This window comes from Phaseolus vulgaris, chromosome 11 (assembly GCF_000499845.2).
Source record: "Phaseolus vulgaris cultivar G19833 chromosome 11, P. vulgaris v2.0, whole genome shotgun sequence".
NCBI lineage: Eukaryota > Viridiplantae > Streptophyta > Magnoliopsida > Fabales > Fabaceae > Phaseolus > Phaseolus vulgaris.
This window is the reverse complement of record NC_023749.2, coordinates 19,450,320-19,522,408: the sequence shown is the minus strand read 5'-3', so window position 1 is coordinate 19,522,408 and position 72,089 is coordinate 19,450,320. Positions and strand designations below refer to the sequence as shown.

Sequence of the window (72,089 nt, the reverse complement as noted above, 5' to 3'; positions counted from 1 at the left end):
TAAATTGCATTAAAAGATAGGTCAAAGCATTTAATGACTGGAGCGTATACAGTTAAAGCATTTAAAGCTCAGTCAAAGAAAACAGTTTTTCTGTTATGGTCCCAAAACAAACAGTCGGTTGTTTCCTCGAATCAATCGGTTGTTTTGGTACTTAACAATTTCAACCATTCAAAAACAATTTTCAATCGTTCTCAAAACACCTAAGTATAAACAATCTGTTGTTTCGACAAAACCATTGGTTGTTTCAACTTAGTTTGAAAAACATTTTACTTTCATAAAGATTGAGATGCTAATTGCTTGAGATTTAATACAAGGGTGGATTACAACATATAAATTACCCCAGAACAAAGCTTAAACTAGCACAGCAACACCAAGCAAAGCAGAGGCTTCAACATCCTTCAAAGGATTTGGATTCTTCAAAACATTGAACACCACTTGGTTCAACAATCTCCCCCTATTTGATGAAGACAAATCCCTGGTGCTTGTGTTGTACCTGATTAAATCTGAAGCAGTTCTTGCAGAAAATAGCATTTATACTATCCAAAGCTTCTTACAGCAGCAAGACAGTTTATTACACATTCAAGGTATAAAACATGATAAACAATCGGTTGTTTACACGAAACAATCGGTTGTTTACACGAAACAATCGGTTGTTTACACGAAACAATCAGTTGTTTCTATCAGCAGCAGCAGAAAACACTTTTATACAAAGATATCAGAGATTTTAACATTTTATGTAAAACCAGACAAAGATATACAAGAACCAATAATTCTCCCCCTATTTGTTTTCACAAATAGACCTTAACATGTATCAAAAACAAATTTAGGAGAGATTATTAAGATCAAGAATACCTGATGGATATCCACTAGGAGAGGATTTTATTAATGAAGGAAGAGGATTTTCACCTACACATTTGAAGTTCTTCCTTCTAGTCTTCTCACAAATTAAAAGAAATCAAAGAGAAGATCAAGCCTAAAGATAAAGAAGTCTACAAACTCTCAAATAATAGGCTTCATATTAAATATCTCTCTTTATAGTTTCTTTTAAATTGTAAATAATATAGAATAATGTTTAGAAAGGTGCTTAGAGGGAAACATGAGACACCTCTTTTGTAAAAGCATCTTTAGGCTTTAGTTTAGCAAATTCTAGAAGCTTGGGGAGTGAGCTTAGTAAGGGGGTGTGATCTTAGGAGTTTTTTGGGTAGCTTAGGGAATAAGCTATGTAAATGACCAGCCCTTACTCCTATAAAAGGAGGGCTTAGGTCCTTCACAATTCAGATTGGAATTTTATAGTAGAGAGACTATACTCAATTTTGGAGAGAATTTGTGAGTTTTGAGTCTTCCTCTTCTTTGCCTTATCTTGTGAGCTATGGTGAGCTTCAAGTGGTGGCACTCCATCACTTATCTTGGTTCAAGGTTCCAAGTGGCGTGAATGGCTTCTTCCAATTCTCAAAATCCAGCAAGCATCTTATTCTATAAGTGTTCTTCTTCCCTTTTCTTCAATTTTCCATTCGGTAGTTTTGATTCCTAGAGTTTACTTCTTTTTCTACCGTTTATTTTTGTGTTTCCAACATTGTGTTCTTAATTCTGTTTTGGTTCATTAGCTATCATTTAAATTCTGTCCAGTTTTAATTCTTGTTCTTCTTTCCTTTTGTTTTGATTCAATTTGACAATACATGGACTTCAATATGAGTCTTGGTTGGTGCTTAGTTTTGGTGAGTTCTTGAATTTAGAACATTGATCCAATTCTAAAGTAAAGTGCCTTTCAAATCCAGCTCAAGTTGTTCCTAAGAATGTCAAGAATCATGTGCTTATTTCAATATGTTTGGTCCTTGAGTGCTGAATCTGATTTTTGGTAAGATTGATTGCACTTGTGTTATCACACATCAAGGGAACCTTGCTGATTTGTAAACCAAAATCTGCAAGTTGTTGCTTGAGCCATAGAATCTGTGCACAACAACTACCAGCAACTATATATTCAGCCTCAGCAGTAGAGAGAGCGACACATGCTTGCTTCTTGCTATGCCATGAGATTAGGCTTGAGCCAAGAAGGTGACAAGTGCCACTTGTGCTTTTTCTATCTAGCTTGCAACCTGCAAAGTCAGAATCTGAATAACCAATTAAATGTATTGGAGAGTGATAAGGATACCATAGTCCTACAGATGATGTTCCTTTGAGATATTCCTGAATTCTTTTTGCAGCTTTGAAGTGTGACTCTTTAGGATTTGCTTGATATCTTGCACATAGACACACCGCAAACATGATGTCCGGTCTACTAGCTGTTAGATAAAGCAAAGATCCAATCAAACTCTGTATTTTGTTTGATCTATACTTTTTCCAGCAGCATCCGCATCCATGTAGCAGCTTGATGGCATTGGAGTGCTTGCTTCTTTGCAATTCTCCATTTCAAACTTCTTGAGAATCTCCTTGCAATACTTTGATTGACTTAAGAAAATCCCATCCTTTGTTTGTTTAACCTGCAATCCAAGAAAGAAAGATAGTTCTCCCATCATAGACATTTCAAACTCACCTTTCATTGCAGCCACAAATTCTTCACACAATCTATCTTGTGTAGCACCAAAGATGATGTCATCAACATAGATTTGCACAAGAATTATTTCTGCATTTGACTTCTTGATGTAGAGAGTCTTGTCTACCATTCCTCTTTCATAACCATGAGATAGCATAAAGTTGCTAAGCCTCTCATACCACTGCCTTGGAGCTTGTTTCAGTCCATACAAAGCTTTCTTCAACTTGAAGACATGGTTAGGATACTTGTGATCTTCAAAACCCGGTGGTTGATCTACATAGACTTCCTCATTGATGTAGCCATTCAAGAAGGCACTCTTTACATCCATTTGGAAGAGTTTAAAACCACTCATACATGCAAAGGCCAGCAGCAGCCTCACAGCCTCCAATCTAGCCACAGGAGCAAAGGTTTCACCATAGTCTATGCCCTCTTCTTGATTGTAGTCTTTGGCAACTAGCCTTGCTTTGTTCCTTGTGATCACACCATCCTCATCTAGCTTGTTCCTGAAAACCCATTTCGAACCAATAATATTCATTTCATTAGTTTTAGGGACAAGAAACCATACCTCATTCCTTTCAAACTGATTTAGCTCTTCATGCATAGCTTCAACCCACTTCTCATCCTTGAGAGCTTCCTCAATTGACTTTGGTTCAATTTGAGATACAAAAGCTGTGTGCCTGCAGTAGTTTGAGATGGAGCTACATGTGGAGACACCTTCCTTTATCTGCCCTATGATGTTATCCACTGACATATCTCTAGGAATCCTCCACTCTTTGGGCAGCTCACTCTGTTGCAGAATTTCAATCGGTTGTTTCTGCGAATCAACCGGTTGTTTTTCTGCACAGATTTCCAGCTTCTCCAAACTGATGCTCTGTTCATCTTCCTCAGCACTGATCTTTGGGATCTGATTGATTTTGCGATCTACCTCATCAAAGACAACATGAACAGATTCTTCTACAGTCATCAACCTTTTGTTGTAGACTCTATATGCATGGTTTGTGAGTGAATAACCAATGAAAATACCAAGGTCAACTTTTTCATCAAACTTTCCCAAGCTTTCCTTTCCATTGTTGAGAACAAAACAGCTACAACCAAAGACTTTAAGGTGACTGATGTTGGGCTTCCTTCCATTGAAAAGTTCATATGGAGTTTTCTTCAAAATGGGCCTTATAAGTACCCTATTCATCACATAACAAGAGGTACTCACTGCATCTGCCCAAAAATACGTAGGAAGTGATGATTCACTAAGCATTGTTCTTGCAAGCTCTTCAAAAGACATGTTCTTCCTCTCTACAACTCCATTTTGCTGTGGTGTTCTTGGAGCAGAGAAATTGTGTAGAATCCCCAACTTCTCACATAACTTGACAAACTTCTCATTCTGAAATTCTCCTCCATGGTCACTCCTTATAGAACCTATGTTGATGTTCTTTGTGTTTTGTAGTCTTCTTGCTAGCTTTTTGAATGCAGCAAAGACATCACTCTTTGATTCCAAGAACAAGGTCCAAGTGTACCTAGAGAAATCATCAACAATAGCAAGAGCATAATAATTTCCACCAAGACTCATAGTTTTAGAGGGTCCAAAGAGATCCATGTGAAGGAGTTCAAGAGGTCTCAATGAAGAGACAACATTTTTGGTTTTAAAAGAACTTTTCACTTGTTTCCCTATTTGGCATTCTTCACAAATGTGATCCCTCTCAAACTAGAGTTTTGGCAGCCCAATCACAAGATCTTTTGATATTAGCTTGTTCAAATGGTTCATGTGAATATGAGCAATTCTTCTATGCCAAAGCCAAGATTCATCTTGCTTGGATAGAAGACATCCAATTGAACATGGTGAAGAGATATCTAGAAGATACACATTATGAACTCTCTTACCTACCAACATTACCTCTTTGGTGTTGGGTAGACAAATTTCACATATGTTTGTCTTGAACATCACTTGATACCCCTTGTCACAGAGTTGGCTAATGCTCAGCAGATTATGCTTTAGGCCTTCGAGAATCACCAAGATGCTCTCATCTCCTATGGATCCTCTCCCAAGAATTCTTCCTTTGTTGTTGTCTCCATAGGTGACATAACCCTCTTGCTTAAAGGATATTCTTAGGAACTTTGATTTGTCCCCTGTCATATGCTTGGAGCATCCACTGTCCAAGTACCACAATTGCTTGCTCTCCTCCAAGATTTCCTACAAAAGAGATTTTCAAGTACAAAGGTTTGGTCCCCTTATGAATGTGGGTCCATCTGGTTTATACTCATCAAGAAAAGCTTTGATTGAGGCTTTTCTTATTTTTCCTTTTCTGCCTTCTTGCTTGACTCTTTGTCATTGCTTCCTTTGGTTCATGAGCAGCCTTGAGAGACATTTCCTTAGCAGTTTTGCACTTTGATATCCTGAAAAATTCATTAGTATCTAGTGCAGAAGCTATAATGTTCTGAGCAGACCTATCAAGCTGAGCCATCTTACATTCATCATTTTACATTCATCATTTGTCCATTTGGACAAAGGTTTTGCAATGAAAGAATTATCCTTTTTGAACTTTGGAATGTAAGGGCCATTCTCAATTGAGTCCCAAATTCTTTGATCAATAGATTGAATAAAGATTTTCATTCTTGCTTCCCAAAACTTATATTCAATCCACAAAATAAAGGTGGTTTGTAGATTGAAGCACCCTCCTTAAAAGATAGTTTTCCGGCCATACAAAAAAAATTTAGATCAACTTGAATAACTTTCAAGAACCAAGCTCTTCATGCTAATTGTTAGTGATCCTGCCTGTTGACCAAAACGTTGGAACTTGCCTCGTCAATGGATCGACGTGTGCACCGCTTCAACCTCCGTTCTTCGTCACGATCCACCTCAAGAACCTGCAAAAGAACAGAGCGGCGCCGCTGCGGCCGATCGCACTCCAACGCCCAAGTCAGTGACTGAACCACCAAATACTTCAAGAACTCTCAAGGAACCGTGCAATGTTCTCTCTCACAGTATGCTCAAGAACTCGCAAGCGTAAAGAATACAATCTGAACGTGCGTACCTCGAAAGTTCGTTGGGAAACCCTTTTATACCTGGTCACTTTCTCTCTCCTGGCAGTTACGCAGCTGGACACGTGGCTCGCATCCAGTCGTACACGTGCCATCATCTGGAGCCTCCTTGACTTGGGCGCTGCTTCTGACTCTCTTTTGACTAAGTTACTTATGCATGGTACTGCCAGTGCATAGCTAACTTGGGAGTGCGATCTCTACTGGAATTGGCGAGTTAGGGTGCCTTCGTACACCTTCCCTGTAGTCTCGCCGGCCGCCTTCATAATCTGCACCACCTTCATCTTCGGCAATGTGCTTGCTCTGGCGATCTCCAATCACTTGGTGGCCTGAGTTTACATCTGGCGACATCATCTTTAACCCGGTGATCGCCGGTTCTGGTATACTGGAGATCGGAGCACGCCAACTTAATAACTGGCAACTACACGAGCCCCCCGACTTCCTTCCCTTCTGCAAATCTGGCGTCTTGTCAACACGCCTACACTGTAGCTTGATGCCACCTCATCACTTCCGACTACCAGGGCGGTACACAAGCCCCCCAGTCTTAAGCGAAGACTTGTCCAGCGAAAAGACTGAAAGAGTCACGTCAACACCGATCTACGTGGCACTGACGCAGAATTCCAAGCGGTTGTACTTTCTGCTTCTCTGACGCTCCACCAAACCCCTCACCCATCGCTCGACACGTGGCTTCATCAACGGTTACCTTCAGTTAACGTTTGCGCTTCCCAAACCCATTTCGAAAAACCCTTAAACTCATTTCGCTCCACTATTCCATCACTTTCTTCGTATTCTCAAACGCTCCAACTCTCTTCTGCAAAAAAGCTCTCAACGTTCTTCAACTTCCTGAATCACCACCTTCTTCCATCACTCTTCCGATCATAAAAAGGTACTTCCTTTCCTTCTTCTACTGGTTTTTCCTGCATTTTAACCGATTCGCATCATCCTTTAACTGTCTGGTGCATATGTTGTGGGTTGTTTTTGCTATTTCTCCTTCTTCGTAACTTAGGGCTTCGTCTTCGTTACAACGAACCTTCGTTCGTTGGTTTTTTTTTTTTTCACCCTTCGTTCCTGATCGAGTCAGCCTCTGCGAACCCTGATCATTTTTCCTTTTCTTTTTCCTCTGCAGCTTCCGCAATGACTCGCTCAAAGATCACCCAAAATCCTCCTCCTTCATCACGAAACCCCTCCTCACAAGCACACGACCCACCGCGAGCACGCGGTGCTTCGTCTTCTCAGGCTGAGAGGCCTGCACCTTCCCACCCCAACCCGGCTCAGGCTACTCCGCCTGTCACCGGAGGAGCCTCCGTCCCCCCACCAGACTTCAAAAAACTATATCCCTGGGCCAACTCGACCTTGTTGAGGGAAACATCTTCTGTAAACACTGCTGGGGCAGTTCTGCAATTGACGAAGGGGGATGAGCCTCACCAATCATTCCACAAGGAGCACGACGAGAAAATGACGGTGCTACCTTGCCCTCCCGACATGCCGGTGTGCGTCGATGATAAGGGGAACATCGGCGGGTTGTTCTGCCTCATATACACCACCCTGTTCAAGAAGGTGAAACTTAGGTTTCCCTTCACCCGCTTTGAAAGGGAGCTTCTCACCGAGCTCGACATCGCCGCCGCCCAGCTTCACCCCAACAGCTGGGCGTTCATACGGGCGTTCCAGATAATGTGCGACCACTTGGGGCTACCAGCGTCGGTGGATGTTTTCTTGTTTCTTTTTGAAGCCAAGCACCCAGGAGACCGCCTGTGGGTAAGCTTGAACGGGATTGCTGGGAGGTCGATCCTCTCCATCTTCCAGCAATCCTATAAAGACTGGAAGGGCAAGTTCGTCCAGGTGCGCCCCAACGACAAGGACGCTTCCCTACTCGACGGTTTCCCCTTGTATTGGGTAAACAAGGGGAACAAAGAGTCCAAAAGCAGCTTCAGGAGACCAAGAAGTTCTGATAGCATGGGCGCTTTGGACAGAGATCTCTGCTTCTTCTGGAAGAGTGTGGCAGATGCCAACATCACCTTCCTCACCTTCCCTGTAGTCTCGCCGGCCGCCTTCATAATCTGCACCACCTTCATCTTCGGCGATGTGCTTGCTCTGGCGATCTCCAATCACTTGGTCGCCTGAGTTTACATCTGGCGACTTCATCTTTAACCCGGTGATCGCCGGTTCTGGTATACTGGAGATCGGAGCACGCCAACTTAATAACTGGCGACTACACGAGGCCCCCGACTTCCTTCCCTTCTGCAAATCTGGCGTCTTGTCAACACGCCTACACTGTAGCTTGATGCCACGTCATCACTTCCGACTACCAGGGCGGTACAGTTAGAATATATGGCCTTAAACGAGATGGGGGGGGGTGAATTGTTTAAGAAAGATTTTAGTAAACTTTTAACCTTAGAATGAAAATTCTTCCAAAAGAACCTTGATTAAGGATTCAGTTTTTCAAAACAAAACAACAAAAGCACAAAGCTGGAAAAATAATCGGTTGTTTTAGCGAAACAATCGGTTGTTTATACCAGTTTCATAATAACAAAACTGAATTTAAAGAGATAGGGATAAAGAAAATATACACAGTTGTTTATACTAGTTCACTCCAAACAAGAGCTACATCCAGTCTTCTCAGAAACCCTGAGGATAACCACTAAGCAATCACCACTTGATCACTTACACCACAACCAAGAGAATGACCTTGAACACCTCAAGAAACACACTCTCCTTGGCCAACACTAAGATTGCTGATCTTGAACACCTCAAGAACACACAGCCAATCTCAGCAAACACAGAAACGAATTGTTCAATAGATTACAAAGATTACACTTGTTACAAATGAATATCTGAAATCAATACAAGTAGAATCCTATTCCAGCACCTTGATCAATCACAAAACTCTTAAGCAATCTCAGCACTTTGAATAACTCTCTTAGAAAAAACTTTTTCAAAAGATTCTTAATTCTTAAAACTATTTTTCTTAATATATTCAAAGATATAGTTTGTTATCAAATCTTAACAAACTCTTAAATTGCATTAAAAGATAGGTCAAAGCATTTAATGACTGGAGCGTATACAGTTAAAGCATTTAAAGCTCAGTCATAGAAAACAGTTTTTCTGTTATGGTCCCAAAACAAACAATCGGTTGTTTCCTCGAATCAATCGGTTTTTTTGGTACTTGACAGTTTCAACCATTCAAAAATAGTTTTCAATCTTTCTCAAAACACCTAAGTATAAACAATCGGTTGTTTCGACAAAACAATCGGTTGTTTCAACTTAGTTTGAAAAACATTTTACTTTCATAATGATTAAGATGCTAATTGCTTGAGATTTAATACAAGGGTGGATTACAACATATAAACTACCCCAGAACAAAGCTTAAACCAGCACAACAACACCAATCAAAGCAGAGGCTTCAACATCCTTCAAAGGATTTGGATTCTTCAAAACATTGAACACCACTTGGTCCAACAACCTTGACGAAGCAAGAGGCTGCTATCCGAGATCGAGTATGAAAATCTAAGGATAGATCTTCTCAAGAAGGAGGAGATGATGGACACCATCCAGCCACAACCATCCCTCTAAGAAGCAAAAGCATTGGATTTGAGGACAAATCCTTTTCAAGAGGAAGGGGATGATGGAGGAGGGCCAAGCACAACCTCTCATGAAAGGCTAGACCCCAAGTTAAGAGCGTCTAAGATCAAGCTAGGAGCGTCTAAGACCAAGCTAGGAGCGTCTAGGACAAGAAGACTTGGATCAAGCTATGAATGGGAGAATGACATATTAGTACATGTTTCGTAAAGGCCCATCAAGTGTAGCCTAGTTTTAATTGGGGTGTAAATAGCATAGCCATGTGGACAAATGTTTATTTTTCTGCACATTAGAATTAAGGAAGAGTTAACCTTGATTAGCTAAAGGTTTCTAGAAGCCTTCACTAATCAAGTTCGGCCATGTGAAGGTTGGAGGACCATGTGCACCCATGTGCTCCATGTGACCCATGTGCTTCACATTTACATTTCATTTAGCTAGCATTTCATCTTCTATTAGCTTAACATTTACGGCCTCCTTAGCCTATAAAAGGAGAAGCCCATCACTTGTATTTGGAAGATTAAATTGAGTAATGTTATGCTGCCCATTTAGTGCCATACTTTTCTCCTTGCCTAGTTTCTAGGTTTTAATCTTCCTTTCACCATCTACCAAGGGGCTGGCCGAACCTCCCCTCTTTCCACACTTTTCATGCACCTTCAAGGTCACCACAACTCCTAGGAGGACCTTGTCCATCTCCTACATTGAGCTTTCGCACCATACTCACCAACATCCAAGAAGAGCTCCTTGAGAATGCCATCACTTAAACTCTTTAATTTCAGTTGTTGTTATTTTTACTAGTATAAACAACCAATTGTTTATGCGAAACAACCGATTGTTTTTCTGATGGTTTCTGTTTTGGGCTTTGTTCTTGGAAAACTGAATTCCTAAATCTGGTTTCTTACAAAGAATTTCATTCTATCTCGAAAAGTTTGTGAAAACCCTCTTTAAACCATTCACCCCCTCTAGTTTAAAGCCATACATCCTAACACTTTTTGCTGAGGGAGGAGTGTCAACCACTGCTCAAATCAGAAGAAATTTGTGCAAAGAAGGCTTTAAAAAGAAGTAGGATTGTAATAACAGTTGTAATAATCGGTTATTTATGTGTGAAACTGCAGCTAAATGCACTTGGTTTTATAGCTGAGAAAACCTGGTCAAAGCTGGTTGTTTTCAACATAAAAAGCAAATCAAATCTGAACCATAAAGCTGACATAGTCAGTCAAATAAAAAAAGTACAAATTCACATGTGATTTTGACTAAGCATTAAAGGCAAATAAGATTTCCAAGATAAAAGGAATCTGATCTATTAATAACAGATGCAACAGAGTTAAATTATATTCAAACATGCAATTAATGCAATCTTGACCATACATGTCACTGGGTTGAACAAAATCACAAACTAGAATTTAAAAAAAAATTAAAAACAGATTTGCCCAGTTTTTGTCAGAGAGAAAACAATCGGTATCGGTTGAATTTCTGTTCTGATGAAAAACAAACAGATTTTCAATTTCTCATGTTGTATTCAATCAGTATTTCTTACATGATATCAATTGTATAAAAAGTAGATGGAATACACAACAATTATGAATCAAACATAAAGTATAACTACTGAATTTAATTTAAGCAACAATTGTTTTTAACAAAGAAGAACTAAGAACTGTATTCTTAGATTTCAGATTACACAAATGTATGTAGTTCATGAAATCAGCACAAGACATTGGTATGTACAAAAATCCTCTTAAGGTCCTGTCCTTAATGAACCTTCAAGTAAAGTCAGAAATCTGCAAAACAACACTTTGTCAAATTACAAGATTTGATCCCTTAAAGAATTTGGGACCTTCCGTGTTAGATTTGTCTTTTGAACCAACAATACATCTAGGAATCCACTTAAAGATGCCCTTGGGTACAAGAGATTTACGAAACCTGGAGTACCTGATAGAGTGACCTTTCTTCATGCAATAGAAGCATGGAACAACCGGTTGAAACGACTTTTTAACCGATTGTTTTTGTGGACCATGTGAAAAAGGTTTTGAAACTTTATTTTTCTTGCTCTGAGGGTAGAAACCTCAACCTAATTTTCCAAAAACACAGTTTTGAGATTCAAGAACATCTTCAAATTTGGACTTTCCAGTTGTAAGCTTGTCCAAGGTTTTCAAAAGATAGTGGATCTTCTTTTCAAGAAGTTTACAATTTTCACAAGCTTTTGTCTTAAAATTGCAAGAAGAATTTTGTAAACTAAGTTCAAATTTTCAAAATCTTCTTTTGTCTTGCTTAGCTCTTCCTCTAGAGACTTAACTCTATTTTCCAACCAGTTATTCAGTCCTTTCAACCAGTTGAGAGAAAGTGCCAAACGGTTGGCTTCATCATGTGTTTCATTAAAAGCATCAAGCAATTGATAGTAGGTGGTACCTTTACTTGATGAAGTAGAAATCATGCTACTTGTTATTGAGTCTAGAAAACACAGATTAGCTTCCTCATCATCTGAAGAACCATACATTTTAGAAGCTTGTCTATTTCTTAAGAATTTGCTGAATTTTCTTGATAAAAGACTTATGTTCTCCTCTTCACTTCCACTGGAATCTAGTTGTTGTTTGCAACCCTTAAGAGCTATGCTCTTGTTGTGCTTGTCTTCACTCTGTTGGACAACAAGCCTATGAATCTCAATCTCATGCTCTCTAAGCTTACCAAACAGAGATGCCACAGACATTGAGGCGAGATCCTTTGATTTAGAGATGGCAGTGACCTTTGGCTGCTTTGTTCTATCAAGACACTTTAATATCTTGATGTTAAGTTAATCTTCATCAAACATCTTACCAAGACTCATAAGATGGTTCAAAATGTGAGAAAACCTCTTCTGCACATGACAGATAAATTCTCCCTTTTGCATCCTGAACAGTTCATACTCTTGAATCAGAGCTTGCTTCCTAGCTCTCTTGACAACAATCGTGCCTTCACGTGTGACCTCTAAGATGTCCCACGTTTCTTTGTCCGAGCTGCATTGTGAAACCCTGAAAAACTCATCACAGCTTAGAGTAGATGTTATAATATTTTTAGCTATCCAATCAAACTTACTTTCCAAAACTGGTAATTAACCCCACAAAACAATGGTGGCCTGTTTACAGAAGCATCTTCCCCAAAAGGCATTTTATCAGCCATCAAAAAAGATTTTAAAAGAAAACAGAAACAAGGACTTGAGTAATTTTCAAGAACATAGCTCTTGATGCCAATTGTAAGAATTGATGGCTTAAACAAGAGGGGGGGGGGTGAATTGTTTTATCAATGATTTTCGCAAATACTTGCTTCAAAAATGAATCCTTAACAAACAACTCAGATAAGCACTTAAGGAAGGCAATCAAACAATCCAAGAAAACAATTATCAGAATTTCAACCGATTAAAGTCACAATTTAATCGGTTGTTTATAGCAGCGAAAATATCAAACAGTTTGAGAGTTTGAGAGAAAGACAAATTTACACATAGAGATTATACTGGTTCACTCAATCCCTGAGCTACATCCAGTTCTCAGTCAAGCCACTGAGTTCAACTAGCAATCAATCACAGATTACAAGCATACACCATAAAGAGGTGACTTTGAATCCCACAAAGCCTACTCATCCCCTTTGCACACAAAACACCTTAAGACAGAACACCCTTTGCCCTTACAAGATTTCAACAACAAACAGTTTATAGAAGAACAATTACAAGATACTAAACAAGAGAGAAAGCACTTGGATTTACAGAACCAGAGATCCTATGATCAGCACTTGAAAGCACTCTTGATTTTTAAAACTCTTTCACAAAACAAAAACTCTTTCTCAAATCTGAATGAATACTTGTTGTACTTTTCGTGTATTTTATTTTGAAAACGAAGCTATATTTATAGCCTTTGAAAAGCTACCGTTGTAGGCAGTTTTGATACACTAAATTAGTTAAAATAGGTTTTCAAAATATTGTTATTAAAACATACATTTAACTAGTTGAAACCACGATTTAACCAGTTAAAATGTGTCAAGCAGTTACACAACTGATTTAAAAACAGTTTCACAACTTCTAGCCAGCTAAGTAACAAACAACCGGTTATTTCGATAAATCAATCGGTTGCTTTTCCTTTGCTTGAAAAAAAGACTTAGTTGTTTAAAACATATTTAATCAAGCTTTGTGTTGGCTTTCAACGACTAATCTAAAACTAAACCTCGAAAGCAACATAGCTTCAGGCTTCATGTGGATTTGATACATCAAAGCTCCCATCTTCAACAATACTTACTTTGTATGTGCACAAATTTTATTTTGCAGGACCATTCAAGTTCAAAAAACCAAGGATTGTTGAACCATTGATTTATCTTCACCAAATAGGGGGAGATTGTTGAACAATATGCTTTGATGTCTCCAAATCCAAGTGGAAAGCTTGAAGACCCTATTGATGTCTATGTGTTTCTTAGTTGTTTGAAATTTGTTAATTCATTCCTTAAGATTATTCAAGCTCAATTGAATGTTTATCTTTTTGAAAAGATGGGTTTTCTAAAAGGGTGTGAAATTTCAACTTGTTGAAATTTCGAATGGCTTGGAAAAGGGTGTTGAAACAACTTGTTTGACACTTAGTGGTTTTTAAAATGGCTTGGAAAAGCTTAACTTTGTTTTGGCTTTATTGACAAACAAAATCAACACGTTGTTTCGATAAATCAACTAGTTGTTTTTCTGAAAACCTTAACAATATTCTGTTAAGTGGTTTAATCGGTATCAGAGCAAAAAATTAAAGTGCTGGAAAATAAAAAGCAAGAAAATAATGACAAGAATTTAACGGTACTTGAATTTAAAGACAAGAAAGTAAAGGTACTTGAATTTAAAGACAAGAAAGTAAAGGTACTTGAATTTAAAGACAAGAAAGTAAAGGTACTTGAATTTAAAGACAAGAATTAAAGGTGCTAGAATGTAAAGAAATTGTAAAGTGCCAAATCAACTCAAGCAAATTAAGCATAAGAACCTAAGCTCTGATACCACATGATGTAAGTTGATATTAGGATTGTTCATTTGATTAATGACACTTTACTTAGATTATTTCTACTATTTAGACCCCTCATGTGAGCCCAATCTTATTTATTACATTTTCTCAACACTTAAGAAGACTAGTAGGAAGAATTTGATATGCTCTGGCTCAGGGCTTCTTCTTCTGCTGATATTGACTTGATGTTATGTGAGCCTCAACTTTGTATTTTGAGATGACTGCCCTTTTTGGATTTTTCTTGTAGTGTCTTTAGTCATCTTCGGGTTTGTATCAACAAAGGCACCCCTTCCTATAAATAGGGTGTCTTCCCTCATGTATTTTCAACTTGATTTTGAATAGTAAAGAAACTCTGCAGAAGTGATTTTGTGAGACTTGTGAGCTTTCATGTTAGATCTCTTATCTTGGGTGGGTAATATCTCATGTGGTGGCTCAAGTTATCCGGGTCTTATCTTGGGTGGGTAATATCTCAAGTGGCGACTCTTGCATCACTCATCTTTGAGTCCCTTTGCTCCAAGTGGTGTGACTTCCTTTCTTCCCAAAAGATCTCTTCATCCCTTCCTCTTTTATCTTTCATTTACGCCTCCTTCCATTCCATAAATGTATTCTTATAATATTTAATTTTGTTCTTTACTTTGTTTTTCTTCTTCTTTAATTGTTCCTTGTCTCACCATAATTGCTAAATCAAAAATATTAAACAAAGAGCAACCAATTAAAATGTGCAATCCTAAAATTAACTCACATCATGTGGTATCAGAGCATGGTTATTTTGTGCTTATTTGCTTTGAGCTGATTTCAAAAATTTATTTTCTTGCACATTTAAATTCTTGGTTTACCTTTAAGAAATTTAAATTCCACCTTTACATTTCTTATCATTCACAATTCTGCAATTTTATTCATTAAGCACTTTAAATTCCGCTTTTGATTTTAATTGTGAAGTGTTAAAAAAAATAGAAGTTGTTTGATTAGTGATTGATTTAATTCTAAACATACAATGCAAGTGTTCATATGATTTGCATCCAAAATCAACATCCTTTTCGGAAAAGTGAAAAGTGGAATGACAACAACAAAAAATATGCATGTAAAAAAAAGAATATGGAACTTTTGAATCCATAAAACTTTGAGAAGCATTCACATTTTAACTTTCACTTTGCAAATTACTAAAGAGGATTCTATGTATATGGCAAATTATGTTCATACTTGTGGAATTTAATCCTTCTTGCTTTCAAAATTTCTAAAAATCATGCAAACTTATATACTTAAAGTTTAGGGATTGAGTCTTGTTTTTAAGTCTTTTTGCTTTGAGTCTTTTTTTTAAGTGCTTTTCTTGCTTGTCTTCTCAAAGTTTTTTCATTATCTTATTTCTAATTTGGTTTAGCTTTCTTGCTTTTAAGATTTTCTTGCTTGTCCTTCAAACTTTCTTAAGTTTTGTTGTGGGAATATTTGGTGAGCAAGTCTAAGAGCTTTGTCATGTTTCACTTGAGGTGCTTGCTACCAAGTGTAGACCTTTGTGTTTAGAGAGAAAATATTTCTTGAGTGCATTACTTATTTCTCTCCTTTCTACACAACTGAGTGATTGGTGTAATCCAAAAATACATGAAGATGACCAAGGATGCTATACTTGAAGGGTCATCCCAACAAGCAAATAAAAACTTCATCAATAGAAGAAATGGAGAAAGCCCAAAGCATTTGAAGTTCTTCTTATTAGTCTTCTCAAAAGATGAGGCCCAAGCCCAATTAATATATTTTTGTAATATCTTTAGAATAGATTCTAAAAAGAACATTAGAAGGGAAATATTAGGAAAAGTCACTTTTCTAGAATAAGAAAGTGACTTGGATAGGGGCGGCATTTACATTTTCTTTTCATGTACCTTGCCTCTTCATTTACAATGACTCTTCATGTATCTTACCTTTCATGACCAGTCCTCTATTCCTATATAAAGAGGAGCCTTTCTTTGTATGATTTGCTCTCCTTCTCTTTGTCTTATCTTGTGGGTCTTGGGAATCCTCAAGTGGCAGCACTCTCACTCATCTTGTTGCCTTCCACCATCCAAGTGGCATGACCACTCCCATTGTCTTCAACCACATAAGTTTTCTTCAACTTTTCATCTTCTTCTTCCATGTCCACCTCATATCAAAATCTATAAACATGTCTTTTGTTGTTTCTTGATATTTCAATCGGTAGAACTTTTTTAGTTCTTGTTTTCATTCGGTAGTTTGATGTTATCTTTGTTTTTAATCGGTTAGAATGACTTGTTGGAGTATCTAATCGGTTCATGTGTCTTGGTTGGTGATATCAATCGGTTCATGTTCTTGGAATGGGTTTCCATTTGGTTCTCTTGTTCTTGTTGGGTTCTTAAATTGCTTGTTGAATCTTGATCTTAATTCTTGAAAGTGTCTATTCATGAGATCAACTCACATCAGTGATAAAAGTGAGGAGAGGATAAAATTGTTAATCTTTTTCACTAATTGATTGTTTCCTTTTTGTGCAAATTATGGCTCATTTGTCTTTGGGAGAATTTTCAAAGCCACAATCTCCTCAAAAGGCTTTTCTTTTGGGAGAACTTACGAAAACCAAGAGGACTTTGGCTCAAAAGGAAGAGGGGACGAGGCAATTGGTGGAAAGGTTGCAAACACTAGAAGCGACTCAAGAAAGACAACATAGAGGAAGGAGATGGGAACAAAGAAGAGCCTCTAGAAGCTACACACACTAATGGGAGCCAACAAGAAGACCAAGAGTGGAGAGTGCATCACTTTGAAGAAAGGCGCCACCTACACCCACCATCAAATTCTTCTTTCCCTTTTATTAAATTTCCTAGTTTTATTAGGGAAAATGATCCCAATGTGTATTTAGGATGGGAAGCTAAAGTAGAACAAATTTTCAATGTGTATGAGGTCCAAGAGGGCCAAAAGGTTAACTTAGCTTCCCTAGAATTTTTTAGATTATGCCATGCAGTAGTGGCATCAAACTGTAATGGGCATTGTTTTGAACAAAAGGCCAATCGTGGTCTCTTAGTATGATTTAAAGGAATGTATGTGCGCATGGTTTGTTCCTCCTCATTATAGGAAGCAACTCTTGCTTTAGCTCCAAGTGCTTCAACAAGGACCTAGGAGTGTAGATGAATATTACAAAGACTTAGAAAATACTTTGACCAAAATTGATATGCATGATAGTGAGAAATCAAAGATAGCTAAGTTTGTGAGTGGTTTAAGGAGAGAAAATTCAAGATATTGTAGAATTATATGAGTACTCTTCTTTGGAAAAATTGGTTACCTTAGCCATCAAGGTAGAATCACAACTTTTGAAGAAAACCAATTTCAAAAATACTTATAATGATGCCTTCTACAAATCTTCTTGGAAGGATAAAAACAAAATTTCTACAAAAACTTTTCCTTCCAATTTTTCAAAAGAAACCACATCTAACCGTAAAGTTTCTAAACCTTCCACCTCTACCCCTAAGTCACCCACCAAAATCTCAAAAACAAAATGTTTTAAATGTCTAGGTTTTGGGAACATAGCTGCAAATTGTCCATCTAAGAGAACCCAGATGGTAAAAGGGCGGGTTGTTGTGAGTGACCATAGTTCCCAATCCTCAAGGTCTAGTTCCCCTATATCTTTAAGAAGCCAAAGTGAGGGTGATGTGAACCCAAGAACATCATAGGGATATGATATGAACATGTTATGGATTCAATAAGAGTTGGAATATGATAAGGCACTTTTTAAGAATTGGATCAATGTTCTTAATCATTTAAGAACTCACCAAATCACAAGAACCAAGCCAAACTCACATAGAAACCCATTTTTGGACATATGAACCGAATGAAACAAAGAAGAACACAAATGCACCAATTGAAACCTCAAGAAACACAATTAAAACCATAAGAACAACAAACTAAGACAAACTACCGAAAATAAACACAAACTAAACAAGTTCTACCGATTGAATCAACAAGAAACAACAAAGACATGTTTTAGAGTTTGTTTTTGGAATGGAAATGGAAGAAGAAGATGAAAAGGACAAGGAAACTTATGTGGTTGGAGCTTTTGGAATTGTGCACGCCACTTGAAGGATGGTTGGAGGGATTGCCCACCTTCTAATGTCTCGAGCTTGTGTGCTCCATTCCCTAGGGCCTCTGTCACTCTGAAAGGACCAGTCCACTTGGGGGACAACTTGTTCTCTATCTGGTATAGGTGGGCCTTCCGCATCACCAGGTCGGTGACCTTAAACTATCGAGGTCTCAACTTGGAGCTGTACTTGTACTCCACCCTTCTCTTCAAGGCTTCAGCCTTGATCCTTGCTTCCTCCCTTACTTCGTCCAGTAGGTCCAAGTGTTGAACCAAGTGGTGTTCAAGCTTTGAAGAATCCAAATCCTTTGAAGGATGTTGAAGCCTCTGCTGTGCTTGATGTTGTTGTGCTGGTTTAAGCTTTGTTCTGGGGTAGTTTATATGTTGTAATCCACCCTATGATTAAATCTAAAGCATTAGCATTCTCAATCTTTGTGAAAACAAAATGATTTCAAACTAAGTAAAAACAACCGATTTTTTTGTCGAAACAACCGATTGTTTGTACTTAGGTGTTTTGAGAAAAAGTTTGAAAACTGTTTTGAATGGTTAAACTGTTAAGTACCAAAACAACCGATTGATTCGAGGAAACAAACGATTGTTTGTTTTGGGACTATAACAGAAAAACTGTTTTCTTTGACTGAGCTTTAAATTATTTAACTGTTTATGCTTCAGTCATTAAATGCTTTGACCAATCTTTTTTAATGCAATTTAAGAGTTTGTTAAGATTTGATAACAAACTACATCTTTGAATATATTCAGAAAAACAGATTTAAAAATTAAGAATCTTTGACAAAGTTTTTCTAAGAGAGTTTTTCAAAGTGTTGAGATTGCTAAGTTGTTTGTGATTGATGAAAGTGCTGGAATAGGATTCTGCTTGTATTGATTTCAGATTATTTTCTGTAACAAGTGTAATCCTTGTACTCTGTTGAACAATTTTGTTTCTGTGTTTGCTGAGATTGGCTGTGTGTTTCTTGAGGTGTTCAGGGTCATTCTCTTGGTTGTTGTGTAAGTGATCAAGTGGTGATTGCTTAGTGGATATCCTCAGGGTTTCTGAGAAGACTGGATGTAGCTCTGGATTTGGAGTGAACCAGTATAAACAACTGTGTACAATTTCTCTATCCCTATCTCTTTAAATTCAATTTTGTCAATTAAAAACTGGTATAAACAACCGATTGTTTCGGTAAAACAACTGATTATTTTTCCAGTATTGTGCTTTTGTTTTATGTTTTGAAAAACTGAATTCTTAATCAAGGTTTTCTTGAAGTATTTTTCATTCTAGGCTTAAAATTTTACGAAAATCCTTCTTAAACAATTCAGCCCCCTCTCGTTTAAGGCCATATTTTCTAATACCAAGTTCACCTTTCTCTCTTCGTTGGACTCCTCGAACACAAAGTTCTGGAAACGTGGCGAGTTCTCATGGATTTCTACTGGAATCATTGCGTCCGAAGGAAGCCAAGCACACCTACCCAAGGAAGCCAAGGCCCAAGCCAAGGCCCAAGCCAAGGAGAGCGTCTAGACCAAGACCAAGGTGAGCGTCTAGGACGTGAAGGAGGGAGGCTATCCATGGAGCTAGACCGTCTAGGCCCCCTTACAAGATCAATGGCCAAACATGCTCAAACACAAATAAATGAAGCCACGGATGGAAGAGAGAAGGCTTTGTATATGTTTGCATAAAGGCCCACTAGGGGTACTTAGTAGATAGGATAGTGTAGAAAGCACTTTTGGATGGAAACATTCTAGAATCTAGGGTTGTGTGGCCGGTCATTGCACATGGCACATGGCTTAGAATTTAGATTTAATTTTGGTTTTCTTTTCCTTAGAATTCAGCTTAACATTTACGTCCAAGATAGCCTATAAATAGGAAGGCTATCTCATTGTATTTTTCAAGTTTAATTGAGTAAGGTTATGCTGCCATTTTTGTGCACAAGCTTTACTTCTCCTAGAAATCTAGGCTCTAAACTTCAATCCTTTCACCTTCTCCCTTGAGCTGGCCGAACCACTCAAACACCATACTCATCATGCACCTACAAGGCCAACACAACTCCTAGGAGGGTCTTGATCATCTCACCCATTGCTTCCGCACCTTATTTTCTACTTTGATTCAAGAAGAACACATGAAAATGCCATCATTTGGTATCATGAGCTTTTGGTTCTTCAAGATGAGTAGCTTGGTCTTTTAAATTTTCAAATCTTCTTTATTTCATATTGTCATTTAAATTCCATACTTGTCTTGCTGTTTTTTTTTTACTTTTTAAATTGTTCTTGGTGTGCTTATGGAAGATCCAACCGAAGCACAATTGTTCAATTGATCTTGAACAAATTCTGTGCAGCTTGTGATAGGATTCCTTACACCATTGAGTGGCTGTTTTCTTTTAGGAAGTTGAGTCCTTTTTGCTTTCTTAATTTTGCTTCATTTTATGCTTTGAGTCTTTATTTTTCTGAATCTATAAATGTTGTGTCAAGTCATGTGAATCCATATTTGTCAACAATTCTTAGTAGTCCTATTATTGGCTTAATTGTTTCTTGATTTTGGGTCTCTTTATTTTGCTTGAATCTGCTGTTCTTTGCTCCTTTGGTGCCTTTTTAATTTTTAGTTTGAGTTCATATTGTGTTTAGATCATACACAATTCTATTTCACAAATTTCCATTGTGTCTAAACTTTGGTATCTTGCTGTTTTTGTTTCCAGTTTTCCGATTCCCCTGTTTACACCTTCTCTGTTTTGGCTGTTTTAACCCAGAAAAATATTTCCACCCATAGAAAAATTCTGATTTTCTGGAAAATGCAAGTTTAAAGTGTTATAGAAAAGACAAAAAAAGAATTAGGTCAAAAGAAGCAACAGAAAAAAAATGATAAATCTTTTAAGATCAGAGTGCAAATCTGAAGCGCTCCAGCTGGCCTAACCGAACACCAATTTTGCAAAATTTAGAAAAAAAAAATGGTGCATCTGTTTTGAGTGAATCCAAAGCCAGATTTTAGATAAGATCCTGAATATCTTGCATAAAAAATTTCAGAGCCAAATTCCACAACATTTTCCAGTGGTGCTGTTTTTTTTTATTTGGTCATCTAATCTAGTGCTTTTCTTTAGGTATTCCTTTTGTGTGCCAACTTTTATTGAGTACCTTTAATTGTTTGCTTTAATTTCTTGAATCTCTTTCTAAGTTGTCATATTATAAATCCTTTTGGTGGTACTGTTTTCTTTCAATTAAATTTGTTTCTTGCTTTTGTTCCTTGACCTTTCTTTTTGGGTGCTGGAATTTAATTTCTCCCTTGGTGCTTATGTGCATGGAATTTGACTTGGTTTAAGGTTTAGCCCTTGTGAATAGGTGCTGGAAATTGGAGAATTAAAGCCAACATTCTAAGGAGGAGACAAAGCCAAAGCCGAAACAAGCTTCCTTGAAACAAACACTACAAACACTTAGGAGATCAACAATCAAGACAACAAAGAAGTGCACTAACCAAAAGGAGGAACAACAAAGGGAGTTTTCTTATTTTCCTTTGCAACTTGGTTTATTGTTAATTACCTCTTTTAATTACGTTTTAGACGGTGAGTGTGTCTTCAAGGGCTCAAAGTGTCCAAGAAGCCTCACCTAGGGCCGAATAGTATAGCAATTCTTGATTAGTAATTGTTACTTGTTTGTAATTGCTTTTCTTGCTTTCATAGCTACGCTTTGCATGCTTAATTTTGTTTAAATTTTGTGCTAAACCGACTAGCTTTGTTGCATAGTTAGCTTGCATTGTTTTCTTGCATTTATTTCTCAACTTATTTGTGTTCTAAGTGTTTCACTAAGAGAAAGTCTTGTGTGAAGATATTGGGGGATAGTTTTTGGCAAGGAAAAGGCTTGGTACTTAAGTAGTCCTTTGTGACTCACCTCCCTTACCTGGAAAACTACCTTCTCTAACTTTCCTAAACTTTCTCAAAGTAAAACACCTATATACACAAAGTTTTAGCCATGTCTTCTTCTTCTCACTCTCCAAAGTCTATAGAAAGTGAAGTAAAATCTTTGAAAACTCTTTTAAAAGAAGTATCCCAAGCGGTACAATTGATATCTTTTAGACAATTGGAGAATGAGAACAAAATCAATGAGTTGGCTAAAGCTCAAGAAGAGAAATCACAAAAATCACAAAAATAAAAAAAAACTCATGCATCCCATTCTCAAAGTATTGAGTCTCTAGGGGAGGGAAGCCGTAGAATCAATGATTATTACCAACCACCCCCTAGAAGAACTAGGCAAAGGGAACAAGAGGTGCCAAGGGAAACAAGAGTAGACCTACCTCATTTTCATGGAAAAGAAAATGTAGAAGTATATATAGATTGGGAGATGAAGGTAGAGCAACTCTTTGCTTGCCATAGGGTAAGTGAGGAACGAAAAGTACCCTTAGCCACCCTTAGTTTCCAAGGGAACGCCATGTATTGGTGGACCTCTCTCGAAAGAGATAGACGTCTTCATAGGGAACCTTCCATTACATATTGGAATGACCTTAGGGGAGCCCTAAGACGTCGACATATACCTTCCTACTACCATAGGGAGTTGATGGACAAGCTCCAAAGACTCCAACAAAAGAACATGAGTGTGGAAGAGTATAGGCAAAAAATGGAGCTCTACATGATGAGAGCCTCCATTAGAGAAGAGGAGGAAACCACCATAGCTAGGTTCCTTAGTGGCCTATCACTTGAGATAAGAGATAGAGTAGAGCTCTTACCTTATCAAGACTTGAATGATTTGGTTCAACTTTGCATTAAAGTTGAGCAACAAAACTTGCGCAAAACCTCAAGTCAAAAGGTGAGCCCCTATTCTAGCTTTTATCCCAAGAAAGAGTTTAGAAGGGAGGGTAGTACATCCAAGGAAAAACCAAAAGAGCCTACCAAGCCCTTCACCAAAGAAACCTCAACCCCACCCATCCGAGCTAGAGATGTTAAGTGTTTTAAGTGCTATGGTAGGGGGCATGTGCAAGCACAATGTCCAAACCAAAGGACTTTGTTTCTTAAAGGTGTAGATGAGTACACTAATGGCGAGGATGAGCCTAGTGAGAGAGAGGAAGGGGGAGAGGATGAGAGGGCAGCTCCACTAGAGGGAGAATTGCTTATGATTAGGAGAACCCTCAACAATCACCCTAGCACATCCATTGAAACACAAAGGGAGAACATATTTCATACAAGATGTAATGTTTTAGAAAATATATGTTCCCTCATTGTGGATAGTGGATCTAGTTGTAATTGTTGTAGTGCTAGGATGGTTGAAAAGCTTAAGCTACAAGTAGTTCCTCACCCAAAACCTTACAAACTTCAATGGCTTAATGAAAATGGGGAACTACATGTAGACAAGCAAGTGGAAATCAAGTTTTCCATAGGGAACTACAAAGACAAAGTTTTATGTGATGTAGTGCCTATGGAAGCTTGCCATATCTTATTAGGGAGACCATGGCAATTTGATAAGAAAACCTTGCATGATGGTCTCACTAACGAGATTTCCTTCACCCATAAGTATAAAAAGTTTGTACTTAGTCCTTTACCACATTCTCAAGTGGTGAAAGACCAAATACAAATGAAACAAAAGAGGGATGAGGAAAACAAAAAAATAAAAAGAGCTAGAAAAAGAGAAAATCCTTAGGGATAGGAAGGCGTGGGAGAAGAGTGTTCCTTCCCACAAGGTTGGTCAACAAGAAAAACCTCTTGAAAATGTTTTTGAAAACTTGCTTCTTGTTGAACAACCAAGCCTTATCTTTTGTAAAGGAGCACTTACATGCACTGCCACAAGTAGTGAACTCATGGTTTTACCTCCTCAAGTAGAAAACCTTTTGAGTGAATTTGAAGATCTATTCTCCCAAGAAGGACCCATTGGGCTTCCTCCTCTTAGGGGGATAGAACATCAAATTGACTTTATACCGGGGGCAAGCCTACCAAATAGGCCTGCTTATAGAACCAACCCCGAGGAAACAAAGGAGATAGAATCACAAGTTCAAGACTTGTTGGAGAAGGGTTGGGTTCAAAAGAGCCTAAGCCCTTGTGCTGTACCTGTCTTGTTGGTGCCCAAAAAGGATGGAAAATGGCGTATGTGTTGTGATTGTAGAGCAATCAACAACATCACCATCAAGTATAGGCATCCAATCCCGAGGCTTGATGATATGCTTGATGAATTGCATGGGTCAACTCTATTCTCCAAGATTGACCTTAAAAGTGGATATCACCAAATTCGAATCAAGGAGGGTGATGAGTGGAAAACCGCTTTTAAGACCAAATTTGGATTATATGAGTGGTTGGTGATGCCCTTTGGGCTTACTAACGCTCCAAGCACATTCATGAGGCTTATGAATCACACCTTGAGGGATTGTATAGGTAAATATGTAGTAGTTTACTTTGATGATATCTTAGTATATAGTAAAACCCTAGAAGACCATCTAAGCCACCTTAGGGAAGTTCTTCTAGTCCTTAGGAAAAATAGTCTTTTTGCCAATAGGGATAAGTGTACCTTTTGTGTAGATAGTGTAGTCTTCTTAGGCTTTATAGTAAACAAAAAGGGGGTGCATGTAGATCCCGAGAAAATCAAAGCCATCCGCGAGTGGCCAACTCCACAAAATGTAAGTGATGTAAGAAGTTTTCATGGGTTAGCTAGCTTCTATAGAAGGTTTGTGCCTAATTTTTCTAGCCTAGCTTCTCCTTTGAATGAACTTGTAAAAAAAGATGTTGCATTTTGTTGGAATGAAAAGCATGAGCAAGCCTTTCAAAGGCTAAAAGCTCAACTCACCAATGCACCCATCCTATCTCTCCCAAATTTTTCCAAAACTTTTGAGATAGAGTGTGATGCATCGGGGGTAGGCATAGGTGCGGTTTTGTTGCAAGGTGGACACCCCATTGCTTATTTTAGTGAAAAACTCCATGGTGCCACCCTCAACTACCCCACCTATGACAAAGAGCTCTATGCTCTTGTGCGAGCCCTAAAGACTTGGGAACACTACCTTGTGTCCAAAGAATTTGTTATCCATAGTGATCACGAGTCTTTAAAATATTTAAAGGGCCAACACAAGCTCAACAAGAGACATGCTAAATGGATGGAATTTCTTGAACAATTTCCTTATGTAATCAAATACAAGAAAGGGAGCACCAATATAGTGGCCGATGCTCTTTCAAGACGGCACACACTCTTTTCAAAACTAGGTGCCCAAATTCTTGGATTTGACTACATAAGAGAGCTTTACCAAGAAGATCAAGAACTCTCATCCATCTATGCCCAATGTCTACATAGAGCACAAGGAGGTTACTATGTGTCCGAGGGATATCTTTTTAAAGAAGGAAAACTTTGCATTCCCCAAGGAACACATAGAAAACTCCTTGTCAAAGAATCACATGAAGGGGGACTCATGGGCCATTTTGGAGTTGATAAGACTCTAGATCTTTTAAAAGCAAAATTTTGTTGGCCACACATGAGGAAAGATGTCCAACGACATTGTTCTAGATGTATCTCATGTTTAAAAGCAAAGTCTAGAACAATGCCGCATGGACTCTACACCCCTTTGCCGATTGCAAATGCTCCTTGGGAAGACATTAGCATGGACTTCATTTTAGGACTTCCTAGGACTGCAAGAGGCCATGACTCTATCTTTGTGGTAGTGGACCGTTTTAGCAAAATGTCCCATTTTATTCCATGCCACAAAGTAGATGATGCTCAAAATATTTCTAAACTCTTCTTTAGAGAAGTGGTGAGACTCCATGGTCTCCCTAGAAGTATAGTGTCCGATAGAGATCCCAAGTTTATAAGCCACTTTTGGAAAACTCTTTGGGGTAAACTTGGAACAAGACTACAATTTTCAACTTCTTGTCATCCTCAAACGGATGGGCAAACCGAAGTAGTCAATTGATCTCTTGGAACTATGCTTAGGGCTATCATGAAGGGCAGCCACAAATCTTGGGATGAGTACCTTCCCCACATTGAATTTGCTTACAATAGAGTAGTTCACAAGACTACTAATGCTTCTCCTTTTGAGGTAGTATATGGTTTTAATCCTCTCACGCCCATGGATTTGATACCCCTTCCTAATCCACAAGATTTTGTGCATAAGGAAGGAGTACTCAAAGCTGATTTTGTCAAGAAAATGCATGAGAAGATTAAAATTCAAATACAACAACAAAATGAGAAGTACACAAAATACAACAACAAAGGGAAGAGAGAAATAATTTTTGAGGAAGGAGACTTAGTTTGGCTTCACCTTCGCAAAGATAGATTTCCAAATCAAAGGAAGTCCAAACTAAGTCCCCGAGGTGATGGACCTTTCCAAGTTCTCAAGCGAGTCAACAACAATGCATATAAGTTGGACCTACCTCTTGAATATGGAGTACATGACACTTTTAATGTAATTGATCTTTCTCCATTTGTAGGTACCAATGACGATGACGAGCTGGATTTGAGGACAAATCCTTTCCAAGGGGGAGGGGATGATGGAGGAGGGCCAAGCACACCTACCCAAGGAAGCCAAGGCCCAAGCCAAGGAGAGCGTCTAGACCAAGACCAAGGTGAGCGTCTAGGACGTGAAGGAGGGAGGCTATCCATGGAGCTAGACCGTCTAGGCCCCCTTACAAGATCAATGGCCAAACATGCTCAAACACAAATAAATGAAGCCACGGATGGAAGAGAGAAGGCTTTGTATATGTTTGCATAAAGGCCCATTAGGGGTACTTAGTAGATAGGATAGTGTAGAAAGCACTTTTGGATGGAAACATTCTAGAATCTAGGGTTGTGTGGCCGGTCATTGCACATGGCACATGGCTTAGAATTTAGATTTAATTTTGGTTTTCTTTTCCTTAGAATTCAGCTTAACATTTACGTCCAAGATAGCCTATAAATAGGAAGGCTATCTCATTGTATTTTTCAAGTTTAATTGAGTAAGGTTATGCTGCCATTTTTGTGCACAAGCTTTACTTCTCCTAGAAATCTAGGCTCTAAACTTCAATCCTTTCACCTTCTCCCTTGAGCTGGCCGAACCACTCAAACACCATACTCATCATGCACCTACAAGGCCAACACAACTCCTAGGAGGGTCTTGATCATCTCACCCATTGCTTCCGCACCTTATTTTCTACTTTGATTCAAGAAGAACACATGAAAATGCCATCATATCCCATGCAATCTCCCCTCATGGTTGGCCAATAATATCCTGCACGAATGGCCTTTGAAGAGAGAGATCGGCCGTCGATGTGGCTTTCACAAATCCCTTCATGTTGTTCTGCCATAATGCGCGTGCATTGCTCACCACTTACACATACCAGGATAGGGTGGGTGAACCCATGCGTGAACAACTTTCCATTGATCAAGGTGTACTTGCTCAAATTTTTCTCGCCTCCGTAGGTTGTAGCGGGAGTACCCCATCAGCCAAGTAGCGTTGGTAGGGTGTCATCCAAGTTTCTCCTACTTGAACTAGGCAAACCTGCAACGACCTTTCCCCAGCCACTGGGTACACGCTTATTCTGATCGTTTTTAACATTTCCTTAGTCAGCGACCGGTAACTCCTCGTCACCCCTTTCGAAGTGTTGATCTGCTGGACTTCTGCCATATTATCTGTGGTAGTTCGAGGTGTCCTCAGGGTCTTCTGAATGACGGTCCTCTGTCTGCCCCCCTTGCCCGAACTGGCGAGCTTTGCTAGCAAGTTAGCTCGGGCATTCTTTTTCTAGGCTCGTGGACTAGCTTGAACACCTCAAACGTCTCCCTTAGAACCTGGACGTACTCTAGATATGCGGCCATCTGAAGGTCTTTAGCCTTGTATTCCTCTGTGACCTGACCTGTGACTAACAAGGAATCACTCTTCGCCAACAAACCTTTCGCACCCATCTCTTTCGCAAGCAACATTCCAGCAATCAGGGCCTCATACTCTTCCTTGTTGTTACTGGCCTTGAAAGCAAATTGCAGGGCCTGCTCAATCAGCAACCCATTTAGCCCTTCCAAGATGACACCATCCCCACTACCTTGTTGGCTGGAGGAACAATCTACAAAGAGTACCCATATGAAACCCGCCCCTTCTTGGTGCGTGACTTCCGATGAGAGCTCTACTACAAAGTCAACATAAACTTGGCCTTTAATGGGGCCTCTAGGCACATACTGCACATCCAACTTTAATAGCTCTACTACCCATCACACCATCCTGCCTGCCACATCTGGCTTGTGTAAATTGGAAGGTCTGTCATTACTATTACGGTGAAGCTCTGAAAGTAGTGGCGAAGTCTTCATCTGGTCTTGGTCTTGCACCATAACCGAACTGATTGCCCTTTCTGTAACTGCGAAGTACAGGCAAAGTGGAGTACCCAGCTGTGGCTTGCATAACACTGGTGGACTGGCCAAGTACTCCTTCAGCTTTAAGAACGCCTCTTGCATTCTCTGGTTCACACGAACCTATTGTTTCTCTTCAAGCACTGGAAATAAGGATTCCCCTTATCTCCTCCTGCCGATACGAATCTGGACAGAGCGGTCATGTTAAGTGTTGCACCTCCTCTACTAAAACTGGGCTCCTCATCGCTATTATCGTAGCGCACTTCTCAGGATTCGCCTCTATCCCACGTTCAGTGAGTAGAAACCCCCAAGAACTTGCCTGCTTCTACTCCGAACACACACTTCTCTGGGTTCAGCTTCAGTCTGTACTTAGCTATTGTGGTGAATAGCTCTTCTAGGTCTGCCACATGTTGTTCCCTCTGCTGGGAGGTGACGACCATGTCATCTACGTATGCTTGGACATTCCGCCCTAACATGGGCGCTAGCACTCTGTCCATCAGCCTTTGGTAAGTCGCCCCTACATTCTTAAGCCCAAAGGGCATCACCTTATAACAATAACAAGACAACTGATGGATCTGTGTCTCCTTTCTTGCGGTTTTTGTTGATGAATGCGAAAGCTCCATGGATTGATGGTGGAACAAGGTTCTCCTAAGAGTTGTGATAGCCTTGGAGGTGCATGATAAGTAGGAAGAGTAGGAGTGGTTCGGCCAACTCCCTTTGTAGGTGAAGGTTTGAAGATTAAAAGCCTATTCTTAAGAGAGTTTAGGCAAGGAGTGAGAATGGCACAATTTTGGCAGCATTTCACTATTTAATTAATCTTGGAAAAACATGAGGTAGGCTCCTCCTTTTATAGCCTAAGGAGGACCAAAAATGAATAACCAAATGTGAAGGAAATTCAAACCAAATGCAATGAAATTGGCGCCTAATGCAAGCACACATGATAAGCGTGACATGGTGTGATGAAGATCAAGATCAAGAAGAGATAGAGGTCGAAGATCAAGGACAAGAGGAGGTAGAGGCCGAAGTTGAAGAAGCTCAAGAAGTCATTAACCTACCTCAAAGGCTTACAAGGAGCAAGTTTAAGGAATTAGGAAGTAGTGGTAGATTGTTTTCTCTTTTTATAGTGTCTTTTGTATAAAAAGTAGAATGTTTAAATACATAGTTTTTAGGAAGGTGCTTAGAGGGAAACATTAGATACCTCTTTTGTAAAGCATCTTTAGGCTTTAGTTTAGAATTTTCTAGAAGGTGACTCTTCATGAGTCACTATAGGCGTTAGCTTAGGAGACCTTTGGGTAGCTTGTGGTACAAGCTTTGTAGCATCATGACCGGCCCTTGCTCCTTTAAAAGGAGGGCTTGGGTCCTTCTAATTTCAAATTTGATATTTGAAGTAACAAAACTCTCCCAAATTGGTGATTGAGTGTAGTGAGAACTTGTCTTCTCCTCTTCCTAGTCTCATCTTGAGAGCCTTGGTTCCCTCAAGTGGCGGCAATTCACACTTATCTTGGAGCATTCATACTTCAAGTGGCGTGTTCATCAACCAAGTTCTTCAACCACATAAGTCTTCTCTTTTTTCCATCTATTCCTTTCATCTCCATGTCCATACGAATTCCTAAACATGTCTTAGGTCCTTTCTATTCGGTGTTTTAGCTTAGTTTCATGTTTTGTTCGGTTCATCTTCTTATTTGCTTAATATAATCGGTTCATCTTCCTTCTTCCTTGCTTTTGTTCGGTGTATTTCATTTGTGAAGCATTTTAATCGGTTCATTTCATTTCTTAAGCAATTTAATAGGTTCATTTGCATTCTTGCACCTATTAATCGGTTCAATTGGTAAGAAATGGAACTTCCATATGAGTTTTGGTGTTTGGCGCAAGTTTTGGTGAGTTCTTGTAACATAGAACATTGATCCATTTCTATAAAAGTGCCTCTTCATTCTCCAACCCAAGTTGATTCCATAAAATGTCAAAGAATCATCTATCTTGCAATTGGAATCATATCATGGTGTGTCTCATGTGATGCTATTAGGCCTAAAGTGACCGGCCTTAGTTAGATTAGGAGTTTCTAGAAACCCTAATCTAACTTAGGTTGGTTTTTAGGAAACAAAATTCATCATAAATATAAATTAAACAATTTTACAAAAGAAAATTCCTATACTACTTTTACAAGAATTTAAATCTTGGAACATGTAAATGTAAGTTTCTCTGCCATCAGTGGCAGTGTTCCAATCCTCATCAAGCCTCTTAGCCATGGCCCTTGTAGTTGGCCCAATATGTCTTGATGTTTGGCTCTCTTTTGGGTTGGTGCTTAGCCCTCTTCCATCATCCCCTCCCCCTTGGAAAGGATTTGTCCTCAAATCCAAGACGTCATCTTCTTCATTAGTACCTACAAAAGGAGACAAGTCAATGACATTAAAGGTATCATGTACTCCATATTCGGTAGGTAAATCTAATTTATATGCATTATTATTGACTTTCTTGAGGATTTGGAAGGGTCCATCACCACGGGGGCTAAGTTTGGAGTTCCTCTTAGTTGGAAACCTATCCTTCCTAAGATGAAGCCAAATTAAGTCTCCTTCCTCAAAAATGATTTCTCTCTTCCCCTTATTGTTGTATTTGGCATACTTCTCAGTTTGTTGTTGTATTTGCATTTTAACCTTCTCATGCATTTTCTTAACAAATTCAGCAAGGTCTTGTGAACTACTCTATTGTAAGCAAATTCAATGTTGGGAAGGTACTCTTCCCAAGATTTGTGGTTACCCTTCATGATTGCCCTAAGCATAATACCAAGAGATCTATTGACTACCTCGGTTTGTCCATCCGTTTGAGGATGACATGATGTTGAAAAACGTAGTCTAGTGCCAAGTTTTTCCCAAAGGGTTTTCCAAAAATGGCTTATAAACGTTGGATCTCTATCGGATACTATACTCCTTGGTAAACCATGAAGTCTTACCACTTCTCTAAAGAAGAGTTTAGAAATATTTTGAGCATCATCCACTTTGTGACAAGGAATAAAATGTGCCATTTTACTAAAACGATCCACTACCAAAAAGATGGAGTCATGACCTCTTGCAGTCCTAGGAAGTCCTAAGATGAAATCCATGCTAATATCTTCCAAAGGAGCATTTGCAATTGGTAGAGGGGTATAGAGTCCATGAGGCATTGTTTTAGATTTTGCTTTTAAACATGAAATACATCTAAAACAATGTCTTTGGACATCTCTTCTCATGTGTGGCCAATAAAATTTTCCTTTTAAAAGATCAAGAGTTTTGTTAACTCCAAAATGGCCCATGAGACCCCCTTTATGTGATTCCTTTACAAGAATTTTTCTATGTGTACCTTGGGGAATACAAAGTTTGCCTTCTTTAAAAAGATATCCCTTGGACACATAGTAACCTTTTTGTGCTCTATGTTCACATTTAGCAAAGATGGATGCAAAATCTTGGTCTTCTTGATAAAGTTCTTTTATGTTGTCAAATCCAAGAATTTGAGCACCAAGTTTTGAAAAGAGCACATGTCTCCTTAAGAGAGCATCCGCCACTATATTTGTGATTCCCTTCTTGTATTTGATGACATAAAGAAATTGTTCAAGAAATTCCATCCATTTTGCAAGTCTTTTATTGAGCTTGTGTTGGCCTTTCAAATATTTTAAAGACTCATGGTCACTATGTATAACAAATTCTTTTGAAACAAGATAGTGCTCCCAATTCTTTAAGGCCCTCACAAGTGCATAGAGCTCTTTGTCATAGGTGGGGTAGTTAAGGGTGGCTCCATGAAGTTTTTCACTAAAATAAGCAATTGGATGCCCCCCTTGTAACAAAACCACACCTATGCCAACCCCCGATGCATCACACTTTAGCTCAAAAGTTTTAGCAAAATTTGGTAGAGCTAGAATGGGTGCATTAGTAAGTTGAGCCTTTAGCCTTTGAAAGGCTTGTTCATGCTTTTCACCCCAACAAAATGTAGTGTCTTTCTTCACTAACTCATTGATTGGTGAAGCTAGACTAGAGAAGTTAGGCACAAAACGCCTATAGAAGCTAGCCAAATCATGAAAGCTCCTAACATCTCATACATTTTGTGGAGTTGGCCATTCTTGGATGGCTTTGATATTTTCGGGGTCAACATGTACCCCCTTTTTATTTACTACAAAACCAAGAAAAACTATGCTATCAACACAAAAAGTACACTTATCACTATTTGCAAACAAATTATTATTTCTAAGCACTAGAAAAACTTCCCTAAGGTGACTTAGGTGGTCTTCTAGGTTTTTACTATAAACTAAGATATCATCAAAATAAACTACTACATATTTACCTATACAATCTCTCAAGACATGATTCATTAGCCTCATGAATATACTAGGTGCATTAATGAGACCAAAAGGCATCACCAACCATTCATATAGTCCAAATTTGGTTTTAAAAGCGGTTTTCCACTCATCACCCTCCTTGATTCTAATTTGGTGATATCCACTTTTAAGATCAATTTTGGAAAATATGATTGACCCATGTAGTTCATCAAGCATATAATTAAGTCTTGGGATTGGAGGCCTATACTTGATGGTGATGTTGTTGATTGCTCTACAATCACAACACATTCTCCATTTGCCATTCTTTTTAGGCACCAACAAGATAGGTACATCACAAGGGCTTAGGCTCTTTTGCACCCATCCTTTCTCCAACAAATCTTGGACTTGAGACTCTATCTCCTTTGTTTCCTTGGGGTTAGTTCGATATGCTGGCCTATTTGGTAGGCTTGCCCCCGGAATCAAATCAATTTGATGTTCTATGAGGAAGTCCTATGGGTCCCTCTTTAAAGAATATATCATCAAATTCATTTAAAAGATTTTCAACTTGAGGAGGTAGGATCATAGTCTCAAGGTTTGTGACAGTGCATGTAAGTGTTCCTTTACAAAAGATAAGGCTAGGTTTTTCAACAAGAAGCATATTTTCAAATGTTTTGTCTTGTTGAATGACCAAAGGAACATTCTTCTCCCATGCCTTTTGATCCCTAAGGATTTTCTCTTTTTCTATTTTTGTTTTTTTTTCTCCTCATCCCTCTTATGTTTCATTTGTATTTGATCTCTTACCACTTGGGAATGTGGTAATGGATTAAGTACAAACTTCTTTTTCTTGTGGGTGAAGAAAACTCCATTGGTTAGACCATTATGTAAGGTTTTCATATCGAATTGCCATGGTCTACCCAATAAAATGTGGCAAGCTTCCATAGGCACTACATCACATAAAACTTTGTCTAGGTAGTTACCTATAGAAAACTCAACCTTCACTTGTTTATCTACAGTTAGTTCCCCATCTTCATTTATCCATTGAAGCTTGTAAGGTTTAGGATGAGGGACTACTTGTAGATTCAACTTTTCAACCAACCTAGTGCTACAACAATTGCAACATGAACCACTATCCACAATGAGAGAACATATGTTTTCTAAAACTTTTCATCTTGTGTGAAAGATATTCTCTCTTTGTGTTTCCCTGGTTGCACTAGGTTGATTGTTGAGGGTTCTTCTAATCATCAATAATTCCCCCTCTAAAGGATACACTCTCTCATCATCTCCCCCTTCTTCTTCTTTCTCACTAGGTTCGTCTTCACAACTAGTATATTCATCTATTCCTTTCAAAAAACAAGGTTCTTTGGTTTGGACATTGTGCTTGCACATGTCCTCTTCCAAAGCATTTAAAACATATAACACCCCTAGTGCGAATGGGTGGAGTGAGGGTATCTTTGCTTAAGGGTTTGGTAGTCTCTTTTGGTTTTTCTTTGGATGTACTACCCTCCCTTTTGAAATCTCTCTTGGGATAGGAGTTAGGATATGAACCTACCCTTTGACTTGAAGTTTTCCTTAAATTTTGTTGTTCAACTTTGATACAAAGTTTAACCAATTCATTCAAGTCTTGATAAGGTAGAAGTTCAACCCTATCTCTTATATCAAGATTTAGCCCACTTAAGAATCTAGCTATGGTGGTGGACTCATCCTCCCTAATGGAGGCTTTCATCGTATAAAGCTCCATTTTTTTCCTATACTTTGTTAGAATGGATGACTTTAAACTAGAGGGGGGTGAATGGTTTAAAGAGGGATTTCGAAAACTTTTAAGTCAAGAATGAAATTATCTCAAGAAAAAATTGATAAGGAATCCAGTTTGCCAAAACAATAAGCAAAAACAACAGCACCAGAAAAACAATCGGTTATTTCGCAGAAACAATCGGTTGTTTATACCAGTTTACAAAATCAAAATTGAATTTAAAGAGTTAAAGAAGAGAGAATGCACACAAATGTTTAGACTAGTTTACTCTAAACCCAGAGCTACATCCAGTCTTCTCAGAAACCACTGAGGAATTCCACTAAGCAATCAAACCTAGATCACTTACAACACAACCAAGAAAGTGACCTTGATCCCCTCAAGAAACACACTTCTCTTGGCCAACACACCAACACTAAGAATGCTGATCTTGATCCCCTCAAGAACACACAACACTTCTCAGCAAACACACACTTGTTCAACAGATACAAGGATTACACTTGTTACAGAAGTAAATCTGAAATCAATACAAGCAGAAATCCTATTTCACAATCTTTGATCAATCTCAATCTCTAAGCAATCTCAACTCTTTGAAAATCAGAATCTTGTTGTTCTCAAAAGATTGTTATTTCTTAAATCTGTTTTTCTAAATTTATTTAAAGATGTTTGTTATCAAATCTTAACAAACTTATTCATTGCATTTAAAGATTGGTCAAAGCATTAGCGTAAACAGTTAGAATCATTTAATGCTCAGTCAAAGCACAAAACAGTTTTTCTGTTATGGTACTGATCCTGCCTGTTGACCGGAACGCTGGAAACTGCCTCGTCAAGGGATCGACGTGCACACCGCTTCGAACCTCCGTTCCTCTTCGAGATCCACCTCAAGAACCTGCAAAGGAACAGAACGGCGCCGCTGCGGCCGATCGCACTCCAACGCCCAAGTCAGTGACCGAATCACCAAATACTAAGAGAACAGGAACCGTGCAAATTCTCTCTCACAGTGTGCTCTAGAACTCGCAAGCGTAAAGAGTATATCTGAACGTGCGTACCTCAGAAAGTTCGTTGAGAACTCTTATATACCTGGTTACTTTCTCTCTCCTGGCAGTTACAGACTTGGACACGTGGCTCGCATCTAGTCGTACACGTGCCTTCATCTGGAGCCTCCTTGACTTGGGCGTTGCTTCTACTCTCATTTTGCTAAGTTACTTATGCATGGTGCTGCCCAGTGCATAGCTAACTTGGGAGCGCGATCTCTACTGGAACTGGCGAGTTAGGGTGCCTTCGTACACCTTCCCTGTGGTCTCGCCGGCCGCCTTCATAATCTGCACCACCTTCATCTCTGGCGATGTGCTTGCTCTGGCGATCTCCAATCACGAGGTCGCCTGAGTTTACATCTGGCGACTTCATCTTTAACCGGGTGACCGCCGGTTCTGGTATGCTGGAGATCGGAACATGCCAACTTAATAACTGGCGACTTCACGAGCCCCCCGACTTCCTTCCCTTCTGCCAACCTGGCGCCTTGTCAACACGCCTATACTGTAGCTGGATGCCACGTCATCACTTCCGACTACCAGGGCGGTACACAAGCCCCCCAATCTCAAGCGAAGACTTGTCCAGCGAAAAGACTAGAAGAGTCATGTCAACACCGGTCTACGTGGCACTGACGCAGAATTCCAAGCGGTTGTACCTTCTGCTTCTCTGACCCTCCCACCGCGAGCACGCGGTGCTTCATCTTCCCAGGCTGAGAGGCCTGCACCTTCCCGCCCCAACCTGGCCCAGGCGACTCCACCTATCGCCGGAGGAGCCCCCGTTCCCCCGCCAGACTTCGAAAAACTCTACCCATGGGCCAACTCGACCCTGTTGAGGGAAACGTCTTCCGTGAATACTGCTGGAGCAGTCTTGCGATTGACTAAGGGGGATGAGCCTCACCAATCATTTCATAAGGAGCACGATGAAAAGATGATAGTGCTACCTTGCCCCCCCGATCTGCCCGTTTGTGCCGACGACAAGGTGAGCGCCGACGGGCCCTTCTGCTTCGTCTACACAACCTTATTCAAGAAGGTGAAGCTCAAGTTCCCTTTCACCCGTTTCGAAAGGGAGCTCCTTACCGAGCTCAACATCGCCGCCGCCCAGCTTCATCCCAACAGCTGGGCGTTTGTGCGAGCATTCCAAGTGATGTGCGACCATCTAGGGTTGCCCGCATCCGTAGACGTGTTTCTATTTCTCTTCGAGGCCAAGCACCCAGGAGACCGCCTGTGGATTAGCTTGAATGCGATTACTGGGAGGTCAATTTTCTCCATCTTCCAGCAATCCTATAAGGACTGGAAAGGGAAGTTCGTCCAGGTGCGCCCCAACGACAAAGACGACTCCCTACTCGACGGCTTCCCCTTGTACTGGGTGGACAAGGGGAAAAAAGAATCCAAGAGCTGCTTCAGGAGACCCAGAAGTCCTGATAGCATGGGAGCGTTGGACAAAGATCTCTGCCTTTTCTGGAAAAAGGTGGCGGATGCCAACATCACCTTCCTTACCACCACCCTGATCTGCTTCGAATTCTACGAGGATCAACTCGAAATTCGAATAGGTTAGAACATTTAAACTGTTGTTTTAATACTGCTTCTGTTTAACTGTTTCTGGGCGTCTTGTGCGTTATGCGCAAGACTTTGGTTTTGTTTTTCTGCACCGATCATCTGCTTTGCTGCATACTACCTTATGCACTTATTTTCTCTCTGAGTTAACCCATGCATTTTCGTTCTATGCAGATAACATGTTGGGCAAGGGTATGCTCGCTGAATTGAGGGCGCTCGCCCGAACCCACGGGTTGGCGACGGGCTCTCAAACAGTGCCAAATTCTATGGTGGAGATCGCCGCCACTCAGGGCCGATCGCCACCTAAGGGCCCAGCTCCCTCCGACGTCCAACCCGCCGCCCAGCGAAAGAAACTTGTCCTCAAGAGGCCTAAGAGGAAAGCTCCCCAGATAGTCCATGAGGATGAGGAAGAAGATGACGAGGTCACCGAAGATGGCCTTGTTACAAAGAGGAAGAGGGTGGCACCTTCTTCACCACCTGCCCCGCCCCCTCTTCCAACCTCCACACCGCCATCCACACCTGCTCCGCCTCCAACAATGCCATCTCCACCAGCTCCCGCCTCCCCAGTCCAAGCCATCCCATTGGCAACCGCGCCACGGTCGAGGCCGCCGAAGACAACTTCTTGGAGGATCCCCCAAGCGCCTCCACGCCACATGTATCAGCTGGAGGGGGTCCTCCCTCTAACGCCTCAGCTGCAGATGCCGCTCCAATCGGGGATGAGGTTGCCCACACCTCTCCGATTCTGATCACCGAGTCCCCGACGTCGCCACCACGAGCAGAAGCACCCGCTGAAGAACCAACTAAAGAGGGTGGCGACGAAAACCAACAACAGGCCCCACTAGCGCCTCTCCAAGCAGCAAACCTCCCTCTCGAGGTCACGAGGATGTGGGAGCCTCTGTCTGCCAAGCTGAAGACGATAGCGGAAGACATTCCCGCCATCATAACTAGGGCGGTGCAGAGCTCCACCAAGAAGCTCCAGGACGACCTCTTCAACCTCAAAACAGAGAACAACACCATGAAGGTTGAGGTGGAGAAGTTGTCCTTCAACTTGACGCTCGCGGAGATTGAACACTCCCGAGTAGAAGACGCAATGAGCACTAAGCTCAGATTGGCGCGCAAGGAGGCCACTGATCTCCGCCATAAGGTGCAGCAACTGGCTCAAGAAAAGATTGAACTGGAGAGCAAGATTGTGCCTTATCGCGTCAAGGTGGCTGACCTGGAGGCTCTCATAAAAACTGACGCCGCCAAGGTGAAGGAATTGGAGCAAAGGTCAGCCGACCGAGAGACCCTCCTTGGACAGGTGGAAAAGGCGAGGGATGACGCCATGGCTGAGCTTGCTGAAGCCAACAAGGAAAAAGGGGAGCTGGCCGCCGAATTGGGATAAGCGCAAGCAGAATCCAAGAAGGTTGCTGAAGACCTTCTCCAGGCTCAAGAAACCAATGAACAACTCAAGAAACAAGTTGAAGAGCTGGAGCAGCAGAATAAGGAGCTGAAAGAGCAAACTGAAGATCTCAAGAAACGGATTGAGGAACTTCAGAAACAGATTGAAGAACTCAAGCTGAATTCTGCTCAAATTCTGGCTGCTGGATTCGAAGCTGCGCGGGAACAATTTGCCTGCTTGTTCCCCGACCTGGACCTCAGCATGGTGTCTCTTGATAACGAGGTAGTGGATGGAAAGGTGGTTCCTGCTGAAGACTAATCGATTCTCTCCATCTGCTACCTTCGTGCCTTTCCCTTGCATATACTTCTGTAATAAACTCGTATTTTCTTGGACATGTATTTTTGAACTGATAATTTACTTAATAAAGTCACTTTCGCATTTCTTCTTGTAACCTCTTCGTCTACCTTTAACTTTCCTTGCGTGATTTACTTCAACGAAATAACTTAGTAAACTCGTAGGCACGATCTTGTACTTAGCCGTTTCGAACCATCTCAACTTCGAATAATAATCACATCTATCAACTCGTAACTTAAGGCAATGAACCTTAGCGCGAAATGATACTTCAAGCAATGGACTTTAACTCAAACCCCTGGCTTTATGACGCCGTTACACCCGATCTGCTTCATCAAACGGGTCTTTGACTTCTCGCCATTGCTTGAACGTTTCCTGGTCGCCAGATACTCTTGGCGACACCAGCTTCTTCCTGCCTTCACACCTTGGCCATTGCTCTTTAATCTAACTTAGGTTGGTTTTTAGGAGCCAAAATTCATCCTAATTACAAATTAAACAATTTTACAAAAGAAAATTCCTATACTACTTTGATAAGAATTTAAAGACTATGCTACGGTTGATTTTGGACCTCTTGGAACATGTAAAGGTAAGTTTCTCTGCCATTAGTGGCAGTGTTCCAATCCTCATCAAGCCTCTTAGCCATGGCCCTTGTAGTTGGCCCAATATCTCTTGATGTTTGGGTCTCTTTTGGGTTGGTGCTTGGCCCTCTTCCATCAACAGCTCTGTCATGAACGCTGTCTTGCACTCATCCCTAGGGTGCATCATGATCTGGTTGTAACCAAAAAAGGCTTCCACGAAGCTGAGCAGTCTGCAATCGGATGCACTGTTCACCAAAGCGTCAATGCTAGGCAGCGGGTCGGATTCCTTCGGACAGGCCTTGTTGAGGTCTGTGAAGTTTACGCAAATCCTCCACTTCCCGTTAGCCTTCTTCACCAACACCACATTCGCAAACCACTCTGGGTACTGGATCTCCTTGATGTAGCCAATGCTCAACAACTTTTGTGTCTCCTCCCTGATAACCTGAAGCCTCTCATCACTAAACTTTCTTCATCTCTGGCGAACAGGTCAGACCTGTGGTTCCATGGTAAGACGATGACACAGGAAATCGGGGTCTATGTTAGGCATGTCTGAGGAAGACCAGGCAAATGTGTCCAGGTGTCGTGCTATGATTTCGTTGATCTGGTCCTGAGTCTCCTAGCCTGAAGACTTGCCAAGTTTGAACATCTTTCCACCGATCTCCCTCTCCAACACATCTTCGGTAGCAGCGAACACCCCTCTCTTCGTCTCGAGGCTATTCTCGTAGCACTTCTTAGCCTCTTTCTAGTCAGACTTGATGTTGATCACTGTACCTTCGAGGGAAGGCAGCTTCATCTTTAAATGCCTCGTAGAGGCAATCGCTCCAATCCTATTCAAAGTAGGTCTACCGAACAGTATATTGTAGGCTGATGGAGCATTAACAATGAGATACTTGATATTGGCGGTGCGTGAAGTTGTGCCATCTGTGAAGGTCTTCCTCAGCCCTATATGCCCACGCACTTCTACCTGGTCTCCAACGAAACCATACAAATAACCGGTATAAGGTTTCAAATGGTATGGAGACAACTACAACTTGTTGAAAGTCGACCAGAACATCACATCGGCCGAATTTCCTTGGTTTATGAGGACTCGATGCACCCTTCTTCCTGTTGTAACTACCAAAATCACTACCTGGTCATTATCATGGGGTATGATGTCCTGACGATCGGCCTTGGTAAAGATGAGGTCAACATCGGGAGTCTGATCTGCCTCATGTACCTCCATTGCCATCACCTCTCGTGCATACTTCTTTCGCTGGGAGGCGGTGCATCCTCCTCCTGAAAACCCTCCAGAGATAATGTTGATCTCACCATGAATTGGCACCTCGTGCCCCTGATCTACTTTTGCGGTTACCAACGCCCGATCGTCCTGTGGCCCCTGAAGGTAGTCCTTTAAGAAGCCATTTTTCACTAGCTCATCCAGTTGGTAACCAGAGCCAAGCAGTTGCGTATGTGGTGGCCATATGCTTGGTGGAATTCACACCAAGCGCTCTTGTTGGGCCCGATCTTCTTGTCGGTCTTTGGGTGCACCTTTAGCCTTGCCGCTATGTTACGAATAGCGATCAACTCCTTGAGTTCTACACGAAAATTGTGCTTGGGGGGCGGGTCTCTTCGTGTGCGTGCTCCAGTTTGAGGCCTCTCATAAGGCTGCTGCTTCCCTGAGCCTTTCTTCTCTGTTGTCGCCTCGTGCACCCTCATGGATTGAGGTCGACCTGCTGCTCGAGGTCGGAGAGGACCGACGAAGCCTTGTTTCTCCGTGACTCGATCTTCTGTGGCAATGTGTGCCATGGGTCTTTGGGTAGTACCTAAGCAGCGACTCGCTGAAAGGCCCTGGTAGCATTCTCTTGGTGAAAGGGTGCACCGTCATGGCCTCATCTGTGGGTTTTAACCTCACCACCTGGACCCCAAACCTGTTCTAGAACTCTTTCAAGGACTCTCCTTGGTATTGCTTTATGTCAAAGACATCGTAGGGGATTCGAGGGGGAACCCTGTTGGTGAGGTACTGTTTTCTGAACAGCGTTGGGAACTGGTCGAAGGTAGTGATGTGTCCATCAGGGAGAGTGATGTACAACTCCAACGTCGCGCCTGCCAACGTGCTCATCTGCAACTTGCAGTACACAGCGTCTGATTTCGATCCCTGGCGTCGATGTCTATGGTATCGATGTCCGAAGACTGACCAATACCCTGATAGGTGTATCTGGGACCCACCTTACGTTGCCCATCTTTACTACCAGGCACCGGTGTGCGATGTATGAAGTCTGTCTTCGGAGTTGATGACCGAGGACTGGTCGGTACAATTACAATTACCTACGACAATTTTACATACAGATTTCTTTCCGTATGTAACTATGTTTTACATATACATATTTTGTCTATTACATACCGATTTCTACTGTATGTAAAACTAGATCTTCTTGTAGTGATACAACTGAAGTCGTGTGTGGATGACATGACTTCAGTTCTATTAGTTTTAAACTAAAGTGGTGTCACACGACTTCACTTGTATTATTTTTACATTTATGTCATCATGAAACGACTTTAATTAAGTCATAATTACAAAATAAATCAAAGTCATAGTTGACATTCAAGATTTCCATTCTATATTTTATACTAAAAGAATGTCAACATTTCCATTCTATATTTTATACTAAAATCATGTTACTTGACACGACTTTCACGTAACCAAATTCTAAGATAACCTTGTGTGTTCCTAACACGACTTCTTCATAGTGGAGTTGTGTTACCCAAACTCATAATAAAAATAAAGTTACCAATTTACGTAATATACATACAAAATTACATTATATCCTTGCAAAAAGCAGCATATGCCACAACGAGATACCAAAATTGATTGCGGAATTGCTGTGGATGGAGACACCGGTTGGGTGTTGTGATTGGGACAAATATAAAAGACCAATTTATTGTAAACAACTTGACGAGAAGGAAGGACAAAAAAAACTTTATTAAAGTATTAAATCATTTTCAGACAATGCAAAATTATTTGAGATGACACTATTTTGCTCTTTGTCACCAATAAGTACAGGTACAGCCATGTGGGGTAGAAGAAACACAAACACGAAAGAAAAGGTAAAAAACTTATGGAAAGCAAAAGGAGATATGTATATAGGTTAAAAATAAATTAGAAAAAGTTATTTATTGATTTCATTCCATCACGTAATAGAATAAAGGATAAGTAAAGGACCTTTATTGGTAGTGGTGGTCCTTGTGGTATATAATAATATGCCACACACAATACATAAGAAGTTAACTGTTAAGGATAAATCTCGATGAAAGACCTCAAACCCACCACTGGAGTTATCTTGTAGTCACTGAAGCCAGCAGAGAAAATTATCTTAGCCCATTCTTTCTCAGTCCTCTCTTTTCCAGGATACAATACCATTACAACCATATCAACCAAGAGCTTTGTTTCAGTTGATTCAAAATCTTCCTCTTCACTCTCCACCACCATGTCTATCACAATCACCTTCCTCTTTATTCCCTCCTTGCATTTCTTAAGTATTTTCACGCACTGCTCATCATTCCAGTCATGCAATATCCACTGCATCTCATGCATAAATTAAATGAATCAGGGACCAATTAATTTGAAAAACAAAAAGTATTTAGAGAAATTTATGAAAATGGTCTAAATATAGTTTGAATTTATAAAAATGAAGAGATTTTGAAAAAATTAAAATTTTCTAAGAATTTCACTAGTGATGATGATCAAAATTGGAATTAACTAATTACTATTAAAAGAATAAATCTAAGATAAGAAAACTTATATTAATTTTACCTTCAGTAGAACGGCATCTGCAGGAGGAACTGATTCAAACATGTCACCTCCAACATATTTTAAGTTCTCACATCCTTTTAAGTTGGCAACAACATGTGGGAGATCAAATACAGTACAATCTATGTGAGGGAATGATTTGGCAATTGCCTTTGCCATGATACCAGTGCCTCCCCCAACATCAACAAGTGACTCCAAGCCCTTGAACACTCCGCTGCACCTCTCAATCACCACATTGGAAACCAATTGAGCGTCACTTGCCATGGCATCGTTGAAAAGTTGATTAAGTTTTGGATCTCGGCCAGCATAATCCCAAATTTTCATCTCATGTGCAGTGTGGAATGGCGTAGGATCATCATTTCTGAACCATGTAGGCAATTGATGCCATGGCTTTGTCAAAATTGGATCAAGCATGGCATGGAAGAAAGGTAGCATACTTAAGGGGTTGTCCTTAAGTAGTAGAGTGGAAGCATCAGTCAAGACATAACCCATTTCAAGATCATTCTCATTGACCTGGAGTTGAGAGAAGAAGCCAGAATGGGTCAAGATTCGCATCAAGCGGTAGATGCAGTTGGCTTTGGAAGGGTTGAGTGATAGTGAAGCAGTGAGTTGTGAGAATGGCATGGTTTCACCATACTTGTGTATGATATCAGGTATCTCCAAATCAATTGCACATTTGAGGGACATGGAATTTACGAAGCTGAAAATGTGATTCCAAACATGGGTTTGGGCTCGAAGTAGTTTAGAGACACGCTCTTCACTTTTGCACTCCATACTTTTTCTTCCTTAACTACTATAGATCTATGGATATGTGATTTCACTTTGATGAAATCTCAAATTAGTTTTGCTCAATTTATAAGGCAAACAACATATTTTTCACGTTTCTTATATATCCGTAAATGAAATTATATTATATATTTCACGTTTTTAAGGTGTGTAGTTCTACTCCGTGATAAACAAATTGAAGTTACTGTACCGAAAATATTAACTATTCAATCTTACGTAGAAGTCATTAACTCTATATAAATTAAATGGTATTCATGTTTTGAGGCACTCCACACATTTTCAGCGTTGCAGAGAAGATAAAAGTTATATATATTGAAAAATCAATTGTCGTAAAAGTTGATTTTATGCTTCTGCTTGTTACCTACAGGAAACAAGGTATAGTTGCCCTGAGGCAATATATGGTAATTGGGTTGTGATTTTACTGTCACTACTTTCTTTTAAGAAAGCACTCTTAATATATTTTTTTGAACTGCATATTATTTATTTTAATACAGTGTTTACAATATGATGAGTTATTGTCATGAAAGATTGTGAATAAAGCTATGTTATTGTGAAGATGAATTGTTTTGACTTTAAGTATGTAGAGTAACATTATTAATGTACCGACCAGTTCTTGGACCTCGTTTGGCCGCTAGTAGTGATGGGGCCACGTAAGGTGGATCCCACGAATGGCGTGGGCCAGTGTCTTGCGAGACACGCGGGCCAGGGTGCCGAAGAGCGGTCTGGTGCCGATCACCAGGATGTACTGATGTGTCCTCGACAATATAGTGAGGGCGATGAGAGATCGGACATCAGTGACAAACTACACACCAGTTATCAGTGAGGGAGAAGCCTAGATCACAAGGAGCCCATGCGTGTGGTGTGGATGACGCGTTCAGGCGTAACACAAGTAAAGAGCCACTGGGAAAGATACGACCTGAGAAGGTTACGTTCCAGGGGCGAGCTGCACGCATGGCACGTGAGCAGCTAGGGCACTCCCATGATGGGTGACCCCAGAGATCAGGTGCACGAGGTGGCACCCAGGTGGTCATCCCGTTAGAGGTTGCACTCCAGTAAGGAAGCCTCACTCGCCAGATTACCCTAAGAGTGGGCAATAGCGGCGCTAAGGCACACCCTCAGTAAACCTAATTATGGTTAGCAAAAACAGTGGAAACCCTAGAGTATATAAAGAGAAGTAATAGACATAACAAGGTACGCTATTCATTATGCGCCGCTTAACACACACAGTTACACAAAGCATTTACACTTAACAGTTTCGATGTTTCCTAGCCCTAAGATTGACTTGAGTGTCGGAGTGCAAACAGCCTCGAGGGCGCCCTTTGTCTTTGTGTTTCTAGGTGTTCAATCAGGAGGAAAACACGTGTGAACACAAGGATTCTTGAACGTGAGATTGTCGTAGATGCACGAAGAAGCTTTCGGTCAACCGGTAGGAAAATTTGGTGCCCACCATGGGGCCTGATCTAAAACACCGTCCCACTAGCAAGAATCAGAAAGACTAAAAAGATGAGAAGTACGAGGCAAGGATCTGTTGCACCAAACGAGGGCGAAAGCCTCACCCTGCAACAGATTATGGAGACGATGCAGGCCCTCCAAGAAGAAGTGGTTACGTCGAGAGCGAATCAAGAACGCATCCAGGTTGATTTGGCTGCGTCGCAGGCCACAAACAAAGAACTGCGCCGATCGAACGAGGAATTGCGCAGGGATTTGCTAAATCAGGAAGACAAACGAGAGGAGGAAGATCGAGAACCTGCGACACCGCCCAGGGAGTTCCCGATGCCATTCTCATAAGAGATCATGGATGTCGTGATACCAGCCACGTTCATAGGGCCCAAAGTTACCTTCACTGGTACGGAGGACCCAGAGGCCCATCTCATGGCTTTCCATACGTAGATGATGTTGGTTGGGGGCTCTGACGTGGTGCGTTGCAAGCTGTTCATGACCACTTTGGTGGGAACAGCGATGGATTGGTTCATCAGCCTCTCTGATGGCCACGTGACGTCGTTCCCACAACTCACGAAGTTGTTCAAAGCACAGTACATCGCGAATCGGGCTCCCCCATCTATCGCTTATGATCTCTTTGACATAAGACAATATCATGGAGAGTCCCTGAAGGAGCTCATTCACCATTTCGGAGCACAGGTGGTGAGGTTGAACCTCAAAGACGAAACGATGATGGTACATGCGTTTAGAAAGGGCATCGTGCCAGGACCCTTCAGCGAGTCGCTCGTCCGGAACCGCCCCAGGACTTTCGCCGAGATAAGATGTCGCGCGGTGGCTCATATTGCGGCGGAAGGGGAAGTTAATGACAAGCGCACGTGCGTGGTTCCCACGCGCCCACGAGCACCAGGTCGACCTCAACCCCTAAGGGTACATGAGGAAACGACAAAGAAGAAGGCTCCTGTGAAGCAGCAACCCTACCAACCAAGAAAGCCCCAAACCAAGGGGCGTGCAAGGGAGAATGTGCCACCGAGGCACAATTTCGTGGTAGAGTTGAGGGACCTCATCGCTATCCCCAACATAGCGGAGAGTCTGAAGATGCCCCCCAAGACCGATAAGAAGCTCGGGCCCAACAAGAATGTCTGGTGTGAGTTTCACCAAGCGTTTGGCCACCCCATTTTTTGGTGGAGGGTGCACTTCCTCTCAGCGGAAGAGGTACGCACGGGCGGTAATGTCGGTAGAAGCACAAAGGGCAAATGATGCATTCGACGTTGACCTTGTCTTCACCAAGGCCGACCTCCAAGATGTAGTTCCCCACGAAAACGATCGAGTGGTGATCTCGGTGGTAACCACTAGTAGGAAGGTACACCGGGTACTGGTAGACCAAGGAAGCTCGGCAGACGTGATATTCTAGACGACTTTCAACAAGCTGCAGGTGTCCCCCAACATGCTGAGGTCTGATACTGGCTGCCTATATGGGTTCGTGGGAGACCAGGTGGAGGTACGTGGGCATTTAGAGCTGAGAACCACCTTCACGGATGGCACTGCATTCCACACAGAGAACATTAGGTACCTCGTCGTTAATGCCCCCTCCGCTTATAACATGCTGCTGGGAAGACCTACACTGATCAGGCTAGGGCCGGTACAATCGACAAGACACATGAAGATGAAGCTACCTGACTTGGCGGGAAAGGTGATTACCATCAAGTCAGATCAGAAGGAGGCCAAGAGGTGTTATGAGAACAGCCCCAAGACAAAGAGAGGGGTATTCATGGTCACTACGCGTGCCCCGCACTCAGAAGAGGTCGCCCAGCCCGAGACCAATCACGTCGAAATCGCCCGAGGGGAGCGAGTGCAGAGAATAGTACCCACCGAAACCACTCGGGAACAGAGTGAAGAGAGGGCGACCAAAGCAGAGATCCCCTGTGTGGAGATCGCCCGGGAGAAGCGACCTGAGCCGGCCGGTGAGGTAGGGGAAAGAAAGATTGGTGGAAGGGTTTTCAAGCTTGGCAAAGCTCTCGACCGAGCAGCACAGGATCAGATTGCCGAGGTCATAGCACGAGACTCGAACGCCTTTGCATGGTCTGCTTTGGACATGCCCGGCATAGACCCAGACTTCCTGTTCCACCGCCTAACCATGGACCCCAAGGTCCGACTTTTCCGCTAGAGACGAAGGAAGTTTAATGACGAAAAGCGCCAGGTAATCAGGGAAGAGACGCAGAAGCTGCTAAGTGTCGGCCACATCAGAGAAATCCAGTACTCAGAGTGGTTGGCGAATGTGGTCCTGGTGAAGAAGGCCAATGGTAATTGGAGAATGTGCGTCGACTTCACGGACCTAAACAAGGCATGCCCAAAGGACTCTTATCCTCTACCGAGCATCGACGCATTGGTGGACAGTGCCTCAGGCTGCAAGATACTCAGCTTCCTTGATGCCTTTTCCAGGTATAACCAGGTTTGTATGGACCCAAGAGTGTAAAGAGGTGTTCCACAAGCTGAAGGAGTACCTAGCCAACCCTCCAGTCCTGTGCAAGTCGAAACCAAGCACACCGTTTCACCTATATTTTGCGGTGACTGACCGGGCGATCAGTTCAGTCCTTGTTCAGGAACAAGATCAGGTTCAGAAACCCATATACTTCGTGAGCAAGGTACTGCAAGGGCCTGAGGTAAGGTACCAGGCGGTGGAGAAGGCGGCCCTGGCGGTGGTATTCTCAGCGAGAAGGCTTCGTCATTATTTCCAGAGTTTCACTATGGTGGTGATGACAGATCTACCCATTCAAAAGGTCCTATAGAAGCCGGATGTGGCAGGTAGGATGGTGCGTTGGGTGGTGGAACTTTCTGAGTTCGATATTCGGTACGAGCCTAGAGGCCCTATCAAAGGCCAAGTTTACGCTGACTTTGTGGTAGAGCTCTCCTCAACAGACGCACACCAAGAAGAAGCCAACTTCCGATGGGTGCTCTATGTAGATGGCTCATCCAACCAACAAGGCAGTGGAGTAGGTGTTATCTTAGAAGGACCGAACGGGTTGTTGATCGAGCAGGCCCTGCGGTTCGCCTTCAAGGCCAGCAACAACCAGGCGGAGTACGAAGCCCTCATTGCAGGTATGTTGTTGGCAAAGGAGATGGGGGCGAGGAGTCTGGTAGCGAAGAGCGACTCCCTACTGGTCACAGGTCCGGTGACTGGTGAATATCAGGCCACGGACCCTCAGATGGATGCCTACTTAGGGTATGTTCAGATTTTGAAGGGGTATTTTGCGGTATTCGAGTTGGTGCATGTCCCAAGAGAGCAAAATGCCCGAGCAAACTTGCTGGCTAAGCTCGCCAGCTCGGGCAAGGGGGGCAGGCAGAGGAAGGTCATATAGGAAACCCTGAAGACACCTCGAACATTTACCGCCGATGGGTGCACCAGGTCAACACATCGAGAGGGGTGTCGACGAGTCATCGCTCACTAACCCAGGAGACACTGCAGACGCCCAGGATATGCACATTCCCAGTGCTTGGGGAAGAATTATTGCAGGTCTGCATGGAGCTCTTGGAATTGTGCACGCCACTTGAAGGATGGTTGGCTTCAAGATGAGTGTTGTTGCCGCCACTTGAGAGCCCAAGAATTCACTCAAGATAAGACTAGAAGAGAAGAAGACACAAGTCTCTCTCAATCACTCACCAATTTGGTAGAGGTTCTTTACTCCCAAAATCAATCTTGTTATTGAAGGTGCCTATCATGCCTTTATATAGAGACATATGACCGGCCAAGAGTACAAGGGAAGGAACATTTGAAGAGTCACCTTCTAGTCTATTCCTAAATTGGCGCCTAAATGAGCAGGAGAAGGAAAAGTCACTTCTTCTAGCTCTTTCCTAAAAAGTAACGCCTAAGGTACTTACAAAAGAGGTGTCTTTTTGGTTTCCCTCTTAGCACCTTCCTTAAACACTCCTATATGTTTTATAAATTTATACAAAAAGGGAAAACATTTGAAGCTTATTTCCCAAATCCTTAGCTTTGCTCCTTGTAATTCTTTGAGGTATAAAGGATGATGACCTAATTTGTCTTTGAGAATCTTGAACTTGAACCTCATTCTCTTCTTCAACTTGATCTTCATCATACTCCCCGAGGTTGAGAGAATTCGACCACGAATTCTAAAGACCTACAGAAAAAGGAGTTAGATCACTGATATTAAAAGTATGACTTCCAAGAAAAGTATCAAGCATATCTAACTCATAAGCATTATTATTAATCCTCTTGAGGACTTGAAAAGGTCCAACACCACGAGGCATAAGTTTGGACTTTCTTTGAGTAGGAAAACGATCCTATCTCAAATGAAGCCAAACCCAATCACCAACATCAAACAATAATGCCTTTCTCCTTTTGTTGGCATTTTCAGCATACTTGCCAACTTTCTTCTCAATTTGTAACTTGATGTTATTATGCAAATCTTTTACAAAAGAAGCCTTTTCACAACCATCTTTGCATAATACATCATCAAGTACAAGTATTGGAAGAAGATCGATAGGTGTTAAGGGATTGAACCCATACACAACCTCAAAAGGAGAGTGGGATGTGGTAGAATTTACTACTCTATTATAAGCAAACTCAACATGTGGTAGTAAATTCTCCCAAACCCTTGGATTCCCGGAAATAAAGCATCGCAACATTTGGCCCAAAGTTCTATTGACCACCTCAGTTTGACCATCAGTTTGGGGGTGGCAAGTAGTAGAAAATAAAAGTGTTGTGCCAAGTTTCTCCCATAAGGTCCTCCAAAAGTAACTTAAGAAATTGGAATCCCTATCGAATACTATACTTCTAGGAAGTCCATGTAAATGAACAACTTCCTTAAAGAAGAGATTTGCAATATGACAAGCATCACTTTGTGGCATGGAATAAAATGAGCCATTTTAGAAAAACGGTCCACTACCACAAAGATGGAATCCTTACCCTTCGATGTCTTGGGTAATCCTAAGATGAAATCCATAGAAATATCAACCCAAGACATTGTTGGGATAGGAAGAGCGTTATATAAACCATGGGGATGGACTTTAGATTTAGCCTTCCTACCTGCTATACATTTATTACAGAAGCTATGTAAGGATTTGCGCATGTGAGGCGAAAAGAAATGTTCATGCAATGTTTATAAAGTCTTAGTAACCCCAAAATGTCCCATAAGCCCACCCTTATGAGCTTCCCTAACAAGAGATTGTCTTATAGATCCTTGGGGAACACAAAGTCGTTTACCTTTAAAAAGAAATCCCTATTGTAAGAAAAAATCTTTGTGTCCACCTTTAACACACTCTTGAAAGATGAGAGAAAAATCAAGATCATCATGATAAAGTTCCTTGATGTGATCAAACCCAAGATATTGGACATCTAAAAGGTTTAACAAGGTATAGCGTCTAGAAAGCACATCGGCAACAACATTAATTTTGCCTTGCTTGTGTTTGGTCACATAAGGGAATTGCTCAAGGAATTCCACCCATTTGGCATGCCTCTTATTAAGCTTGTTATGGCTTTTCAAATATTTAAGAGATTCATGATCACTATGAATCACAAATTCTTTAGGAAAAAGATAATGTTGCCAAGTATACAAAGCTCTAACAAGTGCATATAACTCTTTATCATAAGTGGAATAACTGAGATGACTTCCTTTCAATTTCTCACTAAAATAAGCTATGGGGTGGCCCTCTTGAAGGAGAACAACCCCAAAGCCTATACTAGAAGCATCACATTCTATCTCAAATGTCTTAGTAAAATTAGGAAGGGCTAAGATGGGAGCATTAGTTAACCTTTCCTTCAAAATCTTAAAAGCTTTTTGTTGCTCTTTTCCCCACTTAAAAACCACATCCTTTTTTAATATGTCAATGAGAGGTGCGACAATTGTACCAAAGTCTTTCACGAACCTTCTATAAAAAGAAGCAAGGCCATGAAAGCTTCGTACATCGTTCACATTGGTGGGTGTTGGCCAATGTTGAATTGCTACAACCTTTGTTTGATCTACATGCACCCCTTTACTACTTACAACAAACCCTAAGAATTATATATGATCAAGTGCAAACATACATTTAGCAAGGTTAGCATACAAATGTTCTTTCCTAAGGATTTCCAAAACTTGTCTAACATGCATTTCATGATCACCCAAAGACAAGTTATAAATGAGAATGTCATCAAAATAAACTACTACAAACTTGCCAATGAATGGTCTTAAGACATGATGCATGAGACGCATGAATGTACTTGGTGCATTAGTCAAACCAAATGGCATAACTAACCACTCATACAAGCTAAAGTTTGTCTTAAAAGCGGTTTTCCATTCATCTCCCGGTTTAATACGAATTTAATTATACCCACTTTTAAGATCAATTTTGGTAAAAAAATTTGATCCATTCAATTCATCCAACAAATCATCTAGCCTAGGAATGGGATGCCTTTATTTGATGGTAATGTTGTTTATGGCCCTACAATCCGAACACATCCTCCATTACCCATCCTTTTTAGGGACAAGTATGATAGGCGTGGCACAAGGGCTCACACTATCTTGCACCCACCCTTTGGCAATTAACTCTTCAACTTGTTGGCGAATATCTTTAGTTTCACTTTGGTCCTCATGGACTTCTCTTGGAGAGAGAGACTTTAATATGACCTTGTGTCCATGGAAGTCAAAAGAAATTTTATTGGTAAAGCCATCATGAAAAACTTTTCTATCAAATTGCCATGGCCTACCAAAAAGAACATGTGTAGCTTCCATTGGAACAACATCACACAAAACCTCATCTTTGTATTTACCAATAAAGAAAGTAATGAGGACTTGTTTGTTAACAATGATCTCTCCTACCTCACTTAACCATTGTAATTTGTAGGGCTTTGTATGAGAGATAGTCGACAATCCAAGCTTATCTACCACTCTTGTACTAGCCACATTGGCACAACTACCCTCATCCACTATCAAAGAACATATGTTGTTATTAATGAGACATCTTGTATGAAAAATATTTTCTCTTTGACTTTCATCAAAGGGTTGTAAAACTTGACCAAAAAGACGTCTCACTACCAACAAGTCCCCTTCAAGTGGACTTTCGCTCTCATGCTCACTTGATGTCCTAGAAGGTGAAGAATGCCTAGAGGAGTCGGAATCATGCTCATTAACCACTACCCCATTATGCACAAACATATTCCTTTTAGAAGGGCAATTAGAAGCTATGTGACCATATCCGAAACATTTAAAACATTTCTTACTAGACGATTTGATTGGTGATTTAGGAGTAGAAATGGAAGGCTTAGACTCCTTAGGTTTGAAAGATGAATCTTTAGAAGGAAATTTTGAAAAAGATTTTTTATTTTTCCAAGAGTTGTTGTAGTAGCCATCATTAGGATAGTTTTTGAAAGCATTTTTCTTGGCAAGTTAGGATTCCACCTTGATGGCAAGGTGAACCAAAGTTCCCAAAGATGAATACTCATGAAGTTCAACAACATCTTGAATATCCTTTCTAAGACCACTTACAAATCTAGCTATCTTAGCTTCCTCACTTTCATGCATTTCTACTTTGATTAAAAGCGTTTCTAACTCTTTAAAGTAAGTGATGGAAACCATCCAGCCACATACATCCACATAATGATGCTGAAGAAGAAGCATTGGATTTGAGGACAAATTCTTTTCAAGAGGGAGGGGATGTGGAAGAGGCCCAAGCCCATGATAGAAAAAAGCCCAAGCCCAAGACCAAATACAAGTTCAAGCTTCAGCTCAAGCCCAACAAATAGAAGATATGGGCCAACTAAGCATCATTGGATGTCTTTCTTTTGTAATTACTTTTGAGTATTTTTAGTAGAACATAAAGGGAGGTGTATATATAAATATAAGAGGTGAAAATGTATAAAGCTAAGTCACACCATCCATGTGACATAAAAAGTGTTGAAGCTGGAGGAAGCTTCTTCCCTACCAAGGCTTGATGTGTGTTTGATGAAGAAAATAGCTTGAGTGCTTTGAAGATTGTAATAGGCTTTTAGATTCGTTTGTAATTAGGCTTGTAATTGTGTATGGTTGCCTTTTGCTATGAGACCTATCCTAGATGCCTAACCAAGTCTAGATCAAGCACATGATGTGGTTAAATGGTTTTTGAAAAGCTTTTTAAAGTGTTTTTAAAAGTTTTAAATCAGTACACAAATAAATCTGTTTTATGGAGAAAGAATCGGTTTATTTCTTCTCTGTTAAAAGGCTTTTCTAAAATTCTGTTAGGGCACCACAGGCAAAGCTTAGTTCGTTATTTCAGTTAAAGCTGAGCTGGCCTATTTGCTATCATTTAATCTGTTTCACTGTGAAAGAATCGGTTTGCCCTTTGGTCAGTTGAAAGGTTTTTTCACAAGTTAGTTAGGGCACCAAAGGTACAACTCAGACAGTTATTTCAGTTAGCTGAGTTGGCGGTTTTCACAAAATAAATCTGTTAAGTTCAAAAATGAATCTGTTGTTTTCATAACTACTTCTCAACTGTTTTTTGAAAAGAGGTTAGAAACTGTTTTCTATATAAAGAAAAGTATCTCTCACATGAAAAAGTGCTGAGCAATTACGTTTTTGACAAAGATCAAACAATTTCCATGTGAGAAGAAGGATTGAAAGATTTTTTGAAAGGTTTTCCAAAGAGGTTTTCAAGTGTGCTTGTTCTAGGAAACCTTTGATCTTGGTGAAGGTGCTGGTGCAGTTCTACAACAAATTGAACTACTGGTTTTGAGTTCTTGCATCTTCTTTTCAGGTGTAATCTTTCCTTTATTCTGGTTTGTAAAGGTGTAAGTGTTAGTCACTCCTTGATAGGGTTTCTTGGAGTGCAAGGTGTGCTGAAATAGGGTTTTTCAGCATTGATTGTGTTGTTCTTGTAGTGTTCAAGAACTGCTGTGTTTGTAAGTAATTGGTACTATTTTTAGTGGATTCCACCTTGGGGTAAGGTGAGACTGGACGTAGCTCTGTATGAGTGAACCAGTATAAACACTTGTGTGCCTTTTCTTCTCATCCCTGCACTCATTCCTGGTTTTGCTTAATTCTGTCAAGAACTAAATCTGTTCTTTTGAAATTGAATCTGTTAATTCTGGGTTTAAGTAAGAACTGTTCTTCCTGATTTGTTAAAGCTTTCTAATCACAAACAAGGCAGTTGTATATGATGGTTTAAGTGATCTGTGAACAAACAGTCTATTCATTAAAATCTGAGAAAGAATCATTCTCCTTAGAACCTTGTGTTGAGTAAATTTGTTTGATCTCTAAGCATAGCTATATCCTTCATCCTCATAATATTCAGCTGATCTGACTCTGTTATAATCCTCTGTTGATCACAATTTTATATTGAACAAATTCAAATTGTGCTAGACTGCTCTGAAGAATCAATCTGTTTCATGTAAAAACAATTTGTTCTTTTTGCCTCTGGTATACTGAAAATTGTGTGTTCTTGCGAAAATTTTATAAGCTCAATTCACCCCTCCCCTCTTGAACTTAGACACTAATAGACCCAACAAAAAGAAGGTGTAGGTATAGATTTAGGAGGTGCCAAAAAAAGAAACCAAGTCACACTTCCCTTGTGACTAGGAATTGGCTCCAAATTCAAATGCTTCTCATTTGAATTTCCCTCCACTTTCTTTTGAATTTCCAGCCCTTTAAACACTATAAATAAGAGGGTTTGGCTCATGTATTGAAAAGATTAATTGAATAGTGAAATGCTGCCAAAATTGTGCCATTCTCACTCCTTGCCTAAACTCTCTTAGAAATAGGCTTTTAATCTTCAAACTTTCACCTACAAAGGGAGTTGGCCGAACCACTCCTACTCTTCCTACTTCTCATGCACCTCCAAGGCTATCTCACAACTCTTAGGAGAGCCTTGTTCAACCATCAATCCATGGAGCTTCCGCAAATCACCATAAAAAACGCAAAAAGAAGGACACAAATCCATCAGTAAGCATCCACACTTAACGTGCCTTGGTGAAGCCTTTGGAGCTTCAACAAAAGGTCTTTCCTAAAGTGTGGTGGAACAAATCTAATGCGCATACACTCTTTCAAATCGTCCCAAGAAACCACGGGAGGTCTCTTGTTTAGTCCAATGTCCATTACAAGTCTATGCCACCATTTCATGGCATAATCTAAGAATTCTAAAGAGGCTATTTTCACCTTTTGGTCATTATTGACCCCATGGGCATCAAAAATTTGTTCACATTTAGCCTCCCAATCTAAATACACATTAGGATCATTATCACCACTAAAGCTAGGTACTTTTACAAAAGATAAATGAGACTTGGCTTCATGGTGATGTCCTTCTTCACGGTGATGTCTATCTCTATGAGAATGATGGTGATGTCTCCTCCTTCTATGTTCTTCTTCATGGCCGTGAGCATTGGAAGAACCTCTTGAAGAATGTCTATGAGAACGGTGGCTTCCATGGATGGAAGCGGATGACCTATCTTGCTTCAATCCAACTCTTTGTAATTTTTCCTCCAAATTTTTCATAGCTTCATCCTTTAGGGCAAGGGCGCGTTTTGCCTCTTTTAATTCATTAAGAATATAAGCTCTATGAGGAGATTGTGGTTTGGAAGAGTCACCACTTGAATATGCAGCCATTAGAAAAAGAAAACAGCAAACACAAGAACAAACAGTTTCAAGAAAAACAAGGTTAGAAAATGGAACAATGATAGTGCTGTAATGAAAATTAAAAGACACTCAAATCACTCCAAGAAAGAATACTTCCATCAACCAATCTGCTCTTGAGCTTTTGGTACTCTCAAATGAAATATGTCAAAGCAAAGCACTCTCTCTTAAAGCCAATACACCACAAAACTTAAAGAACAATAAAAGACAATCAAGAAAAGGTGTAAACAAGAAAAGGCTATAGCAAAAGGAATACAAGATATATGACAAACTCAAAGAATAGTAAAGAAAAGAAAATCAAGAAAATTAAGGTACTCAATTAAAAGATGGCACACAAAAGAAACCTAAAGAAAAGCACTAGAATAGATGAAGAAAACAAAAAGACAGAACTACTGGAATTTTATGTAAACTGTGCGTGACTTTACAGATTTATCGGGAACTGTATAATGAAAACTGGAATCTGAAAATTAAACCAATGAAAATTGAATATCTTATCTCAACAATGGCACAGGAATTACACAAAATTATTGCGCCAATTAATTGTGATAAATTTTGCAAAATTACTGCCACTTTACCGTATTTTTTGTGCCAGAATTACACACTGGACGTATTTCATTTATCATTTTTTTTGTACTTGGAATTTTGATGTACTTATTTTTTCTACTCTTTTGTAACACTCTCAAGAACTCAAATCCAGAATTTCAGAACTTTCCATTAATCACAGAAATTTTAATAAATTGAAATAGTCAGCACATTTTCAAGAAAACAGAGGACCCTAAGTGGAATGAAAAAACAGAATAGAGAACTTCAAAAGACAAAATAGAATTGATGTTTCAAGAACTTGTATAGATCTAAAATACAAGTAAGAACTCAAATCTAAAAATAAAAGGCACCAAAGGATCAAGAAAACAAACACATAAAACTGCACTCAATTAAAAATCAAGAAACAAAAATTATCAACAAAAGGACTACATAGAATTGATAACATTTTTGGAGAAACATGACTTTGACAAACCTTATAGAGATTCAAAAATCAAAATGACACGAACACAATGTATTAAGAACAAGAAAACAGCAAGAAATACCCAAAAATAAACCTAAAACAGAAAGGTAAAGACAAGAATGTAAAGTTCTTGAATTAAAAGTGCCAAAACAACTCAAACATACACAAGAACACACCTAAGACTCATGATTCCACATGATGTGATCCAAGAACATGATAGGGATATGATATGAACATGTTATGGATTCAATAAGAGTTGGAATATGATTAGGAAATTTTTAAGAATTGGATCAATCTTCTTAATCATTCAAGAACTCACCAAATCACAAGAACCAAGCCAAACTCACATAGAAACCCAGTTTTGGACATATGAACCGAATGAAACAAAGAAGAACACAAATGCACCGATTGAAACTTCAAGAAACACAATTAAAACCATAAGAACAGCAAACTAAGACAAACTACCGAACATAAACATAAACTAAACAAGTTCTACCGATTGAATCAACAAGAAACAACAAAGACATGTTTTAAAGTTTGTTTTTGGAATGGAAATGGAAGAAGAAGATGAAAAGGACAAGGAAACTTATGTGGTTGGAGCTCTTGGAATTGTGCACGCCACTTGAAGGATGGTTGGCTTCAAGATGAGTGTTGTTGCCGCCACTTGAGAACCCAAGAATTCACTCAAGATAAGACTAGAAGAGAAAAAGACACAAGTCTCTCTCAATCACTCACCAATTTGGTAGAGGTTCTTTACTCTCAAAATCAATATTATTATTGAAGGTGCCTATCATTCCTTTATATAGAGACATATGACCAGCCAAGAGTACAAGGGAAGGAACATTTGAAGAGTCACCTTCTAGTCTATTCCTAAATTGGCGCCTAAATGAGCAAGAGAAGGAAAAGTCACTTATTCTAGCTCTTTCCTAAAAAGTAACGCCTAAGGTACTTACAAAAGAGGTGTCTTTTTGGTTTCCCTCTTAGAACCTTCCTTAAACACTACTCCTATATGTTTTACAAATTTATACAAAAGAAATTACAAAAAGGGAAAACATTTGAAGCTTATTTCCCAGATCCTTAGCTTTGCTCCTTGTAATCCTTTGAGGTATAAAGGATGATGAGCTAATTTGTCTTTGAGAATCTTGAACTTGAACCTCATTCTCTTCTTCAACTTGATCTTCATCAGAGGGTAAAATATGAGTTGCCTTCTGAAGTTGATTTGTTAGTAGTAAGACGCATGCGGACAAGTTCAGAAACCTTTTGATGAAAGTCAAAGAGAAAATATTTTTCATATAAGGTGCCTTATTAATGACAAATTATGTTCCTTAATTGTAGATGGGGTAGTTCCACCAATGTGGCAAGTACAAGAATGATGGACAAGCTTGGATTACCCATCATCTCTCATGCAAAGCCCTACAAGCTCCAATGGCTTAGTGAAGAGGGAAAAATAGTTGTTAATAAACAAGTCCTCATAGCCTTTTCAATTGGAAAATATAAAGATGAGGTCTTGTGTGATGTTGTGCCAATGGAAGCCACCCACATTCTATTAGGAAGGCCATGACAATTTCATAGAAAAAATTTACATGATGGCCTTACTAATAAAATCTCTTTTAACTTCCAAGGGCATAAGATCACATTGAAATCTCTCTCTCTCTCTAAACGAGGTAAATGAAGACCAAATAAAAATGAAAAACAAAAGAGAAAATGAAAAAAGATAAAGAAAGAAAAGAAAAACCGGGTCACAATATCTCACCTTAGACTGCAAAAACAATCATGTTGACCCGTGCCGAAACGCAAACTGCACCTACAAGGTGTTCTTCATCCTCGTATTTTTCATTACCTAATAAATCTAAATGCTTGACATCTTGGACAAAGAAGTTTTGGGATGCAATTCAAACACCTCCTTAAGGTTCTCACCTTCTAAGAGGATGATTATCTTCAAAATGTCATTTCATCCCCAAAAATTGTTTCCAAAAATAGCTTGTATCTAGAACTTACCCATATGAACCCCCAAAGCTTCATGAACATGATTTTACTTCACATATCCCACCTCGCAATATTTTATATGTGAACAAATTGACTATGTTATTTACAGGAGTTCTAAATTCGATGTCAAATTCTCTCAAACTTGGGGGGCATGATACAATCCAAGTAGCCAAGAAGATGACCAAAGACTCAGGAGACAATTCACACTGTGAGCAATCATCTCAGCAATAAAGTCAAGGCCCCACCAAATATCAGACGAACCCCACTAGAAGAAGAACTTGGCATAGACCAAAACATCAAGTGTTCTTTCTTATGGTCTTCCTAAAAGACAAAAACATGTTTGTAAATAGTTTGGGCTCACTTTTAGGGTCCAAATAGCAAAATAGGCTACAGTAGGTTCACATAGCATTAAAGGGAGTGTACTTAGCGAAATGGGCTTGTGCCAAGCCCACTTTTTGAAGACAAGGTACCTAGAATTAGGGTTTTTAACCTACCTTCTAAAAGTTATGCCTAAAGGTGCGGTTTTGACCATGGTCAAAAGCCTAGGCAGCCCCTCTCCCTTGCCATTTCTACCCTTCACCCATCTTGCCAACTAAGGCACCCCTTCCTATAAATAGGGTGTCTTGCCTCATGTATTTTCAACTTGATTTTGAATAGTAAAGAAACTCAGCAGGAGTGATTTTGTGAGACTTGTGAGCTCTCATGTTGGGTTTTATCTTGGGTGGGTAATATCTCAAGTGGCGGCTCAAGTTATCTGGGTCTTATCTTGGGTGGGTAATATCTCAAGTGGCGACTCTTGCATCACTCATCTTGAAGTTCCTCTGGTCCAAATGGCGTGACTTCCTTTCTTCCCAAAAGATCTCTTCATCCCTTCCTCTTTTATCTTTTATTTATGCCTCCTTCCATTCCATACATGTCTTCTTCTAATCTTTAATTTTGTTCTTTACTTTGTTTTTCTTCTACTTTAATTGTTCCATGTCTCTAATTTCCTTTGCATCATTTATCACCTTATAATTGTCTTTCTCTCTTTGCCCTTCTGAAGTAAACCTTCACACTTAATCACTTAGTTAAATTCGTGTAGTGGGAATCTTCTTAGGGTTCTCACCATAACTGCTAAATCAAAATTTTTAAACAAAAAGCAACCAATTAAAATGTGCAATCTTAAAATCAACTCACATAAGTTATCCTATCATTCCACTCATCAATCCAAAACCAGATTTCCTCACCTTTTCCTAAACTTCAATTTATATTGTCTTAAAACCAGATTTGACCGTAAGCAACCTCATACACTTTCTTGAGATCCGACCACCATGTAGATTCATATATTAACCTTTGTGATGTAGTAATTTGCCTCTGTTCTCACCAGTTGACTTGGTTATCGGTTGACTCTCACGACCGGTTCAGGCTCCGCCTATCTTCTGTGGAATTTGAACTTCCCTTGGTTGATGAATGCTTTATCTACAGAGACACAAGGGCGCCCTTACGGTCGTTTGCACTCCGACGCTCAAGTCAGTAAGGGCTAAAGAACAATAAGTATGTAAAACAGTTACAGTCTTAGAAAGAGTGTACATTTACCAGGGATCTCAAGTACCTTTTATAGACTACTTTTAGGTCACCTCTTGTAACAACCTTCTTTCACGAGAACCTTATCTCCAGTGAAAGCATATTTGATTAGTGCTACAACTGCACAAAATCTTATCTCCTTGGAGTGCATAAAATCTTAATAGAATAACCATCAGGGTACCAACTCATGTACCAACATCAGGGGTCCAATCTGTCCCTTGGAGGCATACAAGCCTCCACGTACCATGCATGCAACCTATTCTCCTCAGTCCTAGCTCTCTTAGGCTTTAGGCTCTATAAAGAATGTTTTACTTGTGCTAGACACCACACATACTAAATGTACCCCTATGTTCATAAATACCCTTCATTAGTAGCCTTATGCTCACACATAAAAGATTACTTTAACTATGCCAACTGACCAAACGTGGCCCATTTTACTGGCCCAACAACCAAGCTAACTTGCCTATACCATGCATTGAGATCCAACCCTCGAGCACTGAGCCCCGAGCACTCTGTCCAGTACACAAGCCCCCAGTCTCGAGCTTAGCTTGCTTCAACGAAGAGACTATTGAGTTCTCTGGTGGCTAACCCAGTAAACTTCAACTAGCTTAGGCCAATGTATGCCTTAATTAACTGATGGCAATATAACTGACAACCTTCTCAACGTAATGCATTTGGAAAGTTTAACCGCTTTCCTCACACATCATTCCCCGAGATCAGGGGTGACCTAAGCATCTAACTCGAGGCTGATCTCTACACCAAGTCTGCCCTTAAATGGCATTTGGCAACTTAAAGTATGTGACTTGAGTGTTGGCTTACACACCTCTTAACACCTTTGTGGTTCAACTCTACCCCCACAGGTTTATCTTGATTCTTTTCCTCAAAGTGCCATAGCTCGGATGGTTTCACCAACACCGAGGTGGGTTGCTTTCTATATCTTTAGTTGCACGCTTCTTAGTTACTGTTGATTGCGGTTCAGTACCTCTTGGACTCAGAATCTTACTGAGACGGGTTATCTTTGCTAGCTTAAGCAAAACAATCTTAGTCATGGATAGCTACAATTCTTGGCATCCGAGTTCAGAGTCTTACTGAGCCTGGGTCGTTCCATCTGAACCACCATATACCTTAACGCTCCTATGCTTGGAATCTTACCAAGGAAAGGTCGTCTTTCTTGGGATAAGCCACATAGGCACTTCTTTCATATCTTTTGCCTTCAAGAATCTGACCTGGGTGTCAATTCACACGCCATGTTTATCATATTAATGCCTTTTGCTAGAAGTTTATAACTTGGCGTTAGCTTACAACACCAAGTCTCCTTTTCAACACCGAGGTAGGTTGGCTTATGATGGAAGAGGCCCCAGCACAAGCCCACATGCAAGCCCACCAAAGGGTAGATTTGGGCCAACCATAGAGTTATGGCCAAGAGGATCCAAGAAGACGTTCTTTTACATGTTCAAATGCCATAAGCTCTAGTGTAGAGTAGACTTTAATTTCTTGTCAAAATTAGCATAGGAACTTTATTTGTAATTTTCTTAGAGTTAATTTTGGCACCTAAAACACCAACCTAGGTAAACTTAGAGTTTCTAAAAAAACCTCTAAATTTACCAAGGCCGGTCTAGAAAGCCCATGGAGGGGGTGAGCATAAAAACTAGACACACCCCTCCCCATGTGCTCATTTGTGCACCCATGTGCCATGTGCACCTATGTGCTTCACATTTACATTTCATTTGGCTAGCATTAGGGTTGCATTATGGTCCTCCTTAGCCTATAAAAGGAGGAGCCTACACCTTGTATTTTCAAGTTTATTGTGAGTAAAGTTATGTTGCCCATTTGTGCTCAACTTTGCTTCTCCCTAGAATCCTAGGCTCTAAACTTCAATTCCTTCATCTTTTCCCTTGAGCTGGCCGAACCACTCAATACCCATACCTATCATGCACCTACAAGATCAACACCACTCTTAGGAGGATCTTGCTCACTCTCATACATTGCTTCCGCCCCATACTCTACATTGATGGCATTTTCATGAAGTTCTTCTTGAATCAATGTAGAGTATGGGGCGGAAGCAATGTATGAGAGTGAGCAAGATCCTCCTAAGAGTGGTGTTGATCTTGTAGGTGCATGATAGGTATGGGTATTAAGTGGTTCGGCCAGCTCAAGGGAAAAGATGAAGGAATGAAGTTTAGAGCCTAGGACCCTAATGCTAGCTAAATGAAATGTAAATGTGAAGCACATGGGTGCACATGGCACATGGGTGCACAAATGAGCACATGGGGAGGGGTGTGTCTAGTTTTTATGCTCACCCCCTCCATGGGCTTTCTAGACCGGCCTTGGTAAATTTAGAGGTTTTTTTAGAAACTCTAAGTTTACCTAGGTTGATGTTTTAGGTGCCAAAATTAACTGTAAGAAAATTACAAATAAAGTTCCTATGCTAATTTTGACAAGAAATTAAAGTCTACTCTACACTAGAGTTTATGGCATTTGAACATGTAAAAGAACGTCTTCTTGGATCCTCTTGGCCATAACTCTATGGTTGGCCCAAATCTACCCTTTGGTGGGCTTGCATGTGGGCTTGTGCTTGGGCCTCTTCCATCATCCCCTCCCTCTTGAAAAGGATTTGTCCTCAAATCCATTGCTTCTTCTTCTTCATGGCTAGGGGAATGGATGTGGCTGGATGGTGTCCATCATCTCCTCCTTCTTGAGAAGATCTATCCTCAGATCTACAGACTTGATCTCGGATAGCAACCTTTTGCTTCGCCAAAGCTTGTCCTCCTGGATCAAACGTCCACCTATAGAAATAATCAAATAAGGCATAGGTGTTAGTTTGCAAATTAATTTTACTAGGTTGCCATTTTTGTTTTTCTTTTGGTTTTGGCAACCTTGGACAAAGTTTCTCTTTTAATGGTTGTGTGTGGTCTCTAATCATCTTATGTATTTTAAAATGTTCATTTGTGGTTACTTTCTCTTTAGGCATAAATCCTATAGAAGATGGTAACAACTTAAAAGGAGAAAGATGATTGAACCCACATATAACTTTAAAAGTAGAAATATAAGTAGTTTTGTGATCTACTTTATGGTATGTTTGCTCACCTCTAGAGTTGTGTGTGCACTTCATGATTATTCTAGGCATAGTAGAAAGAGCTAGATTTTCAAATATATTTTGACCATGCGTTTGAGGATGATAAGAATTTAAAGTGTGCAATTTAGTTGCAAGTTTTCCAAAGGAAATCCTCAAATCATGGTTTGCGTAATTTGGAACTCTATTCAACACTATGCTTGAAGATAAACCATGAAGATGTATCACTTCTCTAGAGAAGAGTTTATCCATAACCATGAAGATTGAATCACAACCTTTTGTTGTCCTAGGGAGTTTTAATATGAAATTTATATCTTCCCAAGGATCATTTGCAAAAGGTGAAGGAGTATAGAGTTTATGAGACATTGCCTTGGTCGTAGTTTGAAAACAAGAATTGTACCTAAGGTAATGTCTTTGAACTTCTTTTCTCATGGGGGACAAAAGTTTTCCTTTTAAAAGCTCTAGAGTTTTATCAACTCTAATTTGTCCCATGAGTTCTCCTTCATGAAGACTTTTTCTCTTATGTGTAAGGATAGTCTCGTTGTGACAACCATTGTTTATAAGGATTTGTACACTTTGCAATGGTTGTCTCAATAAGACATGACAAGTTTCTTTAGGCACTACTTCACATAAAAAATTGTTTTTGTAGATGCTTATAAAAAACTTGACATTCACTTGGTGATATCCTAGCACATATGAGAAATAATCTATTTCATTTTTATCTATGCAAGCTTCTTTTAAAGACTCTTCTTTTTCACTTAGGCTTGCAAGTGTTCCTTTACAAAAGGTAAGGCTTTGAGGTTGTTCAACAAGACACATATTTTCAAAGGTATTTTTAAATCTTTGGTCTTGTTGAATGACCTTGTGGGAAGGAACACTCTTCTCCCACGCCTTTTGTTCTTCAAGGGTCTTCTCATGCTTTTCTTTTTCTTCTTTTTCTTTATGGGAAGCAAACAATTTTTCTACCCTCATTTCCCAATCTACGCATGCTTCTATATTTTCTTTTCCATGGAAATGGGGTTGGTCTACCCTAACCCCTCTTGGGTTTTCTTGTTCTTTTCTATCTCTTCTATGTCTTCTAGGGGGTGCTTGATAATAATCATTTACTCTAATGCTTCCCTCCCCAAAAGAATCATGATCTTTAGAGATATATGCATGAGAAGGTAATTTTTTTAGAATGTGAGACTTCTCATCCTTTGCTTTAGTCAAAACATTAAGTTTAATCTCACTCTCTAATTGTCTATAAGCAATTGATTGCACAGTTTGTGAAACTTCTTTCAAAAGAGTTTTTAAAGATTTTAATTCACTTCCAATAGACTTTGTAGAATGAGAAGAAGAAGACATGGCTAAAGCTTTGTGTATACAAGTATTTTACCTTGAGAAAACTTAGGAAAGTCAAAGAAGGTAGTTTTCCAGGTAAGGGAGGTGAGTCACAAAGGACTACTTAAATACCAAGCCTTTGCCTTAGCCAAAAACTATCCCTCAATGTCTTCACACAAAACTTTCTCTTAGTAAACCACTTAGAACACAATTAAGTTGAGAAATCAAATTTTCAATGAAAGAAAACAATGCAAGCTACTAATCAACAAAGCTAGTCGGTTTAACACAAACTTAACAAAATAACCATGCAAAGCGTCACTAACTAAGCAAAAGAAAAGGCAATTACAAACAAGTAACAATTACTAATCAAGAATGTTATACTATTCGGCCCTAGGTGAGGCTTCTTGGACACTTTGAGCCCTTGAAGACACACTCACCGTCTAAACGTAATTAACAAGGTAATTAACAATAAACCAAGTTGCAAAGGAAATAAGAGAACTCCCTTTGTTGATCCTCTTTTGGTTAGTGCACTTCCTTGTTGTCTTTGCTTGTTGATCTTCCAAGTGTTTGTAGTGTTTTCTCAAGAATGCTTGTTTCGGCTTTGGCCTTGTCTTCTCCTTAGAATGATGGCCTTTAATCCTCCAATTTCCAGCACCTAGCAAAGGGCTAAACCTTAACCAAATCAAGTTCCCATTCACATAATCGCCAAAGAAGAATTAAATTCCAGCACCCAAATTAGAGGTCAAAGAACAAAAGCAAGAAACAAATTTAATTGAATAAAACAGTACCACCAAAAGGATTTAGATTGTGACAACTAGAAAGAGAGTCAATTAAGTAAAGCAAACAAATAAAGGTACTCAATTAAAGGTTGGCACACAAAAGAATTCCTAAAGAAAAGCACTAGATTAGATGACCAAATAAAAAAACAGCACCACTGGAAAATGTTGTGGGCCAGAAAACGTGTTTTTTCCCCGATTTATGCTGAGCTGTATTTTTAGAATTTGGCTCTGAAATTTGTTATGCAAAATATTCAGGATCTTATCTAAAATCTGGCTTTGGAATCACTCAAAACGGATGCACCATTTTTTTTTAATAAATTTTGCAAATTTGGTGTTCGGTTAGGCCAGCTGGAGCGCTTCAGATTTGCACTCTGATTTTAAAAGATTTATCATTTTTTTTCTGTTGCTTCTTTTGACCTAATTCTTTTTTTGTCCTTTCTATAACACTTTAAACTTGCATTTTCCAGAGAATCAAAATTTTCCTATGAGTGGAAATATTTTTCTGGGTTAAAACAGCCAAAACAGAGAAGGTGAAAACAGGGGAATCTGAAAACTGGAAACAAAAACAGCAAGATACCAAAGTTTAGACACAATGGAAATTTGTGAAATAGAATTGTGTAGGATCTAAACACAATATGAACTCAAACTAAAAATTAAAAGGCACCAAAGGAGCAAAGAACAGCAGATTCAAGCAAATAAAGAGACCCAAAATCAAGAAACAATTAAGCCAAATAAAAGGACTACTATGAATTGTTGACAATATGGATGAACATGACTTGACAAAACATGTATAGATTCAGAAAATTAAAGACTCAAAGCATAATATGAACCAAAATAATGAAAGCAATAAAGACTCAAAGCCTAAAAGAAAATAGCAACACAAAGGTGTATGGAATCCTATCACAAATTGCACAAGAACTTGTTCAAGAACAAATGAACAAGAGTGCTTCGGTTGGATCTTCCACAAAGCACACCAAGAACAAATTAAAATGTAAAAAACAGCAAGACAAGTAAGGAAAGTAAATGACAATATGAAATAAAGAAGAACTAAAATTGAAAAGACAAGGAGCTACTCATCTTGAAGAACCAAAGCTCATGATACCAAATGATGGCATTTTCATGAAGTTCTTCTTGAATCAATGTAGAGTATGGGGCGGAAGCAATGTATGAGAGTGAGCAAGATCCTCCTAAGAGTGGTGTTGATCTTGTAGGTGCATGATAGGTATGGGTATTGAGTGGTTCGGCCAGCTCAAGGGAAAAGATGAAGGAATTGAAGTTTAGAGCCTAGGATTCTAGGGAGAAGCAAAGTTGAGCACAAATGGGCAACATAACTTTACTTACAATAAACTTGAAAATACAAGGTGTAGGCTCCTCCTTTTATAGGCTAAGGAGGACCATAATGCAACCCTAATGCTAGCCAAATGAAATGTAAATGTGAAGCACATGGGTGCACATGGCACATGGGTGCACAAATGAGCACATGGGGAGGGGTGTGTCTAGTTTTTATGCTCACCCCCTCCATGGGCTTTCTAGACCGGCCTTGGTAAATTTAGAGGTTTTTTTAGAAACTCTAAGTTTACCTAGGTTGGTGTTTTAGGTGCCAAAATTAACTCTAAGAAAATTACAAATAAAGTTCCTATGCTAATTTTGACAAGAAATTAAAGTCTACTCTACACTAGAGTTTATGGCATTTGAACATGTAAAAGAACGTCTTCTTGGATCCTCTTGGCCATAACTCTATGGTTGGCCCAAATCTACCCTTTGGTGGGCTTGCATGTGGGCTTGCATGTGGGCTTGTGCTTGGGCCTCTTCCATCAGCTTACCTGCCTTCGGATAAACAATCTTAAATTTACTTGGAGTTATGGCAAACAGAACTTCAGAGCACTTGAACTTAGAATCTTACTGAGACAAAGGTCGTCGTGCCTTATAGCAGATAGTCAGGGCGCCTGAACTCATAATCTTTTACCAAGACAAGTCGTCTTCACCGACTTAAGCCAAACGATGGCGAGCTGCGCTTCATGGTACCCGAGCTCGGAGTCTTACTGAGCAAGAGGTCCTCACGCCTGAATTGCTTTAACTGTATATACTCCCTAAAGGGAGGTTTCACTGTGGTTCGCTATGAACCTTACTACTCCCCAAAGGGAGATTTCACTGTGGTTCACTATCAACCTTACTGCTCCCCAAAGGGAGATTTCACCGTGGTTCGCTATGAACCTAACTTCTCCCTAAAGGGAGATTTTACTGTGGTTCGCTATGAACCTAACTGCTCCCACTCTTGGAATCTTACCAAGGGGAGATTTTATGTGGATCGCTATGAACCTTACTGCTCCCACTCTTGGAATCTTACCAAGGGGAGATTTTATTGTTCTCGACCTTGGCGTATAAAGGCAAGGGAGAGGTTCACTTACTGTTCTCGACCTTTTCCACATAGGGGTAAGGGAGATATATAACTGGGAACCATACTGACCTTGCCTTACAAGACAAGGAAGAGGTTCTTCTTTACTGACCTCGTCCTAGCCATATACGCAAGGGAGAATTTTAACTGATAACTATTCTTTTCTCGACCTTGGCGTTCTCACGCAAGAGGGAGGCTCACTAAGAACCATACTATTCCCAATCTTGGTGTTTCTAACCCAAGAGAGATGTTCGCTTACTGACCTCGTCCTTGCCGTATAGAGGCAAGGGAGGATTTTAACTAGGAACCATACTGTTCTTGACCTTGGCGTTCCCACACAAGAGGGAGGCTCATTAAGAACCATACCCTTCCCAATCTCGGTGTTTCTAACCCAAGGGAGAGGTTTGCTTACTGACCTCGTCCTTGCATATAGAGGCAATGAAGGATTTTAACTGGGAACCATACTCTTCTTGACCTTGGCGTTCCCAAGCAAGAGGGAGGCTCACTAAGAACCATACTATTCCCAATCTTGGTGTTTCTAACCCAAGGGAGAGGTTTGCTTACTGATCTCGTCCTTGCCGTATAGAGGCAAGGGAGGATTTTAACTGGGAACCATACTCTTCTCGACCTTGGCGTTCTCACTCAAGCGGGGGGTGTTCTCTACGAACCATCCTATCCCAATCTTGAGACTTCTAACCCAAGTGAAAGGTTCGCAGTGACTCCTTGTCGTGCTCAAGCTCTTTCACCCTCTTCTCCAGGGCTAGTTGCTTGCGATGCTGGGTGGAAAACTCCAGAGAGAGCACTACCTGCTTGGCCAGGTGCATGTCCACCTCATCACCATTCCATTCGACGAGCTCCCGGTTGCTTATGAGCTGTCGAACCAGGGTGACGACCCTGCTGAAGTTCTCGTGGCTGGCCCCAGAAGCGCTTGGGCGCGAGCTGGACCCACCACATTCAGCAGTGGCGGTAGAGATTGGCAGCAGTGGTGGTGGTGCACCCCCAGTTTGGGCAGAAGCACCCCCAGCAGGATGAGCAGATGGACCAGGTGATTGGCCTGCTGGGGGGGAAGATGGCAGTTGAGAAGTTGGAGGCAACTGCTGGCATGGAGAAGGAAGGCAGGTGGGCTCTGAGGCAGGTTGAGCACAGGGAGGTGGGGGAGACCCTTCCTCTACTTCCACCACCTCAATCTCCCCAGGCTGGAGAGACGAAGCCCCCTCAACTGCTGGCTTCTTCCTCTGACGGTGTATAAGAGGAGAGCCAGAGCTCTCCTCTTCAGTTGAGGCAGCAGCAGCAAGTGAAGTGGAAGCCTTCACCGGCCTTTTCCTTTTCTTTCCTTGCTCGGGGCCTTCAGCTGGCGCGACCGAGAGTGGAGGGGCTTCAATGGGCTCAGTTGTAGAAGAGGAGGAGCCAGTGCCCTTGGTTCCCCGACGCTTGGCAAGCTCTAGCAAGGCCAGCCTCCTGTCTTTCCCCGACATTGAGTCTGCATAGACGAGGAAAGGAAGGGTTAGTTGACCAAGTTATGCAAGTAAGTCAAAGAACACATAAAAACATGCATGAGAAGAGACAAGTATCCTAAGAGGTGCAAGAAGAGCTACCTATATATTTTTTCAGAGCCACCACATCAAATTCATCCTTGATGAGGCGAGCGGAGTTGTACTTGGCCCCCAGGAGCAGCCCACATAGCTCGCGCTCGTAGGGGCCATGGTTTCGAGGTCCCTGGATTTCTTGAATTCAACCCCAGGAACCCAGTAGAGGGGGTACCCCTCGAGTAGACTTGGACTTTGTCGGGTGGCAGATATCATGTAGAATCTGCCCTTCCAGTCTTTGAAGGATTGCTGGTATAGGCCCAAGAGCACCCGACCAGCAACCCCGTTCAGGCTAACCCAGGACCTGTCCCCAGGATTCTTCGCCTCGAAGAAGTAGAGGAACACATCCACGGAGGCGTTGTGCCCAAAATAATTGCAGAGGATCTGAAATGCCCGGATGAAGGCCCAGGCATTGGGATGAAGTTGGCAAGGCGCGACGTTCAACTCCATCATCAGCTCCTTTTCGAAGAAGGTGAAAGGGAGGCGCAGCTTCAACCTCTTGAAGATAGCGGAGTAGATGAAGACGAAGGGCACCCCATTGGTGGCCCTATCGTCCGCGCAGATGGGCATTCCTCGAGGAGGAATGCGGATTTGGATATTGAAGTCATTCTCCCTGTCGATGGCGCAGGAAGGCTCATCAGGATTATGGCTCAGCAGGGACGTGAGGTGGCCCTGGGGAAGTAGAGTGGAGGTTTCAGCGAGCAACGCCAGGGGGGCCCAGTCGTAGACCCTGGCATTGTCGTGGTAGGAGGTGGCCACAGGCGGTGGTGGAGCTGGCGCACTCGCGGAAGGCTGTGCACCAGAAGAAGGGGCAATAATACGTGCGGTTTGTTTCAAGCGAGCCATCGCGAGATAGCTGCAAATGGAAGAAAAACGAAAAGTCAGAATGAATGGAAGAAGAGGGAATGATGAATGTTTCGGTGAAAACAGAGGGGGGAAAGGAGAAAGAGATGCCCAGGTGAAGAGAGGAAGCAGAAGAAGCAGAAGTCAAAGCGAGAACGTGAAAAAACCCTAGCGCGGGTTCGAGAGAGGGAAATAGGGAAGATGAATGCATGATAACCAGAAAGATAAATGCAATCGGTAAAGATGATCTAAATAGACCCAGGAAGAAGAAAAATCGTACCTTTGGATGATCGCAAGAGTTCTGGAAGCAGAAAATTTGAAGAAAGAAAGGTGCGCAGGGGAAGAGTTTGCAGGGGGTCTGAGAGTCGATTGAAGAAGATGAAGTAACAGTGAAGGAGCGCGCCAATTTGAATAAGAGAAGCGCTAGCGACACACCACGCTGGCCGTTGATGGGGCCACGTGTCGCGAGATTAAGGAAGGAAGTTCAAACGTTAAAGAAGCCGCACATGAGGTGGCACGTGATGCAGTCCCACTTGCCACGTGGACTGAGGGCACGACCACTTAGTCTCTTCGCCGAGAACGAGTTCACGACTCGAGACTGGGGGGCTTGTGATCCGATCGGTCATCGGTAGTCGATGACGTCAGCAGCAGAGAACCACGTGGACCACTCGCAGGGTGACACGTGGACCAGGTGACAGAGAGATCAGGAGGCGATCGCCAAGAGTGGTGATCGGGGGGTCAGTAACCAAGTGACCATCGGCAGATCAGGCGGCAGAGAGGTTAGGGGACAGATCATCCAGAATGGTGATCGGTGGTCAGCAGCCAAATGGCCACCAACAGACCAGTTCTCAGATTAACGCCTGGGGGCAGAACGCGAGAAACAAATAAGCACTGATCAGTCATCGGGTGCATTGTCATCGGGGTCTCGTGTTACACGCAGTTAAACTGGGACTGAGGTTCCTAGCGAGAGCGTTACGCATTGACCTCACATGAGCACATCTCAGGGAATCATGCACGAGAGTGGCCTGAGGGAACTAGTAAACCAGTCAGAGATTGGTGATTCCCTCAACCCATTACGTGCGTGGCACCGTGAAGGGTAAGCTGTATACGCCGGGAGCAACGTTTGGTGAGTGTGCCTAGACCAGCCACACCTGACGTTCTCCTAAGAGTATGCGGTTTACCCGGGTGAGAGAAATATCCTAAGTTACTCCGCAAGGGCGTAACTTAGGCACACAAAGAGAAGCGCTAGAGCCCTTCCAGTAAGTGACACGTGTGTGGTTAGATGTGAGTTGCAGGCCTCCACGTGTCATCATCTGAGAGGGGTGCGGTCCAGACAAAAGTGCACTCCGTACCACTAAGGGTACAGACAGGCGCAGCCAAGCGCAGAGACGCGCAGACATGCACAGACTCTCACGCTCTCACTACTGATTCTGCATGTACACTGTCTCTGAAAAGCATAACAGGGTTCTGACACATGCCAGAAAAGCATAACAGAATTCTATTTTGCCCAGAAACAGAGAGAGAGACATAAAAGAGGGAATCAGGGAGAGATGAGGGATACG

The 72,089-nt window shown here is 40.8% G+C and overlaps 3 protein-coding genes across 3 annotated transcripts; 2 read left to right on the top strand and 1 right to left on the bottom strand.

Annotated features, from left to right (window-relative positions):
- Positions 1-42,492: 42,492 nt before the first annotated feature.
- On the bottom strand, positions 42,493-44,006 carry LOC137825806 (trans-resveratrol di-O-methyltransferase-like). Its single transcript, XM_068631597.1, has 2 exons — positions 43,162-44,006; positions 42,493-42,927 (listed from the first exon to the last, which is right to left on the bottom strand). Exons 1-2 carry the CDS (start codon positions 43,930-43,932, stop codon positions 42,640-42,642), a joined length of 1,059 nt encoding a protein of 352 aa, XP_068487698.1. The 5' UTR covers positions 43,933-44,006; the 3' UTR covers positions 42,493-42,639.
- A 1,828-nt stretch (positions 44,007-45,834) lies between these two features.
- On the top strand, positions 45,835-46,641 carry LOC137836371 (uncharacterized). Its single transcript, XM_068645102.1, has one exon. The coding sequence runs from the start codon at positions 45,835-45,837 to the stop codon at positions 46,639-46,641; it is 807 nt and encodes a 268-aa protein (XP_068501203.1).
- A 1,550-nt stretch (positions 46,642-48,191) lies between these two features.
- Positions 48,192-48,740, top strand: LOC137836359 (uncharacterized). The gene has a single exon (XM_068645092.1). It carries the CDS (start codon positions 48,192-48,194, stop codon positions 48,738-48,740), a length of 549 nt encoding a protein of 182 aa, XP_068501193.1.
- The last annotated feature ends 23,349 nt before the right edge of the window (positions 48,741-72,089 follow it).

Coding starts and splice junctions, on each gene's coding strand:
- LOC137825806 (XM_068631597.1), bottom strand. CDS start 43,932: ATGGAGTGCAAAAGTGAAGAGCGTGTCTCTAAACTACTTCGAGCCCAA. Junction 42,928..43,161: donor CAGATGCCGTTCTACTGAAG/GTAAAATTAATA, acceptor CATGAGATGCAG/TGGATATTGCATGACTGGAA.
- LOC137836371 (XM_068645102.1), top strand. CDS start 45,835: ATGATGTTGGTTGGGGGCTCTGACGTGGTGCGTTGCAAGCTGTTCATG.
- LOC137836359 (XM_068645092.1), top strand. CDS start 48,192: ATGGTGCGTTGGGTGGTGGAACTTTCTGAGTTCGATATTCGGTACGAG.